This window comes from Oncorhynchus masou, chromosome 6 (assembly GCF_036934945.1).
Source record: "Oncorhynchus masou masou isolate Uvic2021 chromosome 6, UVic_Omas_1.1, whole genome shotgun sequence".
Lineage (NCBI taxonomy): Eukaryota > Metazoa > Chordata > Actinopteri > Salmoniformes > Salmonidae > Oncorhynchus > Oncorhynchus masou.
The window spans coordinates 62,805,452-62,877,540 of NC_088217.1; the positions used below are offsets into that span (position 1 = coordinate 62,805,452).

General features: G+C 41.4%; 3 protein-coding genes and 1 long non-coding RNA gene across 4 annotated transcripts; 2 read left to right on the plus strand and 2 right to left on the minus strand.

Annotated features, from left to right (window-relative positions):
- Positions 1–4,933: 4,933 nt before the first annotated feature.
- Positions 4,934–12,980, minus strand: LOC135542391 (zinc finger protein 501-like). The gene is made up of 2 exons (XM_064969319.1): positions 12,187–12,980; positions 4,934–9,800 (listed from the first exon to the last, which is right to left on the minus strand). Exons 1-2 carry the CDS (start codon positions 12,497–12,499, stop codon positions 8,680–8,682), a joined length of 1,434 nt encoding a protein of 477 aa, XP_064825391.1. The 5' UTR covers positions 12,500–12,980; the 3' UTR covers positions 4,934–8,679.
- A 15,673-nt stretch (positions 12,981–28,653) lies between these two features.
- LOC135542404 (gastrula zinc finger protein XlCGF17.1-like) lies at positions 28,654–35,401 on the plus strand. The gene is made up of 2 exons (XM_064969334.1): positions 28,654–29,201; positions 31,435–35,401. The coding sequence occupies exons 1-2, from the start codon at positions 28,889–28,891 to the stop codon at positions 32,226–32,228; spliced, it is 1,107 nt and encodes a 368-aa protein (XP_064825406.1). The 5' UTR covers positions 28,654–28,888; the 3' UTR covers positions 32,229–35,401.
- A 9,012-nt stretch (positions 35,402–44,413) lies between these two features.
- Positions 44,414–54,405, minus strand: LOC135542413 (uncharacterized). The gene is made up of 2 exons (XR_010456068.1): positions 53,932–54,405; positions 44,414–45,699 (listed from the first exon to the last, which is right to left on the minus strand). It is a non-coding gene; the product is annotated as an uncharacterized LOC135542413 (long non-coding RNA).
- A 2,297-nt stretch (positions 54,406–56,702) lies between these two features.
- Positions 56,703–65,539, plus strand: LOC135542382 (zinc finger protein OZF-like). The gene is made up of 2 exons (XM_064969308.1): positions 56,703–57,319; positions 63,557–65,539. The coding sequence occupies exons 1-2, from the start codon at positions 56,935–56,937 to the stop codon at positions 64,768–64,770; spliced, it is 1,599 nt and encodes a 532-aa protein (XP_064825380.1). The 5' UTR covers positions 56,703–56,934; the 3' UTR covers positions 64,771–65,539.
- The last annotated feature ends 6,550 nt before the right edge of the window (positions 65,540–72,089 follow it).

Below are 72,089 nucleotides of genomic sequence, written 5' to 3' on the forward strand. Positions count from 1 at the left end.
ATAAACAAACCCCGAGGAGGGTAGACTGTTGCTTTGATCAGACCAAAATAGTTTTGAGGTAAGTCAAAATCACGATGAATAATTTCCGGATGCCCCATAGGAGATATGAGGAACTCATTACATGAGGATAAAGGGATGTAAAATCTACATATCCTATTGTCTCGTCGGGCTGTGCTACATACCGCAATGTCAAAGCATTGCTACGGCCGCCATACAAGGCCTGTCGAGGTTCCAGGGGTTCTGGGGTGTCATAGCTGGAAAGGAAGGCTTGAACATGAGGATCAGACTTTTTGAGGGCGGTCCATTCGTGCTCCCACAAAACCTCCACTTTTAGGCCATAAGTAGCCTGTAAAGAATCCAATTTGTCTTGAAACTCTTGGTACATTTCCCCAAAAGTCTTTTGGGTTAGGACACACATGGTCTGGGGCACAAAGCAAGATTTGCAACCATGGAAGAAACAGCCGTTGTACTCATACACGGTCTCAACCCCGTCAATCTGGGTGTAGCCATCTACATGGTAAGAGCCAAATGCCTTCTCCCCCCGATTCAAAGCATGTTGAATAAAAATGTCTTTATCATGGGCCATATACTCCAACCATTGAATGGACCCACTAGAGTATGACTTGAATTGGCGTCGGTAGTTGTCAGGCGAGGGGATAGCTATAGAGGCTGTAGGCAGATAGTGTGTACAATAGGTTTTCATGTATGCCGATGCAATAGTTGTACAACTCCAGGGGTCAATGCCTACATCTTTGATTACCTCTTCTCTGAATCTGAGGCATCCTATAACCACATCATTGTCACAGTATGATTCCAGTATGATTCCATCTCTTTATGGAAATCAAAGATGCCATGTCTTACTGTCTCGTACCACGTCATGAATCTCTCACGCTCTTTGGGAGACATTTGATCACACCCGTACATTTCTGGGCTGGGATATGATCCGACATAATGTAGATTCTTCTCAGATGTGAAGAAGTGGGGGAACCAGCCTTTCACAGAGTTTTCAAAACCCAAGGCCTCTGGCATTTGAGCCAATCGCATGGGTAAGAAGCTTAAACTGTCAATGTATCTCTGGTTGAAGGCTGGGTCTACAAAACACAAGATTTTACTACCTTGAGCTATGACCCTGGGTGCCACGCCTTGCTGTATCAATGGATTCAGAAGCAGGTAAGAATCGTAGGCTCTAGCATTGTGGGCTATAAACATGAAGTTTCTGTACTGTGGCTTTCTAAAATGTTTAAGGAAGAGTAGTGCACAATTGGATCCTTCTGCAGACCACTTTTCCCCCTTGAATGTCATGGTAGATACAAAAATAGGCAAATGATCCCCTGATTGCTGATTTGTCTCAAAATCATAGAACACATATTTCTCTGAATGTTCATCTTCAGCCAAAGGCTGAATATAACACTCGTGTGGCACTTCTTGAACCACTTCAGCGTCTCTGCTTTTCAAAGGACCTTTACAGATTGGACAATGTATGATTCCACACACATGCGGTTTAGGGCTATCGAACGACATGTGCGGTGGAAATCCTCACAGGGTGTCAAATTTAAGGGTTGCATTGGGCAATCTACATCCTGACATACTGAACAGTTATAACGCCACGAGTGCCCCCCCTTTCGGGTGTAGCCGGTATGGCAGGATGGACACACATATGGGGCGCCTAAAAATGCTGTGATGTTGGTAACGGCGTAGTAATGTTCGTTTTGCACATAAAAGTACAGAATCTGAGGCTGCGGTTGGGGGTTGTTTTGGAACTTCAAGAGAGCTGCATTAGCTCTACTGTGGTACAAAACCACAATCTTGATATTTAGAAAGTTTTCAAATTTGACTATGTCCGAGAAAGCCACCGCATCCTGTATACCGAGAACCACCGCCGTTTGGATCTCTCTAGCCTTTTGCAATGCCGTCAGATCAGTACATCCAGGGTTAAGTAAATGTGCTAGGCCTTTTGCAAAACATAGCTTATTATCGGGATTGTGAACGTTTATGAGGTAGGCCCCTTTATTGCTTATGATTTCTGACTGCATTAGGCTATCAAGCTTCCTTATCTGCCCACCACCACCCTGGGATTGACGTATTATTTGCACTACAAGCTCGAGGGTCCGATCTGCTATGACGGCTAAATTTGACTGAACAAGGCGGTCTAGCAGCGCGGTAAATTGTTCAAGATCTGCTTCGCCATTGGGTAAAATAAGATATACTGTGTTATGCAGGCTATCTCCACAAATTTCCAACTGTAAGACATCACGTGGTTCGCCATAATCTCTTGCCGTCTCCAACAGATCGTTCAGAGTGTCCATTATCATTATGTAAAACACCGCAATAGTCAAGATTCTGATTCACCCATAGGAAATTGAAAAACTGTCGAATCTCTGTATTGTTGAATTTATTCCGGTACACAGCCCTGACGCGTCTATCAATACCATCTCCCTCCAGATTTATTAGACAATTTTCCAATTCCCCAAAAACATCTTGTGGCGTTTCAGACTCTACGGACCTGGGCGTTACTGGTTGGTCTGTCGCTGTTGGGGTGGCAGGGGCCGAAAATGTCTGACTCTCGTTCATCCTATTAATTAAGGATATGAGGGCTTCGGGAATCTGTGATAACAGGTTTTCATCGGGCGTCCCTGACTCATTCATACGATTAATAATTTCTAGGAGTTCGGCTGGAATCTGGGATAATATGCTTTCATCGGACGTCCCTGACTCGTTCATACATTTCATCATTTCTAGGAGTTCTGGCGGTGTCTGTGCTAAGAGGCTTTCAACTGTCTCACCTTGTTCCTGTAGTTCTGCCATTTGGATAATTAAGGATGTGCGTTTTTGGGTATTTCTGGAATGATAGGTATTACATGTATGATTTTAGCGTCTGTATTTGCGTTTTTTAATCGGTTTGTTGTTTAACATGCGTGGAATTGTTCTATGCCAGAATAACATATCGTCTCTGTACTGTCTCTCAATTAAAACTCCCAGTCGTTTGTATAGCAAAACATTCCTCGATTTCAAAGCCCTGGAAAATAATGTGAAAAACCTTTCTTGTTCTATTGCAGGTACTGATGTTGATGCCGTAAAATTGACAGGGTTGATAAGGTTGGCCACATCACAGAATAACTGGTCGTCAACATCTGAAATGTCATTAAAAACAGGGCTATCCTCCGCTTTGGTTGTTTCATCGGGAATGTTCGGTGCGCCGGAATCCCCCAGCTCTAGATGTATGTGTCCTTCTGGGCCGTTTTTCGCCGGGGAGGAGTCTGAAAGAAAATCATACATACAGAATACGTTATTAAATATAAAAATATGTTAGATACATAAAATGTCAAATACATTTCAGGTATAATACTATATATTAACAATACATCGTTAAAATACCTCGGCTTTTTTGGCGCTGGCTGTTCTGACGAATCGCCGAAACCGGGGGTGTGTGACTTTTTTCATCTAGCGTCCCAATTCTGCAGGACCTGTCTCCTGGCAGTCTGAAAAAACATTATTTGTCCTTGTTTTAACATATTCTATCAAAAGAGGTATAACTAATAAAAAGACGTATAACTAATAACAAAATGTATAATGGTCTCATACCGTGTCCATGGAGCGCCTGCTCGTGAAGCCGCAAATTCCCTGCCCAACAGTATTTTTCTGGAGGCGTGGATTCTGAGCAATGTACTAGAGCCCTGGTTGTGCGTTGCTTGTTGGGGTCTGGAATATGTCGTGAGGGGGTGGAGGTTCCCGGGATTCGCGGTGAGTTTGAAAAAACGTTCGTACAGAACGGGAGAATTGCATCCAAGTCACCCGATGTGTCAGATGTCCATAACGAATCCTTTATCATTCTTGGCTGTATGTCGGCTGTAAATACATAAAATAGCTTTTAAAATAGTACACACTATTTTTTTTATATATATATAAATATTGTTGGGTATGTGTTTAATTATAAGGACTTACGGCGAACAAATGATGATGGGGATTGACTGCCGGGTTTTTGAGACTGAGAATCCTCCTCAGGTTGTTCCAGATCCGTTAAACCTCGTAAAAGCTGGGTAAATGTTTGGGATCCTAACAAACGTTAGACAATATTACCCGTTATACGCTATATATACACTTTTTTTTAACATATATTGGCATTTGGCCTGAAATACACAAATAACAAGGCTTTAATACTACAATAATTTCCCGATAATATTCAAACAAATCTTAAAATATATTTTTTCACTTACTCACCTCCAGAAATATCCATTAGGAGAGATTCACTTATTCAGAATATATGTTTTAATCTGTCCGGGCAGCTAAATATTCAGGCCTGTGGGTTTGCGCTAAAGCTGTGCTAACCGTGTTAAAAATAGATGCTCCACGTTCTGTCACTAACTTGCGAATGTACGAAAATAGTTTGCATGGGGCCTTGTGATATCTACCGAGAAAATACCACCCTGTATGTTTGGTTTAGAGAACAAAGGCGTTGAATTCAAAGAGACATTCTGTCTACAACCGGGTTGGTGGGGTACCAGGCGCTGATTAGATATCAGTGTTTAACCCCGGGCGGTCGGCAGATATCTGGACATGCCATATGCCTGATAGTGCAAACCTTGGTTTCAAACGATTCTCTACAGATAGAATGGGGCTACATGCTTGGGCCCCTGTTGAACACACACCCTTTTGTTTCTGTAACGCACACACACACACACTGCTCCGTCACACGCACACTCACGCACGCCCCCTGATTTTCCGTATCTTTTTCCTTCGCGACAGAGCTGGGTGATGATGTGAAATACATTTTTACCATCGTTAAGGTGTGAGATACAGTTTTTACATTCCTTTTATTGAATTCCAAAATATTTCGTACAACCTTTAAAGACACGTTTGAATTAATTAACATATTTGAACAATATTTAAACATGCATCACGAGTGTTTTATGTAAAAAACCTTGGAGGCCTGCAGTTGTACATTATTACAAAATTTAATAACCCGTAATGTTCATAACATACCATTGTAGGAAAATACTATAAAATAATACATGTTTTTTCAGATATTACTGTTGTCTGCGACAGACCCTAGCATGAGAGAAAATTCCACTTCCCCTTTCGTTAAATGGTGAGATACCTTTTCAAAAACAATGATTTAATTCTGAGTATTTAGTACATACATTTTAACACACGTTATAATTCAGCATTTTTTTGTACTATTTCTTACAGATAAAGGGTCCGGTTAGCCCTGACCATTATCCGTTTCCAATTCACCATCGCAAAGTCTTTTGCCCGCTCCATTGAAGCTCCGGACGTTTTCACTCCAGGGAAAGATCCGCCTTCGGCCTTGTGGGTCCTGGGTATGTCTCAACGATAACCTCGGCCATCGCCGTAATTGTTCACGATTTTCGAAAAGACTGTCCAGCTTACTCATCAGTGTTCGGAAAATATGTTAATCCCGCCATTTAAAACTAAACATTGGTATAAAGAAGTTTACATCCTTGCATGCTTTGGAATATAAATATGAAATGACAGTTTTCGTCGCATTTGCACTATCAAATTGTTCACATGCTAAAATTGTCACTCTGGAGTCCGGGGTATACGCCATTGAAGCGACTCTTAGGGCCATCAGGTCATTTTGTCCGCAGACCTGTTCTTCCAACGCATATCCGGGTAGACTTGAAGCACTCAGGGCCTGTTCAATTTGACACAGCGCAAGTCTTATTTTAAGCCATTCTCTCATCCTTAGCGCTGGAGAAAAACTCTCGGGTTCTGCCCTATAAAAGGGTTGGGACAAGCTGTCTGTGAATATCTTAACCGTAGATTCCTCATGTTGGAATATGTATGACACATGCCCCTCACTTGTACACAAAAATCCTTTAAAACATTCTGGAGCCTTACGCAAAACATCCTCCAGGCTTTTGTCATTGGATTCATGACATGAGCTGCAGAGCACCCCGAGAATTGGCCTAGGAGACATATTTTCTATGTTTAATATTCTGGCCTTTATTTAAAAAACTCGCAGGCCTTGTTCTGGATATTTATAATGCATATGCCACAGACAATACCCAGGACATTCCTGCTTCATCAGATAACAACCATAAGGGCAATAAAACTGGGGTGGTGGACATACACGTTCCAAAAGTTCAAACACTCAACCCCCCCAGTTCAACCAGGCCCCTAGACATCAATCACCATGACTACTTCAAAGGATGCAATATAGATATAAAATAACACACACCATCTAACACCTGACCACAGAAACAGGATGGCCGGAGGCCCATATTTGGACATGTACACGTCATCATGACGCGGGGTCATAAATCAATAACTTTGACGCGTGCCGTCTACTTTATTCTCTCTTGGGCCCCAAATACAATCTTACCCCTAAAAGGAGGTGACTGACGCACAGACATTGTGGAGACAAGTGATTGGTTCCCCATTACTCATGCCTTCCCTTCACATGGTTTGCAATAAACACACAGTTGAAAAATGGAAACAATGTTTTCTTCTGATCTCCTTTGCCTTACTCCCTGCTGATATTCTGCCAAGCAACAGGGACATGTGATCGATACTGATATTCGGCCTAGCAACAGGGACATGTGATGGATATGCCTGACTTCTCCCCTCTCTAGACCCAAGGTGACTGAGGCCCATTTGAGGGAGGAAGTGCGGCTGCCAACACCAGATTCAGAAAGGAGACATTCTAATAGCAAGAGGTCAATAGTTCGTATCAGCATATTCTGCAGATAAGACATCTTAATTATCTATGTTACTTAGCTAATTCTGATTTCTCAAACACAATCTTTCCCCAGAAACAGGCTCCAAAACAATATTTCTGTTTCTGGTGTGCAGGATATAACCTTTACTCTGTGGAGGATCAAGAAGAACCAGTCAGTTCCTTTCATATTCTTGGCTAAGTGTCTGAACATCATGGGTTCATTCTACACACCCCGAACAGGCCTCTATCAACACACTTTTCTATGTTATAGGAGTTAGGTTCTTTACCAATCTCAAGCCCAATGCTTCGGCTTAAAGAATTATATTTTACTACACAAGCATTAGTAAGGTTTAACAGAAAATTCCCTCACCGTGCTAACAAGCTATACGGGCTAAAGTCCAACCTCAAAACAAAAATTGAAAAACCAAAGCCTGAAACACATCCCCCTTAAGACAACAAATATATCCTATATTTTTGTTGGACAAGTTCTCACCACCAACAGAAAAGAACTTCCATTTCATATTAAAATTAACTAAAATGCTTCACCTCCTGGTAACAATTAAAAACAAGACAAAACAAGTATTTCTAAATAATAATATACAAATCGTATTAGTTCTGTCTTTCTTTCGCGAATCCTAAAACTAATTTTGAAATTATAATCAACTACAATGCTTCACCTTCACTAATATAAACATTGTGTCTACTGGCTGTCAACAATTAAAAACAAATTTAAAAAAATGTTTTCTCCCACTAGCTACTAGAATTCACATCTTCCTAAAACTCACTAGCTTCTAGAACTCTCGTCCCATTGGAACGAGCCCAAACAAAACTCATCTCCAATAAGGAAAAACAGTGCAGTCATAATAAATTGTGATCCATGGCAACGCACTGGCTAAACACAATACACAAACATTTTGAGTGCCCACCCTTGAGACAATCAGCAAGTTTTCCTTAAAACGAACATGTCTGATTTCAAGAGGAAACTCCTGCAATATCCATAGTAACTTTCCACCTCACTACGCAGCTTCTCTCTCTTTTCAGGGTTCACTCCATATGCATGTTGTTGGATCGGGGCCCAGTCCCCAAAATCATGCTCTAGTACCTTTGTGTTGGCACATCTGAGAATGAACCCTGATATTCTAAAAGCAGGGCAAAAATGTCAATATAATTGTACCCAAAATGGTCAGCAGGTTGCATAAATAATTATGATTACTAAATGTTACATGAAGACAGTCAGCTACATTTTGGAGTGATGCATTTAAATGTAGGGGTCGCTAAACAAAGGAACGCAACACTTATTTGTCATAACTCATCGATATCAGGGTAGCCTAGTGGGTAGAGCGTTGGACGAGTAACCGGAAGGTTGCAAGTTCGAATCCCCGAGCTGACAAGGCACAAATCTGTTGTTCTGCCCCTGAACAGGCAGTTAACCCACTGTTCCTAGGCTGTCATTGAAAATAAGAATTTGTTCTTAACTGACTTGCCTAGTAAAATAAAGGTAAAATTAAATCATGAAGAAATCAATTGTGTGAGAGAAGGTTGCACGTCCTGTTAAAACTAACAGCTCAAAAACCACACAGAATATGGGAGTAATGTGTACATCTCTGGTGAGAGGACCATTTGTAGAAAACATCTAGCTACATTTTGATTAAAGTGGGTCACCAATGTTATAAGTGCAACACAGCTCTTTATATGTTAGTCACCTTTTGTTAAATCACATAAATAGTACTTTCAATTCAGAGCCTGGATTTTCCCTCTGATGCTAATGTCCATATCTGGCTGAAATCAATAGAACAGGGGACAAACATTTAGGCTTCTACATTGTGACATCATTAAAATACTCCTTCTACAATGTTAAAACATTCTACATTATGAAATCATTAAAATACTCCTACTACAATGTTAAAATGTTCTACATTATGACATCATTAAAATACTCCTACTACAATGTTAAAACCTTCTACATTGTGACATTTCATTGATATCATGAAACAACTCCTTCATGTATGTATTTTCTGATGTTTGATCAGGGATCTTTTATCAGAGTATCTCTTGTCACATTGATCACAGCCATGAGGTTTCTCTCCTGTGTGTGTTCTCTGGTGTACAATAAGACGGCTAGATGTTACAAAACTCTTCTCACATTGATCACAGATATAAGGTTTCTCTCCTGTGTGTGTTCTCTGGTGTACAATAAGACTGCTAGATGAAGTAAAACTCTTCCGACATTGATCACAGCTATAAGGTTTCTCTCCTGTGTGTGTTCTCTGGTGTGATACCAGGTTGCTTGACCGAGTAAAACTCTTCCCACATTGATTACAGCTATAAGATTTATCTCCTGTGTGTTTTCTCTGGTGTACGATCCGATGAAGAGATGTAGTAAAACTCTTCCCACATTGATCACAACTATAAGATTTATCTCCTGTGTGTGTTCTCTGGTGTGATAACAGGGTGCATGACTGAATAAAACTCATCCCACATTGATTACAGCTATACGATTTGTCTCCTGTGTGTGTTCTCTGGTGTGATAACAGGTTGCTTGACTGAGTAAAACTCTTTCCACATTGAGTACAGCTGTACGGTTTCTTTCCTGTGTGTGTTCTCTGATGTACAATCCGATGGCTAGATGTAGTAAAGCTCCTCCCACATTGATCACAGCTATAAGGTTTATCTCCTGTGTGTTTTCTCTGGTGTGATAACAGGTTGCTTGACTGAGTAAAACTCTTCCCACATTGAGTACAGCTGTACGGTTTCTCTCCTGTGTGTGTTCTCTGGTGTATCATCAGATGACTTGACATAGTAAAACTCTTTCCACATTGATCACAGCTGTAAAGTTTCTCTCCAGTGTGAATTCTCATGTGTACTTTTAGTGATTTTAATCTTAAGTAACTCTTCCCACAATCAAAACAGTGGTGAGATTTCTCTCCTGTGTGTACTCGCTGGTGTATTTTAAGTTCTGATGGAGATTTGAAACGTTTCCCACAGTCAAAGCAGCAATGAGATTTCTTCCCTGTGGGTCTCCTATGGTGTTTCTTGAGGAGTTCTGATGTGGAGACACTCTTCTCTGCCTCATCAGCATCATGATGTTGTTGAGGCTCCCCAGAGGACCCACGTCTCTTTCCTGCATGAACAACAAGTCAGACAGATGGTTAAGGGCCACAACAGCATAAATCCATTGAAAAGGGTGATGCCAACAGCGTAGCCCTGAAGTTGTACAACAATTGACGTCTGTAATGAATGTTCAAATTATTTGACAATTGACTTAAGACAGTCAAGTGAGCAACAATAGTCATATTTAGTCTTGTTCACATATTAGTAGTAACATCGATGATTGTAGGCTAGACATAATTTATTAAAGTTGTTGAAACCAGATTACTTTTGGTCTCCAATATAGGTCCCTTTCTGTGTTTGCTAAAATTGGAGAATGCACACACAATTTGGTTGCAGTAACGCCTCCATGCTAATGAGGAAACCACTAGTTATACAAATACCATAGACCTATAGTAGGACCCATACAACATACTTCACCTAACAACAACAGACAGACAATAACACATCAATTTGTTAGGGATGTTGGATCCAACGTGGAGCACGTCATAACTGTCTTTACCAGAGTAATGAACGAAGAAGCACTTTGAAAATGATTTTCTGGATCAGCTGATGACAGTTGAACATGTGACTAACTAAACAGCTACAGTATTAAGTATTATGTGTAATTATTGAAGAACCACATTAATGACCGTATCCATTTGGGTGTTGTCAATAAAGTTAAGGTGACTCTCGGGTAGAAACATTGGATTTAGCAAACTCTGAATTGATTTAGGATTTGTGTCCATAAACTGTTTTCCCAGCGTAATATAAAGAGCCACTAAATGTTACGTAGTTAGAGTGCATTTCAGAGATCTGAATACAACAAGCTGTCCGACAGCAAGATCCACTATTTAAGTTTAAGTTCACCATATGACAAGCTTAACGATAAGACTATAACTACTGTTCCCTGAAGGAGGGAAATGAGGTGCAACATACTATTAAATCCACATGTTATGACAATAACTACTGTTCCCTGAAGGAGGGAAACTAGGTACAACATACTATTAAATCCATGCCTCGCTGGAAGCCCCGCCTTCCACAGGTGATGAGTGTGAGACTCGGATTTATTCCTTAAATTTCATACCACTCTTCATCGACCCTGGAAGGGGCGAGGGCCAAACAGGTGTTGTACCTCGTTCATAACTGGCAGATCGGTAGAAATGGTCATATAAATTGGCACTCCAAATGGAAAAAGTTTGTCAATTTTACCGGAAATTTCACGAGCTTAACGTCAGAATTTACGAAGTCCAGCAGCAGGTCGGGAATTGGTCATTTTATTCTGGTTATATTGATCCCTGGCTTCTTCAAGTCATTTGTGTCTTAATTATCTAATCCAAACGCTTGAAGCATCAGTTCAAGTTCAGCACATACAGTTGATTTTATTAAACACATGTGGTGTGTCTATATGAAAAAATGCACATCAGAAAATTTCAACCAATCAATTGGTAGAAAGAAAATACTATTTTTTTAAAAACATCTGGGACGCCCCTAGAACATACATGCATTCAGACCCCATCCCTTTTTACACATTTTGTTACGTTACGTTATATTCTAAAACGGATAACATTTATTTTAAATTATCAATCTTCAGACAATAGCTCAATGACATCACAATACCTCATAAAAGTGAGAGAAAAAAGTTTAGAAATGCTTGCATACCAGTGGTTGTATCTCTGTAGGACATGCCAGTAGGTTACAGTAGGTTGTATCTCTCTAGGTCATGCCAGTAGGCTACAGTAGGTTGTATCCAAGTGGAAACAATTATCAACCCAATGTGGAAAGTGTCAAAATTGGTCAACAACAAAGTGAATGGCTTATTTGCTACGTGAGGTTTACTTGATCCAACAGAAGTTTCGTAATGATTAAGTTATGTGGACACGTGACATAACGACAACTTTGATAAAAACACTATAGGAGTTGTCATCGGATCGCTATGCATGTTCATGCTAGTAGCTTAGCATCTCTCTCAATTGAAAACAGGCGGTTGACGTCGACAACTCTCATAGAATTTAAACAATAGATTACAATAATAAGATGGATCCACCAATCCAAAGAAAGGATAGGCGGGAGCAAGACAACCCACAGTGCCGCTTTGTGGACAACGACTCCCCTTGTTAGGGCGGAGAGACATCTTGTCAGTATATCCATAATCTTTGGTGTAGCCAACCCAACTCTGCCATGGCACTATTGGGGGGCAAGGTGTGTACTAAATCATCACTACATAACAATCACTACATGCCGTGCCCCTCAGTCTGCGGTCAGCAGATAGACCCTTCTCAAATATATATGTTAAGTCACTTTTTGGAAACGGAACGGAGAAAACAAGGGGTCATCATCCTAGGGCCCTCCGTTGAAGAGCTATTGACGAGCCAACTCCGAATATCCAAAATTAAAAACAAATTGTAGCCGGTACTTACTGGTGTTAATCAGATCTCCTATCTCCTCCTCTTCATCTTTCAATGTGACAGTAATCTCCCCTTCCTTCTTCACTCCAAAAACTGCATCCTCTTCTTTTACTGTAACATCCTCCTCCTCTTTCACTCTGAACGCGTCTTCCTCTTCTTTCACTGAAACGTCTTTCTCTTCTACTTTCACTGTAACAGCCTCACCCTCTACTTCTTGTTTTACTGTGACATCCTCTTTCACGACAATGTTCAGCCCCAGAGCTTCTTTCTCCGTCCAGCAGACCCCCTCTTCTTTAACAGGCGGGGAGTAGTTTAGGGAGCTCATGGTCGGGGATGTTAGCTAGCTAGATATCATTAGCGACTAGGCTAGTGCTAACTTAACCAGCCAGATACTATAGCTGACTAATACAAAATAACGTAATATTAAATTAAATAGGTTAACAAGTTGAAACGCCAGAAGTGTGCATAAAAAACAGTAGCTAATATAGACCAAAAGCGTATAAATAGCTTGAATCTTTCAGCTATGTTGGCGAGCAAGGTACGGAGGTGTTTGACGAGCTGTTTCTGAAGAACCGTCAACTAGATTATACGTCACGCTGACAGCGTCGCCTGAAAGACGCACATCGCCGTCTACTGACTGGAGGGGAATCGGAGTTGAGGATCATATTTAATTTTCAGACAAAGATTATTTTAAATGGATTTAATTAAATACAACGATTATATTGAGACATACAAAGACAGGAATGTGTTGATTGATTAGTGCGAATCAATTTGATTCAGACCTGCCAGTGTGCAAAGTGGTCAGTGGGTTTGTTTCAGACCCTGTCAATGTGTCAGGTGAACATTAGGTTTGAATCAGACCCTGCCAGCATGGCCAGAAATGTATTCCAAGGTCAGTAACTTATAACCACAGAACCACATGAGTGACTAAAAACACATACGTATTAGGTTTACTGCCATGGTCTAATATGTCACCGCCTCAGACACCATTCACAATGCTGGCTGAGGTACGAGTAAAACATGACATATTATTTCCTAACCATTCACAATGCTGGCTGAGGTACGAGTAAAACATGACGTATTATTTCCTAACCATTCACAATGCTGGCTGAGGTACGAGTAAAACATGACATATTATTTACTAATCATTCACAATGCTGGCTGAGGTACGAGTAAAACATGACATTATTTCCTAACCATTCACAATGCTGGCTGAGGTACGAGTAAAACATGAAATATTATTTCCTAATTGTCAAAAAATCCCCACTCCTTAATCAACTAGTCTCCCACTGTTTAACCAGAATAACATGAGCTGTGTCCTTCAAACTGTTAGAATGTTAGTTCATAATCAACTAGTCTCTCACTGTTTAACCAGAATAACATAAGTTGTGTCCTTCAGACTGTTAGACAGGTAGTCCATAATCATATTCAGCTACTTAGATGTCATGTATTGTCATGTTATGCTCACTATAAGAAATCCTGAATCTACTGATATGCCTGGGGGGATGTGTTAGTTCATAAGCCGCCATAATTTATTCATTTGTTCATTCATAACCCATCATTTATACCTGTTAATTCATAACCCATCATTTATACCTGCTAATTCATAACCCATCATTTATACCTGTTAACCCATCATTTATACCTGTTAATTAATAACCCATCATTTATACCTGTTAACCCATCATTTATACCTGTTAATTCATAACCCATCATTTATACCTGTTAGTTCATAACCCATCATGTATACCTGTTAATTCATAACCCATCATTTATACCTGTTAATTCATAACCCATCATTTATACATGTTAATTCATAACCCATCATTTATACCTGTTAGTTCATAACCCACCATTTATACCTGTTAGTTCATTACCCATCATTTATACCTGTTAATTCATAACCCATCATTTATACCTGTTAATTCATAACCCATCATTTATACCTGTTAGTTCATAACCCATCATTTATACCTGTTAATTCATAACCCATCATTTATACCTGTTAATTCATAACCCATCATTTATACCTGTTAATTCATAACCCATCATTTATACCTGTTAATTCATAACCCATCATTTATACCTGTTAATTCATAACCCATCATTTATACCTGTTAACCCATCATTTATACCTGTTAATTCATAACCCATCATTTATACCTGTTAACCCATCATTTATACCTGTTAATTCATAACCCATCATTTATACCGGTTAATTTTAAATCCATCATTTATACCTTTTGCTTAAAAGGGGCGGTTCAGGCATGGTGGCACGCTCCCTGACCTTACTTCTTACTCGGCAGGAACTAATGGGGATCCATAATAAACACCCGGGAGAATAGCTTCTGCCTTGGCAGGAACGCACTCATGTGATACAAGGTATAGAAAAGTCCAATCTTAGGAGAGTACATGAGAGGCACTATACTGTGTGTCTTTCTGGTCAAAACCACGGATACAGGTGCCCTTCCACCCTCTGGTGGGATGGATCATGTCTACAGATTCAAAATTTAGATTCAAATACTTAGATGTGTGTATATCGGGTATATGTTGTGAAATTGTTAAATATTATTTGTTAGATATTACTGCACCGTCGGTGCTAGAAACACAAGCATTTCAGTACACCCACAATAAAATCTGCTAAACACGTCTACGTGACCAATAAAATGTCCTATTTATCAAAGATGCTTTTGGCTGTGGTCAAAATTACTCCAAAGGATTCTAATTTGTTAAAAGTCCATATTGATACAGAAAACACTAAACCATGATTTAGATTCATTAATAACAAGTTGATTGACAAAGTCATGAAAATTTTGAAGAATTGAATAAGCCACATTTTGGCTATGATAAAAGATATGCCTCTGGGGTCAAAATGATCCATGTTAGAAGTATGGCTCAATGCAAATGTGTAGTGGGTGTAAAGTTTGTTTTAAAATATCACTCATTAAACACGATTCGATCAACACATGCTTCTCTTTGAACGACTTATTATAATATTAAACTTTTCTGAAATAAATTAAAAATAATGATGTCGATGTGCGTCTTTTAAGTTCAGGCGACTCTGCCAGTGTGACGTATAATCTCAGTGACGGGGCGCTCCTTCAACAATAACAGCTCGTCAGACACCTTGGTCGCTTTCTAGCAAACACAGCTACAACATTCACCCTCTTTTGGTGTATATTAATCGCTGTGTATTGAACACACTTCTGTCGTGTGTACTTGTTGGCCCATTTAATTATATATTTACGTTGTTTGTCAGCTAGCTGGTTTGCTAAGTTAGCTTAGAACTAGGCTAGTCGCTAATGCTAGCTAGCTAACATCCCGGACCATGAATTCACTAAGCTACTCTCCTCCTGATAAAGAAGAGGGATCTGCTGGACGGAGGAAGAAACTCTCGTGAAAGAGGAGGAGAAAGAGAAGGATGTTACAATACAAAAACAAATAGAGGGTGAAGCTGTTACCGTGAAAGAAGAAGAGAAAGATGCGTTCAGAGTGGAAGAGAAAGAGGATGCCGTTTTTGGAGTGAAAGAGGAGGAGGGGGAGATTACTGTCACATTGGAGGAAGAAGAGGAAGTTGGAGATCTGTTTAACACCAGTAAGTACCTTCTCTGCACTCTTTGAACCAATATGCAGTAAAGGGGTTCTACACTTTAATGTTGTTCTGTAGGAATTGCTGAAGCTACACTGTAACGTGTAGAACATCAAGAGTGGACCATCAACAAAACTTTAACAATTGATCAAATGCATCCAATGACAATGCCTGAAATACTGTAGTCCTCAATATCTCCTATTAGATTAGCCCAATATGTAGTCTTAAAGGGGCAATCAGCAGGTGTTACATCCATTTTGGGACTTATACATTAATGATATGTGCCCATCTGTTTCTTGAAGAATTCACTTATAAATGACTCATGAGCTTAGTTCAACTGTCATACCCCATCAAAACCCCCAAATATAAGCTCTTTTTCACTCCAATAAACAAACACTGTATATCCTCAAAACATGGTTAAAACAATAATGTTGATATCATGGATCGTTGCATTTCTCCAGCCCCATCCCTCAGATTTTTTACCGAAACGGGCAGGGAGTACGCTTTGTTATTGTTTCTACTGCTGATTGCTGCCCCCGTTACTCCTCAAGGTCCAAGGACTGTATTTTATTTTTAGAGGTAGACTAGCTCTGGCAGCTAAAATAGTCAAATATTCCATCTAAATGTGAATTGATTCTCAATTGCGATACGTTTCTAAAAACATAAATCTCTGTACTTTAATATCACATCAAAATCGTTTCACACAATACTTACATATCACATCAAAATAGGTAACCAGACGGTAAACCAAATTGGTTTCTCTTCATTTCTCCTTGCTTCAGGCTTCTTTTTCTTCTTTGGACTTCATATGGCGGTTGGCAACCAACTTTCAGGTGCATTACCACCATCAACTGGACTGGAGTGTGGACCTCAGTTCATTTTTCAATCACCTACGTGGGTATATACCAAGACAGTCATGAAGAGGGCACAACAAAACCTTTTCCCCCTCAGTAGACTGAAAAGATTTGGCATGGGTCCCCAGATACTCAAAAGGACCAAAACCCCCCCACCCCTACCCTTTTATGCACTGCTGCTACTCGCTGATTGTTTGTTACCTATGCATAGTCACTACGCCCCCACCTTCATGTACAGATTACCTCAACTAGCCTGTACTCCCGCACACTGACTCGGTACTGGTGCCCCCTGTATATAGCCTCGTTATTGTTATTCTCATTGTGTTACTTTTTATTATTACTTTTAATTTTAGTCTACTTGGTAAACATCTTCTTCTTCTTGAACTGCACTGTTGGTTAAGGGCTTGTAAGTAAAGCATTTCACGGTAAAGTCTAAGTTGGTGTCTTGACAGATTTGTAAAAAAAAACGGTTTGTCATAAAACACTATATTTATATATTTTTTTAAATGTTGCTGACACCCCTCCCTAGAGGTGTCTCATTATTAGGATTCATTGCTGATTCCTACCTGTAGCTCACTATGAGGTGTCTAGTGATACAGGTTAAAGGCCCTGTTGGAGATTGGTGGCGGAGTCGAGGGAACAAGCAGAGTTGGACGCGGCCATGTTATTATCCCACACACAGTCTCTGTGGTTCATATGAAGCCCATTCCTGGGAATTAGATTTGATTACAAATTGCAACTGTCCGTTACCACAGAAGGGTTCCATCTGTCCCATTCCCAGCTAGGTTACGAGGCGCTTTGTCGCCAGTACCTATGACTGGTTGATAGGGGAAACCTCCATGCTTATTATAGAAAAAGTAATTAGGGGAAAACTATTTTGTAAACTGAAATAAAATAACAAATCTGTTTGAAAAATGGAATCTATTCCAAAACTATTTGACTCCAAAACTAAAATAGCCTAAAATAATAACCAGCATGTATTATGTTAAGTTTGAATCATTTATATCTTAACTTTGGGCAAAAATATTATATTTTTTACGTGGTTTGAAAGCTTCTGAATATGGTGGCTGCTGGGTGGCAATGTTTCAAATAGACCTAGCTTTATGTATCACTATCACTAGCTATCACCAGACATACTTTAAGAAATTAGGATATTGGAAACTCCTTTCGAGTCGTATTAATAGCTTAAAGAAAAGAACATTGGCATGAATTACCCTCTGAACAAGAAGCACAACATTACAAATATTTTCAGAGATGTGAGTTAATTAACTTGTTCTCTGTAATAGCGTATAGCTTTGCAATCGTGACGTTACGTACTCTCAAGGAAAATAGGCATGTTTCTCGACTCATACCCTGACTTTAAAAAGGGATTTAAGTGAGAATTAGCTTAGGGTCTGCGTGTCACAGCATGACAATGTGATTGGTCGACAGTCTTCTGGACAGGCATTTTATACACTTTGACATTTTCTGGAATCAGTTTTATTTGAAAACGTTTTTGTTCACTTGCCTGCCTATTGAATTTGGAATGCACTGTACTGTTCATCTCTGAAACTCACTGAGTTAATTCCTTTGATACAGCATTAGCAATACAGGAATAGAATAGAAATTCTACAGAATAAACAGGAATGCTTATGGGGAGGTGTTGCTGTATACAGTGCATTCGGAAAGTATTCAGACCCCTTGACTTTTTCCACATTTTGTTACGTTAAAGCCTTATATTCTAAAATTGATCAAATCATTTCCCCCCCTTTCATTTAGCTCATTTATTTGGCACGCCTGCATTTGGGGAGTTTCTCTCATCCTTCTCTGCAGATCCTCTCTAGCTCTGTCAAGTTGGATTGGGAACATCACTGCACAGCTATTTTCTGGTCTCTCCAGAGATGTTAGATCGGGCTGAAGTCCGGGCTCTGGCTGGGCCACTCAAGGACATTCAGAGCCACTCCTATGTTGTCTTGGTTGTGTGCTTTAGGTCTTTGTCCTGTTGGATGGTGAACCTTTGCCACAGTCTCAGGTCCTGAGCATGCTGGAGCAAGTCTTTCATCAAGGATCTCTCTGCACTGTACTCTGTTAATATTTCCCTCGATCCTGACTAGTCTCCCAGTCCCTGCTGCTGAAAAACATCCCCACAGCATGATGCTGCCACCACCATGCTTCACCGTAGGGATGGTGCCAGGTTTCCCCCAGAAGTGACTCTTGGCATTCAGGCCAAAGAGTTCAATCTTGGTTTCATCAAGCCAGCGAATCTTGTTTCTCAGGGTCTAAAAATCCTTGAGCTGCCTTTTTGGCAAACTCCAAGCAGGCTGTTATGTGCCTTTTACTGAGGAGCTGTTTCCATCTGGCCACTCTGCCATAAAGGTCTGATTGGTGGAGTGCTGAAGAGATGGTTGTCCTTCTGGAAGGTTCTCCCAAGCATTGCTCTGTTTGACTTCAAGCCTATCAACTCCCGAGATGAGGCTGGTGTAACCAAACTTGAAATGGCTAGCTAGTTAGCGCACGCTAACTAGAGGGACAGAAGCTATACTGTTACACTGGCAATACTAAAGTGCCTATAAGAACATCCAATAGTCAAATGTTAATGAAATACAAATGGTATAGAGGGAAATAGTCCTATAATAACTACAACCTAAAACTTATTACCTGGGAATATTGAAGACTCATGTTAAAAGGAAACACCAGCTTTCATATGTTCTCATGTTCTGAGCAAGGAACTAAAATGTTAGCTTCCTTACATAGCACATATTGCACTTTCACTTTTACGCCAACACTTTGTTTTTGCATTATTTAAACCAAATTGAACATGTTTCATTATTTACTTGAGGCTAAATTGATTTTATTGATGTATTATATTAAGTAAAAATAAGTGTTCATTCAGTATTGTTGTAATTGTCATTATTACAACAACAAAAATTTAATCGGCCGATTAATCGGTATCGGCTTTTTTTGGTCCACCAATAAATCGGTATCGGCGTTGAAAAATCATAATTGGTCGACCTCTATTCCAAATCATATCCAATCAATTGAATTTAGCACAGGTGGACTCAGAACAAGTTGCAGATACATCTCAAGGAAGGTTAATGGAAACAAGATGCACCTGAAAGCAATTTCGAGTCTCATAGCGAATGGTCTGAATACTTAAGTAAATAATATATTACCTGTTTTCATTTTGTCATTATGGGCTATTGATGACACCCCTCTGAAACAACATAGCCCATCCATCAGAAAAATATATCTTCCTTAGCCTACTCCTCCTGCTTCTGCTTGCCTTCGTAAATATTGTTGTTATGCTCCTAAAGTTTCTGGTAATCGGCTACACCAGCAGTCATTATGCTCCTATAGTTTCTGGTAATAGGCTACAACAGCAGTCGTTATGCTCCTATAGTTTCTGGTAATTGGCTACACCAGCAGTCATTATGCTCCTATAGTTTCTGGTAATAGGCTACACCAGCAGTCGTTATGCTCCTATAGTTTCTGTTAATAGACTACACCGGCAGTCAGCAACCTTTTCCATTTGGTGCCAATTTATCTGACCATTTCTACTGATCTGGTGCCAGTTATGATTTTCATATACACATTTTACTGGAACAGTTTAATTTAATTTATAATAGCAATAATAATTATTATAGTTTTTGTATCTTAACATCATTCTCTGTGGTTAATCTACATTATATTTAAATGAAAATGATGAATACAATTTTTTATTGCCATTGTTTTTTTAAATAACCTACATAAAGCCCCAAAATTTTATCATTGTGGCCTGCAGGTAGAACAAATCCTGATAAAAATAAATCTCTTATAAATCACATTGGCTACGCATGGCCTGTCTACAACGAACTTGAAACATTGTATCAACTTGGTCTAGCCGAAACTCCTCATAGCAAGCTTGCAACATTGTATAAAATATTCTGGGCCCTCAGAGTTTCCCGCGCCAGTGAGTTCGGAACAGATACAGCTGTCGGCTATTTGTGCAAAGGATAAGAAGTATTCAGGTATTTTATGACATTTCCACTGAATCAGAGCATTACATATTTCCCTTTCATGCCGAGTGGTTATCAAAAGGGTGAGAGCTGGAAATATTTTACGAAAATACTTTGAGGAACTATTGTCATACGCAATTGATTTTGATTAGACTTTTACTTGCTGTTTGAGGTGAAGAACAATGTATTTGAGAAGCTCCACAACTCAAATTTTGAACCAGGAACAGATATAGCCCTTGGTTCTCTCCAGACCTGACTGCCCTTGACCAGCACAAAAACATCCTGTGACGTTCTGCATTAGCATCGAATAGCCCCCGTCATATGCAACTTTTCAGGGAAGTTAGGAGCCAATATACACAGGCAGTTAGGAAAGCTTAGGCTAGCTTTTTCAAGCATAAATTTGCATCCTGTAGCACAAACTCAAAAAGGTTCAGGGGCACTGGAAAGTCCATGGAGAATAAGAGCACCTCCTCCCAGCTGCAGTCAGGCCACTGAATATGCATCAGCAATGTAAAGAGATGGGGTGAATGAGTGGGGAAAAATACATTCTACACAAATGACATTCAGAAATCAAATGTTGTTGGTCACATACAGGTGTTCAGCAGATGTTATTGTCTCCTGTCTCAGCCTCCAGTATTTATGCTGCAGTAGTTTATGTGTCGGGGGGCTGGGGTCAGTTTGTTATATCTGGAGTACTTCTCCTGTCCATTTCGGTGTCCTGTGTGAATCTAAGTGTGCGTTCTCTAATTCTCTCCTTCTCTCTCTCTTTCTCTCTCTCGGAGGACCTGAGCCCTAGGACCATGCCCCAGGACTACCTGACATGATGACTCCTTGCTGTCCCCAGTCCACCTGGCCGTGCTGCTGCTCCAGTTTCAACTGTTCTGCCTTATTATTATTCGACCATGCTGGTCATTTATGAACATTTTAACATCTTGGCCATGTTCTGTTATAATCTCCACCCGGCACAGCCAGAAGAGGACTGGCCACCCCACATAGCCTGGTTCCTCTCTAGGTTTCTTCCTAGGTTTTGGCCTTTCTAGGGAGTTTTTCCTAACCACCGTGCTTCTACACCTGCTTTGCTTGCTGTTTTGGGTTTCAGGCTGGGTTTCTGTACAGCACTTTGAGATATCAGCTGATGTACGAAGGGCTATATAAATAAATTTGATTTGATGTTATTGCAGGTGTAGCGAAATGCTTTCTAGTTCCCACAGTGCAGCAATATCTAACAAGTAATATCTAACTAAATGCTTGTGTTTCTAGCTCCAACAGTACAGTAATATCTAGCTAAATGCTTGTGTTCCTAACTCCAACAGTGCAGTAATATCTAACTAAATGTGTGTGTTTCTAGCTCCAATGGTGCAGTAATATCTAACTAAATTCTTGTGTTCCTAGCTCCAACAGTGCAGTTGTAACTAAATTCTTTGTCCTCCTCTGACGTGGAGTATGAAATGTTGGACCAATGCGCAGCGAGGTTATGTGTTCATGATGTTTACTAACTGAACAACAAAATACAAAATAACGTGAAATAAACGAAAACCGAAACAGTCCTGAAAGGTGCCGAAAACATGATACAGAAAATAATCACCCACAAAACACAGGTGGGAAAAGGCTACCTAAATATGATTCTCAATCAGAGACAACGAACAACACCTGCCTCTGATTGAGAACCATACCATACCAGGCCAAACACAAAACCACAACATAGAAAAAATAAAATGGACTACCCACCCCAACTCACGCCCTGACCAAACAAAAACAAAGACATAACAAAGGAACTAAGGTCAGAACGTGACAGTACACCCCCCCCCCCCCAATGTGCGGACTCCGGCCGTAAAACCTGAACCTATAGGGGAGGGTCTGAGTGGGCGCCTGTCCACGGTGGCGGCTCGGGCGCAGGATGTGGACCCCACTCCACCATAGTCTCTACCCACTTAAGTGGCGCCTTGCGAGCGGTGACCCTCGCCGCCGACCTTGGACTGAGGACCCTTGCCGTGGGTCCCGAATGGACTGGAGATTCCGGCAGCACCGGACAGGCGGGTGACTCCGGCAGCACTGGAGTGAAGGGCGATTCCAGCAGCACCGGAGTGAAGGGCGGCTCTGGCAGCTCCTGACCGACGGGCGGCTCTGGCAGCTCCTGACCGACGGGCGGCTCTGGCAGCTCCTGACCGACGGGCGGCTCTGGCAGCTCCTGACCGACGGGCGGCTCTGGCAGCTCCTGACCGACGGGCGGCTCTGGCAGCTCCTGACCGACGGGCGGCTCTGGCAGCTCCTGACCGACGGGCGGCTCTGGCAGCTCCTGACCGACGGGCGGCTCTGGCAGCTCCTGACCGACGGGCGGCTCTGGCAGCTCCTGACCGACGGGCGGATCTGGCAGCTCCTGACCGACGGGCGGATCTGGCAGCTCCTGACCGACGGGCGGATCCGACAGCTCCTGACAGACGGGCGGCTCTGTCAGCTCAGGACAGACGGGCGGCTCTGGCAGCTCAGGACAGACGGGCGGACTTGGAGGGAGGAGACGGAGAGACAGCCTGGTGCGTGGGGCTGCCACAGGACCCACCAGGCTGGGGAGACCTACAGGAGAACTGGTGCTTTGAAGAGGCACCAGATGGACCGGGCTGTGGGGGAGCACTGGAGCCCTGGTGGTGCGCAGCATTGGCACCACTCCTCCAGGCTGGATGACCACTTTAGCCCGGAGCCTCCAGAGTGCAGGCACAGGTTGAACCGGGCTATGGGAGGGCACTGGAGATCTAGTGCCTACCACTCGCACCTCTCCCTTAGGCTCAATACCCACATTCGCCCGGCACAGGTGGAGCGCAGGCATAGGACTCCCTGCATCCTCCCAGCGCCCCGGAGACACCACGCAGCGCCGGCACAGGATACCCTGGGCCGAAACGGCGTACTGGAGACCAAACACGCTGGGCCGGCACAACATGCCCTGGCTGGATGCCCACTCTCGCTTAGCACTTGCGGGGGGCTGGCCTATAGCCCCCTGGGCTATGAGCGCGTACTGGCGACACCGGGCTATGAGCGAGTACTGGCGACACCGTGCGTTTGACCGCATAACACGGTGCCTGACCAGTACTGCGCTTCTTCCGGTAAGCACGAGGAGTGGGCTCAGGTCTCCAACCTGACTCTGCCACACTCCCCGTGTGCCTCCCTCAAATTTTTTGGGGGGCTGCCGCTCATGCCTGTCGCGCTGCCTGCTCCCTCCTCATATTGCCGCCGCTCAGCTTTCGCTGCCTCCAACTCTGCCTTGGGGCGGCGATATTCCCCAGCTTGTGCCCAGCGTCCCTTTCCGTCCAAAATCTCCTCCCATGTCCAGGAGTTCGGAGATTGCTGCTGCCCGATACCACGCTGCTTGGTCCTTGGTTGGTGGGTGATTCTGTAACGGAATTCTTCGTCCTCCTCTGACGAGGAGTATGAAATGTCGGACCAATGCGCAGCGTGGTATGTGTCCATGGTGTTTATTAACTGAACAACAAAATACAAAATAACAATGTGAAATAAACTAAAACCGAAACAGTCTTGAAAGGTGCCGAAAACACTAGACAGAAAATAATCACCCACAAAACACAGGTGAGAAAAGGCTACCTAACTTTGATTCTCAATCAGAGACAACGAACGATGCCTGCCTCTGATTGAGAACCATACCAGGCCAAACACAAAACCACAACATAGAAAAAAGAACAGACTACCCACCCCAACTCACGCCCTGACCAAACAAAAACAAAGACATAACAAAGGAACTAAGGTCAGAACGTGACAGCAGTAATATCCAACTAAATGCTTGTGTTCATAGCTCCAACTGTGTAGTAATATCTAACTAAAAGATTGTGTTCCTAGCTCCAACAGTGCCGTAATATGTAACTAAATGCTTGTGTTCCTAGCTCCAACAGTGTAGTAATATCTAACTAAATGGTTGTGTTCACAGCTCCAACAGTGCAGTAATATCTAACTAAATGCTTGTGTTCCTAGCTCCAACAGTAGTATCTAACTAAATGCTTGTGTTCCGAGCTCCAATAGTAATATCTAACTAAATGCTTGTGTTTCTAGCACCAACAGTGCAGTAATATCTAACTAAATGCTTGTGTTTCTAGCACCAACAGTGCAGTAATATCTAACTAAATGCTTGTGTTTCTAGCACCAACAGTGCGGTAATATCTAACTAAATGCTTGTGTTTCTGGTTCCAACAGTGCAGTAATATCTAACTAAATGCTTGTGTTTCTAGCTCCAACAGTAATATCTACCTAAATACTTGTGTTTCTAGCACCAACAGTGCAGTAATACAGTGGGGGGGAAAGTATTTAGTCGGCCACCAATTGTGTGCAAGTTCTCCCACTGAAAAAGATGATAGAGGCCTGTAATTTTCATCATAGGTACACTTCAACTATGACAGACAAAATGAGAAAAAAAAATCCAGAAAATCATGTTGTAGGATTTTTAATGAATTTATTTGCAAATTATGGTGGAAAATAAGTATTTGGTCAACTACAAACAAGCAAGATTTCTGGCTCTCACAGGCCTGTAACTTCTTCTTTAAGAGGCTCCTCTGTCCTCCACTCGTTACCTGTATTAATGGCACCTGTTTGAACTTGTTATCAGTATAAAATACACCTGTCCACAACCTCAAACAGTCACACTCCAAACTCCCCTATGGCCAAGACCAAAGAGCTGTCAAAGGACACCAGAAACAAAATTGTAGACCTGCACCAGTCAGGGAAGACTGAATCTACAATAGGTAAGCAGCTTGGTTTGAAGAAATCAACTGTGGGGGCAATTATTAGGAAATGGAAGACATACAAGACCACAGATAATCTCCCTCGATCTGGGGCTCCACGCAAGATCTCAACCCGTGGGGTCAAAATGATCACAAGAACGGTGAGTAAAAATCCCAGAACCACACGGGTGTACCTAGTGAATGACCTGCAGAGAGCTGGGACCAAAGTAACAAAGCCTACCATCAGTAACACACTACGCCGCCAGGGACTCAAATCCTGCAGTGCCAGACGTGTCCCCCTGCTTAAGCCAGTACATGTCCAGTACTGTCCAGCAATTGGTGGCTGACTAAATACTTTTTTTGCCCCACTGTATCTAACTAAATGCTTGTGTTCCTAGCTCCAACAGTGCAGTAATATCTAACAATTTCACAACAAATACCTAATACACACAAATCTAAGTATAGGAATAAATATATAAAAATATATGGACGAGCGATGTCAGAGCAGCATAGACAGATACAGTAGAATAGTGGACAATTTGCACTAATGTAAATAAACATAGATGATGGAACATAAACCAGTTTTCTTAACGTGATGAACCGCTAAGGAGACATAAATATTTACCATCTAAACCATGTGACCTCTCACCTCTCTGGCTGTTGAAGTGTTCTTAACCAGTCCCTCAACAGCTCTCTGACCGAGCTCCACCCTCACTGGGTCTTCCGAGGAGAGGAAGGCTGAAGAGGGATGGAAGGATAAATGCATCAGTCAGTCAATAAAGTGTAGAGCTTCTGTCTATTCTGTCTGACAAAATCACTATTTTAGTAGTTCATTAAAGTAAATAAGGCTTTATGACTGCTGAATACCAACTATCAATCACTTAGATCATGTATTTTCAGGTAGAGATACATCATTGGGACGTCCCTAGCACATTTAAGTTGACATTTAAAATGGTTAAGGTAGGGGTTTAGGGTAGGGACGTCCCTAGCCCATTGAATTTGACATTTCAATGGTTAAGGTAGGGGTTAGGGTTTAGGGTAGGGATGTCCCTAGCCCGTTGAAGTTGACATTTAAATGGGTAAGGTAGGGGTTGGGGTTAGGGTTTTAGGGTAGGGATGTCCCAAGGTTTCCAGACAGAATAATGCACGATGGTCAATGCTGTCTCTTTTACGTAGGTGTAAAAGAAACACAGACTAGACAAGTAAGTGCGCAGGTCATTGAAGTTTAAAAAATAGCATCTAATTATGCCAATCTGTATGTGGGATTGTTAGATAAGAATTTGATTGTCCGCCTTAACAATCCATTCTCGCACCTCATCGGGCTCTGTAAAAAAGGCTTCATTGACGACGCGTTCCATCTATTCCAGGGCACAGCAGAGGAACTTCATCGATTCCACTCCTTCATCAATACAAGCAGTGAACATCTGAATTTAACCCTCACCTGTGATGCGCATGAAACAAGTTATCTGGACATGTTGATTAACATCTGCTAACCATGTGTATGTGACAAATCAAATCTGATTTGATTTGAGTCACAAGAGTGCGATGAGCCAAGTAAAGCCCCCCAGCCAAACCCTCCCCTAACCCGGACGACGCTTGGCCAATTGTGTGCCGCCCTGTGGGACTCCGGGATCACAACAGGTTGTGGTACAGTCCGGGATCAAACCCTGATCTGAAGTGACGCCTCTAGCACTGCGATGCAGTACCTTAGATCGCTGTGCCACCTGGGCATAACCTTTTTTTTAACCAATTCTGATGGTTGTTAAAAGTGGGATTTTGACATTATTACCTTTATATCAACACACTCAGCACTCCCAACACCCCCAACTAACAATCTCTTTGGCCTCGAGACATCCAGTGACCACTTGATTCCATGTGACCAAATGTAACAGGGTTATATTGGTGATTCCCCTTGCCACTTTATTGTTAAGCCAATGGGTTTTTGGTTTGAGTTTTGTCTTGCCTTCACCTACTCAACATGGCATCTTATTGGCTGGTTTGCGTAGCTTGCTTACGATGGGGGATGTTCCAGTTAGAATCGTCCCAGTGAACAAGCACCAAACCAGCGGTAAGTTGTTGGTTGCAAAGCACTGTACATCAAAAGTGATTTTTATACTCTCAAGTGATGATTTAAATGTACAATTTATATCAAATTGTTTGTCAATGTTATTCGAACATCACACATAAGATGCAGCGGTTTTTGGAGAATATTTGTTGTGCAATTTGTTGTAAAGAATTCCCGCCAGTACTAGCTAGCAACTTACTGTGTCTGGTGGGGGGGGGGGGGGGGTTCATATATTTTGTACAGTGCGTGAATGCAGAGTTGGATGGTGAGCCGTGCATTGCATGACGTGCAATTTTGTGCTGTTCCTATCAGGTACATTGTTAAAGATATTATGTTGTATATTGTAATTGTATTATTTTGGTAACTAGCCCAGTGAACAAGCACCAAATCAGCGTGCGTGAGTTCTAAGTTGGATGGTGAGCCGTGCATTGCATGACGTGCAATTTTGTGTAGTTCCTATCAGAATACATCTACATGACTGGTGCTACACGTTGGAGTTCCGTGTCGATGACTGATTATACACAACGCAAGAAGAGTACTGTTACACAAACATTCCTGAGGCTGAGTCTCAAATAGTCGCCTGTCCCTTTTTAATAGCCGGGCAATGGCACACATAGCAAATACACTTTGGGTCTAAATTAAAGGAGCTTCAATTATAATTTAATTACATATTTTAAATGTCCATAATATCTGCATTAATAGTGGAATGATAGTCACAATATTCCTAAACAAAAAAATAATCTCGATCTTCTATTGTGTTATTGACTGAATGTTTGTTTATTCCATGTGTAACTCTGTGTTGTTTTTGTCGCACTGCTTTGCGTTATATTGGGCAGGTCACAGTTGTAAATGAGAACTTGTTCTCAACTGCCCTCCAGGTTAAATAAAGGAGAAATAAATAAAAATACAAAAATGTAGGAGCAGTATGGACCTAGTCTGTTCATGATATACATCTACATTATGTATTGTTACACCATGTAGGAGCAGTATAGACCGACAGTAGCTGGCTACTTATTTAGATTTAGTTTGACTTAATGAAACTGCCTTAAATGTGCCGTAGTAAACATTTTTAATCGTACTAATCAATCAACACATTCATGTCTTTATATGTCTCAATATAATAGTATTATTTTATTAAATCCATTTTTAAATAATCTATGTCTGAAAATGAAATATGATCCTCAACTCCGTTTCCCCTCCAGTCAGCAGACGGCGATGTGCGTCTTTCAGGCGACGCTGCCAGCGTGACGTATAATCTAGTGGACGGTTCTTCAGAAACAGCTCGTCAACCACCTCCGTAGCCTGCTAGACGACATAGCCGAAAGATTCAAGCTATTTATACGCTTTCGGTGTATATTTCCTACTGTATTTTAGACACACTTCTATCGTATCTACTTGTTAACCTATTTAATTTAATATTACGTTATTTTGTATTAGTCAGCTATAGTAGCTGGCTGGTTAAGTTAACCCTAGCCTAGTCGCTAATGATAGCTAGCTAGCTAACATCCCCGAACATGAGCTCCCTAAACTACTCCCCTCCTGTTAAAGAAGAGGAGGTCTGTTGGACGGAGGAAGAAGCTCTGGCGCTGAACATTGTCGTGAAAGAGGAGAAGAAAGAGGAGGATGTCACAGTAAAACAAGAAGTAGAGGGTGAGACTGTTACAGTGAAAGAAGAAGCGAAAGGCGTTTCAGTGAAAGAAGAGGAAGACCCGTTCAGAGTGAAAGAGGAGGAGGATGTTACAATAAAAGAAGAGGAGGAGGATGTAGTTTTTGGAGTGAAGGAAGGGGAGATTACTGTCACATTGAAAGGAGATCTGATTAACACCAGTAAGTACCGCCTTAAATGTGTTTTTAACTTTGATATTCGGAGTTGGCTCGTCAATACCTCTTCAATGGAGGGGCAATAGGATGATGACTGATATGTCTAGAATCAGACAACGTAGATAATAAGTTACCCCTTGTTTTCTCCATTCCGTTTCCAAAAAAATGACTTAACATATATATTTGAGAAGGGTCTATATGCTGACCGCAGACTGGGGCACGGCGTGTAGTGATGATTTACTACACACCGTGCCCCCCAATAGTGCCATGCGAGAGTTTGGTTGGCTTCACCAAAGATTATGATGTACTGACAAGATGTCTCTCCATTCTAACAAAGGGAGTCGTTGTCCACAAAGCTGCACTGCGGGTTGTCTAGCTCCCACCTATCCTTTCTTTGGATTGGTGGACACATCTTATTATTGTAAACTATTGTTTATATTCTATGAGGGTTGTTGTCGTCAACCGCCTGTATTCAATGGAGAGAGATGCTAAGCTACTAGCATGAATATGCATAGCGATCTGATGACAACTCCTAGAGTGTTTTCTAACAAAGTTGTCGGTACGTCACGTGTCCACATAATAACTTAAGCGTTACGAAACTTCTGTTAGATCTAGTAAATCTCATGTAGCAAATAAGCCATTCATTTGGTTGTAGACCAAATTTGACACTTTCCACATTGGGTTGATAGTTGTTTCCACTTGGATACAACCTACTGTAGCCTACTGGCATGACCTAGAGAGATACAATCTACTGTCGCGAACAGGCATAACCTAGAGAGATACAACCTACTGTAGCCTACTGGCATGACCAAGAGAGATAAAACCACTTGGATACAACCTACTGTAGCCTACTGGCATGACCTTCAGAGATACAACCTACTGTAGCCTACTGGTAGATCACACTATCTAGAAAGTTTATCTGTATTTTTCGTAGCTGTCTACATACCACCACAGACCGATGCACGAAGACCACACTCAATGAGCTGTATTCCGCCATAAACAAACATGAAAACGCTCATCCAGAGGCGGTGCTCCTAGTGGCCGAGGACTTTAATGCAGGGAAACTTAAATCTGTTTTATCTCACTTCTATCAGCATGTTAAATGTGCAACCAGAGGGAGAAAAAAACTCGAGACCACCTTTACTCCACACACAGAGACTCGTACAAAGCTCTCCCTCGCCATCCATTTGGCAAATCTGACCATAATTCTATTTTCATAATCCCTGTTTACAAGCAATAATGAAAGCAGGAAGCACCAGTGACTCGGTCAATAAAACTCTGATGCTTAGTTACAGGACTGTTTTGCTAGCACAGACTGGAATATGTTCCGGGATTCTTCCGGTGGCATTGAGGAGTATACCACATCAGTCATTGGCTTAATCAATAAGTGCATCGATGACATCCCCACAGTGACTGTACTTACATACCCCAACCAGAAGCCATGGATTACAGGCAACATCCGCACTGAGCTAAAAGGCTAGAGCTGTTGCTTTCAAGGAGCGGGACTCTAACCCGGAAGCTTATAAGAAATCCCTGTATGCCCTCCGACGAACCATCAAACAAGCAAAGTATCAATAGGGGACTTAGTTCGAACCGTACTACACCGGCTCTGACGCTCTACCAGACGAGCTAAAGTACTTCTATGCTTGCTTCGAGGCAAATAACACTGAAACATGCATGTGAGTACCAGCTGTTCCAGACGACTGTGTGATCGCGCTCTCAGCAGCCGATGTGAGTAAGACCTTTAAACAGGTCAACATTCACAAGGCCAGACAGATTACCAAGACGTGTACAATAGGTCTATGTTATTTTTAGGTGAAGTTATGGGCCAATTGGCATACACTTAGTGTACAAACCCTCATTCTCAGGCTGATGGTAAAGCTTGCCAAAGGGCATTTTACTGGTTGAAGTGTTGAAGAATAAAGCAGTTGATTTGTGACCAGTAACACAAATATATTAAGATTCAAAAAAGCCTTACAATTATAATCCAAAAGAAGTGTGAAGTGCACTCATAAGCAACCTGGAAATAGAGGCTATTTTTGCTGTCAGCCTATGAGAACTCCCCTGAGTTTTCCCCCACGGTGGTGAATTAGTGAATAGACACAGGACTTAAAGTGAGTTTCCTTGAGTAGCACTCCCGATATTGCACTTCATGGCTACGCTGTTGGCATAACCTTTTACAGGGGATTTCCTCTGTTGTGGGCCTTTAAACATCTGTCTGACTTTGTTGTTCACACAGGAGAGAGAGGTGACTATTGTGGATCCTCTGGGGAGCCTCAACAACCTCATGATACTGACGAGGCAGAGAAGAGTCTCTGCAGATCAGCACACCCCAAGAAAAACCAGCAGAGACCCAAAGGAAAGAGAACTCACCGCTGCTCTGACTGTGGGAAGAGTTTTGTTTTCTCAGGACAATTAAAATCACACCAGAGAACACACACAGGAGAGAAATCATATAGCTGTGATCAATGTGGGAAGAGTTTTACTACATTTAACAATCTGATGATACACCAGAGAACACACACAGGAGAGAAACCTTATAGCTGTGATCAATGTGGGAATAGTTTTGTTTCATCTGGGCTTCTGACTGTACATCAGAGAATACATACAGGAGAGAAACCATATAGCTGTACTCAATGTGGGAAGAGTTTTACTCAGCTAAGCAACCTGATTTCACACCAAAGAATACACACAGGAGAGAAACCTTATAGATGTACTCAATGTGGGAAGAGTTTTACTCAGTCAACCAGCCTGATATCACACCAGAGAACACACACAGGAGAGAAACCTTATAGCTGTGATGAATGTGGAAAGAGTTTTGCTACATCTAGCAATCTGACACTACACCAGAGAACACATACAGGAGAGAAACCTTTTAGCTGTGATGAATGTGGGAAGAGTTTTACTACATCTAGCAAACTGACTCTACACTACAGAACACACACAGGAGAGAAACCTTTTAGCTGTTCTCAATGTGACAAGAGATACTATGATAAATGTTCTCTGATTACACATCAGAAAATACATGCATGAAGGCGTTGTTTCATGATATCAATGAAATTATGTCACAATGTTGAATGTTTAACAATGTAGAAGGAGTATTTTAATGATGTCACATTGTAGAACCCTAAACGTTTGCTCCCTGTTATATTGATTTCAACATGATATGGATATTAGCCTCAGGGGGAAAATCCAGGCTCTGAATTGAAAGAGTAATATTTATATGATTTAACAAAAAGTGCTGTCTTACACTTACCGTGTTGGTGGCCAACTTTAATCACACACTTTAATAAAAATGTAGTAAGATGTTTTCCACAAATTCTCCTCCAACCAGTGATGCACACATTATTCTCAGATTCCGTGTGGTTTTTGAGCTGTTAGTTTCAACAGGACGTGCAACCTCATCTCCCTCTCGGCACAATTGATTTCAACATGATATCGATGAGTGATGACAAATAAGTTCTGCGCTTATTTGTTTAGCGACCCCTACATTTAAATGCATCACTCCAAAATGTAGCTGACTGTCTTCTGCAGATTGTCCTCTAACCAGTGAGGTGAAATATATCTCCCATTTCCATGTGTTTTCTTTAGTTGTGTTAGGTACAACCCGATTCCCCCCCCCCCCTAATTGATTTCACTGATTTATTGCTACATGCCAAAACAACAGCGTTTCTGGTTCTTGTGCAGTACGTAAGATGCCTGTTTAAAAATACAAGTAATATGTATTATTGTGGCAGATGTTTGTGTTTATATAGCTCAATTTATCACAAACTGTTTCTGCATAATGGTTATTGATTTGGACACATTAAAACTTTGTTTTGACATTGGGCTATCCCACCTAGCAAAATGTAATTGAAAAGACGTTGAGAAGAACACTGCCCGATGTCCAATATACGTTCGGTTGAAGTGAAAGTTGAGATGTCATTTTTTCAATTCACTTGCAGCCTATACACATGGACGCAGTATAACAAATTGGTCTGTAATCAATTTTATTCGCATTCTTACATCACTCCAATATTTCTTTGCGACTTTCAAACATCCCACTGTCGAAGAAGCATGTCTCAAATCCCCTCATATTTCAAACATTCAGCCTGACAAAATATACATGTTTTATTATTCCATGCCTCACCATTAAATTAATTATTGCCAATGCATATTAACAAAGGGACATTTGGTTTTCATATTTACATTTAGTAATAATAATTATTTATGCAACCAACTGACAATTTTTGGGTACAATTATATTGACATTGTTATCCTGCTTTTAGAATATCATTGTTCATTCTCAGATGCTATTACATTTGGTTTGGCACATGACATTAGGGACTGGGCCCCGATCCAACAACATGCCTATCTAGTGAGCCCTGAAAGAGAGAGAAGCTCTGCAGTGAGGTGGAAAGTTACTACGGATATTGCAGGAGTTTCCTCTTGAAATCAGACATGTCCGTGGTAAGGACAACTTGGTTGTTGATTGTCTTCAGGGGGGTGTCGTCAAAAAGTTTTGTGTTTAGCCAGTGCGTTGCCATGGATCACAATTGATTTTGACTGCATGTTTTTCCGTATTGGAGATGAGTTTTGTTTGGGCTCGTTCCAAGGGGACGAGAGTTCTAGAAGCTCGTGAGTTAAAAAAAATAATATTGTAGAAAAAAATATTTAGAAATGTGTTTTTTCTTGTTTTTAATTGTTGACAGCCAGTAGACACCATGTTTATATTGTAGAAGGTGAAGCATTGTTGTTCATTTTAATAGGAATTGGAAGTTGTTTTCTGTTGGTGGTGAGTAAACTTGTCCAACAAAGGTATAGGATATATTTGTTGTCTTAAGGGAGAAGTTGTTACAGGCTTTGGTTTTTCCATTTATGTTTTGAGGTTGGACTTTAGCATATATAGCTCGTTAGCACTGTGAGGGAATTTTCTGTTAAACCTTACTAATGCATGTGTAGCAAAATATAATTATTTAAGCCGAGGCATTGGGCTTGAGATAGAAGTTTGGTAAAGAACCTATAACATAGAAAAGTGTGTTGATAGAGGCCTGTTCTAACTGTTCTGGGTGTGTAGAATGAACCCATGATGTTCAGACACTCAGCCAAGAATATGACAGAAACTGACTGGTTCCTCTTGATCCTCCACAGAGTAAAGGTTATATCCTGCACACCAGTAACAGAGCTATTGTTTTGGAGCCTGTTTCTGGGGAAAGATTGTGGTGGAGAAATCAGAATTAGCTCAGTAACATAGATAATTAAGATGTCTTATCTGCAGAATATGCTGATATGAACTATTGACCTCTTGCTATTAGAATGTCTCCTTTCTGACTCTGGTGTTGGCAGCCACACTTCCTTCCTCAAATGGGCCTCAGTCACCTTGGGTCCAAAGAGGGGAGAAGTCAGGCTTATCCATCACATGTCCCTGTTGCTATGCAGAATATCAGCATCGATCACATGTCCCTGTTGCTAGGCAGAATATCAGCATCGATCACATGTCCCTGTTACTAGGCAGACTATCAGCATCTTTCACATGTCCCTGTTGCTATGCAGAATATCAGCATCGATCTCATGTCCCTGTTGCTAGGCAGAATATCAGTATCTATCACATGTCCCTGCTGCTAGGCAGAATTTCAGCAGGGAGGAAGGCAAAAGAGATCAGAAGGAAACGTTGTTTCCATATGTGAACTGTGTGTTTATTGCGAAACATGTGAAGGGATAGCATGAGTAATGGGGAACCAATCACTTGTCTCCACAGTGTCTGTGCATCAGTCACCTCCTAGGGGGAGATTGTATTTGGGGCCCAAGGCCTGGCACAGGATGTGTGGGGTTGGTGTTTGGAACCATTGTACGTCATCTCTGAAGTTGCACCTATCCTGAGATAGTATACAACCCAGAAGCAAGCCTCCCTGTTAATGATTATGGGTAGAATTTCCACCACAGCAACTAGGGCGAACTGATTGGTATCACCTCGTTAGTCAGAATGTGTTGGCTTGTCCATCTTAGGGTTGGATGTTGCATCCAATTGTTAGTATTGTAATCAATGACATTTCCTTAGGGTGCTCATTAGTCTTTCAGTTGTTATTCTTCTGTTTTTTATCCTCTTATATTGTGCAGTAAATATGTCTGTTTATTTTCATTGTTTTTATAAAAAAAATCCTGTGAAGTCATTGTGTTGCCTCCATGTCTGAAATGTGGTGTATAAATAAAGCTTGATTTGATTTGAACATATTGTAAAACATATGAACCCAATGACCGACCAATCAACACACTCTTGCTAAACCAATTAACAAATATGTGCAAAAGCAACACATATCTTGGTCCATCTTAGTATGAAAAACAGTATAAATTCACTAAATCTTCCACTATGTCAATATAGTGCATGGTATGTAAGTTTAGTATCACTTTTCAACCAACCCAGTGCATTTGTTGAAAATGAAAAATGTTGAAATCAACATTACGTCAAAGGATTCAACTACTGAAACAAATATTTGGATCAAACAGATCAATCCCATTGGACATTAGGTTTTATTCAGACCCTGCCAGCATGGCCAGAGATGTAACTTATAAGCACAGAACCAAGCACAGACTAAAAACACATAAGTATTAGATCTACTGCCCTGGTCTCGTAGGTCACTGCATCAGACACCATTCACAATGCTGGCTGAGGTACGAGTAAAACATGACATTATTTCCTAACCATTCACAATGCTGGCTGAGGTACGAGAAAAACATGTTATTTCCTAATTGTAAAAAAAAACACTCCATTATCAACTAGTCTCTCACTGTTTAACCAGAATAACATGAGTTGTGTCCTTCAAACTGTTAGACTGTTAGTCCATAATCATATTCAGCTACTTAGAGGTCATGTATTGTCATGTTATGTTCTCTATAATGAAACATCACCAAGTGAAATAAAGTTGATAAGATACTCTTAATAGACATGAATTAAAAAATGGTTGCTCAGAAATCATTAATTATCATGTTGCTCTCATGAAATGAACTAAATATTTGAATAATTGCAAGGATATGATTTGCATATTGCACATGGACCGTAAGAAATCCTGAATGTATTGAAATGCCTGGAGGGGACGTGTTAATTTATAACCCATCATTTATACCTGTTAATTCATAACCCATCATTTATACCTGTTAATTCATAACCCACCATATATACCTGTTAAATCATAACCCATCATTTATACCTGTTCAGTCATAACCCATCATTTATACATTTTATGAGAGGGGCATGCTTATTTAAGATGGTGAGGAAGGCACTTTTAAAGAATAGCCAGGCATCATCTACAGACGGGATGAGGTCAATGTCATTCCAGGATACCCCGGCCAGGTCGATAAGAAAGGCCTGCTCGCAGAAGTGTTTCAGGGAGCGTTTGACAGTGATGAGGGGTGGTCGTTTAGTCGCAGACCCATTACGGGTGCAGGCAGTGATCGCTGAGATCTTGATTGAAAACAGCAGAGGTGTTCTAGAAGCTAGTGAGTTTTAGGAAGACGAGAGTTCTAGAATCTAGTGAGTTTTAGGAAGATGTGACTTCTAGAAGCTAGTGAGTTGTAGGATTCTATAGAATGAAAAAGGAGAGAAAAATAATACTATTGTATATTATTATTTAGAAATACATGTTTTTTATTGTTTTTAATTGTTGACAGCCAGTAGACACCATGTTTATATTGTAGAGGGGGGTGAAGCATTGTAGTTGGGATCTCAGGGAGACACTTTGGGAACTGTCACGATCGTCGTAGTGAGGAGACCAAAGCGCAGCATGGTGTGAATACATACTTTTAATGAATGACGAAAAACACGAATTAACCTAAACAAACAAACAAAATAACAAAACAAATGTGACCGCTATCGAAACTGAGTGCTAACATGCAACATCACATAGACAATAACCCACAAACCACAATACAACAGGCTACCTAAATATGGTTCCCAATCAGAGACAACGACAAACACCTGCCTCTGATTGAGAACCATATCAGGCCAAAACACATAGAAACAGACTAACTAGACATGCAACATAGAATGCCCACTCATATCACACCCTGACCAAACAAAACATAGAAACAAACAACGCAAATATTGGTCAGAGTGTGACAGTACCACTCCCCCCCCTAAGGTGCGGACTCCGGCCGCAAAACCTAAACCTATAGGGGAGGGTCTGGGTGGGCATCTGGCCGCGGTGGCGGCTCTGGCGCGGGATGTGGACCCCACTCCACCACAGTCATTGCCCTCTTCAAGGGCCTCTTTACAGTGACTACCCTCGCCTCCAACCTTGGGCCTAAGACCCTACTTAAAGGCCCCACTGGACTGAGGAGGGCCTCTGGACTGAGGGGCAGCTCTGGACTGAGGGGCAGCTCCGGACTGGCTGACGGCTCTGGCGGCTCCTGGCTGGCTGACGGCTCTGGCGGGTCCTGGCTGGCTCAGGACAGACGGGGAGACTCTGGCGGCTCAGGACAGACGGGGAGACTCTGGCGGCTCAGGACAGACGGGGAGACTCTGGCGGCTCAGGACAGACGGGGAGACTCTGGCGGCTCAGGACAGACGGGGAGAGGACAGACGGGGAGACTCTGGCGGCTCAGGACAGACAGACTCTGGGGGACAGACTCTGGCGGCTCAGGACAGACGGGGAGACTCTGGCGGCTCAGGACAGACGGGGAGACTCTGAGGACAGACGGGGAGACTCTGGCGGCTCAGGACAGACGGGGAGACTCTGGCGGCTCAGGACAGACGGGGAGACTCTGGCGGCTCAGGACAGACGGGGAGACTCTGGCGGCTCAGGACAGACGGGAGCCCCTGTAGGAATGAGACGGAGTGGTAGCCTGGTGCGGGGGACTGCCACCGGAGGGCTGGTGTGTGGAGGTGGCTAGACCAGACCGTGCAGGCGCACTGGAGCTCTTGAGCACCGAGCCTGCCCAACCTTACCTGGTTGAATGCTCCCGGTAGCCAGGCCAGTGCAGTGAGGTGGAATAGCCCGCACTGGGCTGTGCTGGCGAACCGGAGACACCATGCGTAAGGCTGGTGCCATGTACGCTGGCCCGAGGAGACGCACTGGAGACCAGATGCATAAAGCCGGCTTCATGGCACCTGGCTCGATGCCCACTCGAGCCCGGCCGATACGAGGAGCTGGAATGTACCTCACCGGGCTATGCACACGCACTGGGGAGACTGTGCGCTCCACCGCATAACACGGTGCCTGCCCGGTCCCCCTCTCTCTCCGGTAAGCAAGGGAAGTTGGCGCAGGTCTCCTACCTGGCTTCACCACACTCCCCGTGTGACCCCCCAAGAAATTTTGGGGCTGTCTCTCGGGCTTCCAACCACACTGCCGTGCTGCCTCCTCATTCCGGCACCTCTCTGCTTTCACTGCCTCCAGCTCTGCTTTAGGGCGGCGATATTCCCCTGGCTGTGCCCAGGGTCCTTCGCCATCCAGAGTTCTGTGTCCTTTGCCGCTGCTGCTGGCCGTTACCATGCTGCTTGGTCAATTGTTGGTGGGTTATTCTGTTACGATCGTCGTAGTGAGGAGACCAAAGCACAGCGTGGTGTGAATACATACTTTTAATGAATGACGAAAAACACGATGTACACTAGACAAACAAACAAAATAACAAAACGAACGTGACCGCTATCGAAACGGAGTGCTAACATGCAACATCACATAGACAATAACCCACGAACCACAATACAAAACAGGCTACCTAAATATGGTTCCCAATCAGAGACAACGACAAACACCTGCCTCTGATTGAGAACCATATCAGTTCAAAACATATAGAAACAGACTAACTTGACATGCAACATAGAATGCCCACTAATCACACCCTGACCAAAGAAAACATAGAAACAAACAACGCAAATAATGGTCAGAGTGTGACAGGAACGGAGCAGATCGACCCACCTTTGATCTGAGAGGTAGCGAGCCGAGTGGTTACCACATCCTGAATGTAGTTTAAAAAAAAGAAAGATGTGAGCGAAACACGTAAAGTGGAGTTTTTTTTTTAGAAAAACCTCGTAGCCTCTGAGTGTGTATTCCTGTGTGGGGGGGGGCACCTTGGAGGTGTAAACAGGGTCCAGAGTCAGGAGGCTCTGAGTGTGTATTCCTGTGTGGGGGGGGGGCACCTTGGAGGTGTAAACAGGGTCCAGGAGGATCTGAGTCAGGATTCCTGGCTCTTGAGTGTGTATTCCTGTGTGTATTCCTGGGGGGGGGGGGGCACCTTGGAGGTGTAAACAGGGTCCAGAGTCAGGAGGCTCTGAGTGTGTATTCCTGTGTGGGGGGGGGGGCACCTTGGAGGTGTAAACAGGGTCCAGTCAGGAGGCTCTGAGGCTGAGTCAGCTATCTGTGTGAACTGGATGAAAACTAGAATCTGTGTTTACTAGTTAAGACCATTTATGATATAGTATAAGATAGGTAGGTGCACCTGTAATTATTTTAAACCTGCACCCCATTTTAGAAGTATTGAAAGATGAAAGATAAATATATGAGTTGCATTATCCTAGGAACTAACCATGACATAGAAATGTGAAAATATTCCTGCAGGTTAAAATATTGTTGAAAAACAACTAATTGATTAGTTATGTTTGAGAATAACATTGTGTGACTGTGATATGAGATTTGTGTGACTGTGATATGAGAGTTGTGTGACTGTGATATGAGAGTTATGTGACTGTGATAATGCGTCTTAATCTGACATTTGGATAGTAACATATAGAAATATGCTTAATCAGATGATTGAAATTTGGATAATAAGCGGGATGATATTTTAGAAAGCAGCGTAAGGTCTATAGTTCCTGGGAGGCTTGATTTTGCCGTGGTCTCTGGGAGGTTAGAGAACCGTTGACGATCCGGTCATTGTCCCGTAATACTCCGCTGGGAGTATGTTTGGAGAGCTGCTTCGGAGCTATAGAGAGTCCTTGAAAATGCAAATGAAGTGTTTGTCGTGAGTACCTTAGAATTTCTTACGTTTTATATGGATTCTGTGAATATATGAAAATATAATGAATTGTATGTGTGTATAATAATTACTAGAGATTTGATGAAGTAATGCTGGGAATAGAATTAGATACAATTTAAACAACCCATATGTAGACAAACGTAGGTTTTAAGTTGGTATCTTCAATGAATAATTTGATAAAGATGAGGTTTAGGCATTATTTAACAGTCTACAAAGTCTGGGCAGTTTTCTCAGAAACTGATGGGAGTAAGTTACCCTAAGGATGAAACTATAAAAAGCTTATTGGATTTTCTCCGTCCGGGTACTACAATTGAAATAAAACTGCCCTTAAGGCCTGAAAAGGTTATAGTTTTGTTGGGGGGGGGGGGGGGGGGTTCTTCCCAGTATGAGAGGAGTTGCTAGGTTTATTTAACCTTTTTCCATAAAGTTAAAGTGAACCAAGGTGGCTGACTAGCTGTTGACTAGCTGTGGCTGCCTAGCTGTTGATGTTGAAGAAGCGTCCCGTCCACTAGATTATAAATCACAGTGGCAGAATCACCTGAAGGATGCACGTTGCCATCTGCTGACTGGAGTTGGTATCGCAAAAAAGAAAGAGAGAATTAGAGAGAGCATACTTAAATTCACACAGGACACCGGATAGGACAGGAAAAGTACTCCAGATATAACAAACTGACCCTAGCCCCCCGACACATAAACTACTGCAGCATAAATACTGGAGGCTGAGACAGGAGGGGTAAGGAGACATTGTGGCCCCATCCGATGACACCCCTGCCCAGGGCCAAACAGGAAGGGTATAACCCCACCCACTTTGCCAAAGCACAGCCCCCACACGACTCGAGGGATATCTTCAACCACCAACTTACCATCCTGAGACAAGGCCGACTATAGCCCACAAAGATCTCCGCCACGGCATAACCCAAGGGGGGGCGCCAACCCAGACAGGAAGATCACATCAGTGACACAACCCACTCAAGTGACGCACCCCTCCTAGGGACGGTATGAAAGAGCCCCAGTAAGCCAGTGACTCAGCCCCTGTAATAGGGTTAGAGGCAGAGAATCCCAGTGGAAAGAGGGGAACCGGCCAGACAGAGACAGCAAGGGCGGTTCGTTGCTCCAGAGCCTTTCCGTTCACCTTCTCACTCCTGGGCCAGACTACACTCAATCATGTGACCCACTGAAGAGATGAGTCTTCAGTAAAGACTTAAAGGTTGAGACCTAGTTTGCGTCTCTGACATGGGTAGGCAGATCGTTCCATAAAAATGGAGCTCTATAGGAGAAAGCCCTGCCTCCAGCCGTTTGCTTAGAAAATCTCGGGACAATTAGGAGGCCTGCGTCTTGTGACCGTAGCATACGTGTAGGTATGTACGGCAGGACCAAATCAGAGAGATAGGTAGGAGCAAGCCCATGTAATGCTTTGTAGGTTAGCAGTAAAACCTTGAAATCAGCCCTTGCTTTGACAGGAAGCCAGTGTAGGGAGGCTAGCACTGGAGTAATATGATCAAATTTTTGGTTCTAGTCAGGATTCTAACAGCCGTATTTAGCACTAACTGAAGTTTATTTAGTGCTGTATCCGGGTATCTGGAAAGTAGAGCATTGCAGTAGTCTAACCTAGAAGTGCCAAAAGCATGGATTAATTTTTCTGCATCATTTTTGGACAGAAAGTTTCAGATTTTTGCAATGTTACGTAGATGGAAAAAAGCTGTCCTTGAAATGGTCTTGATATGTTCTTCAAAAGAGAGATCAGGGTCCAGAGTAACGCCGAGGTCCTTCACAGTTTTTGAGACGACTGTACAACCATTAAGATTAATTGTCAGATTCAACAGAAGATCTCTTTGTTTCTTGGGACTTAGAACAAGCATCTCTGTTTTGTCCGAGTTTAAAAGTAGAACGTTTGCAGCCATCCACTTCCTTATGTCTGAAACACATGCTTCTAGCGAGGGCAATTTTGGGGCTTCACCATGTTTCATTGAAATGTACAGCTGTGTGTCATCCGCATAGCAGTGAAAGTTAACATTATGTTTTTGAATGACATCCCCAAGAGGTAAAATATATAGTGAAAACAATAGTGTTCCTATAAACGGACCCTTGAGGAACACCGAAATATACAGTTGATTTGTCAGAGGACAAACCATTCACAGAGACAAACTGATATTTTTCCAACAGATAAGATCTAAACCATAGCCAGAACTTGTCCGTGTAGACCAATTTGGGTTTCCAATCTCTCCAAAAAATGTGGTGATCAATGGTATCAAAAGCAGCACTAAGGTCTAGGAGCACGAGAACAGATGCAGAGCCTCGGTCTGATGCCATTAAAAGGTAATTTACCACCTTCACAAGTGCAGTCTCAGTGCTATGATGGGGTATAAAACCAGACGGAAGCATTTCGTATACATTGTTTGTCTTCAGGAAGGCAGTGTGTTGCTGCGCAACAGCCTTATCTAAAATTTTTGAGAGGAATGGAAGATTCGATATAGGCAGCATATTTCAGACATGGATGCAACAGAATGGCTTCACAGGAAGAAAAAAAATAAACAAATATTTAGCACACAACAAACAGAAGACTAACAACTGAAAGACTAATGAACTTTCTAAGGAAATGCCATTGATTAAAATATTAATTGGATGCAATTTCCAACCCAAAATATACACTTGTTTTTTTAGAAGGGGCACTGGAAGTTGACAAGTATCAACAACTGGGACCTGAAAGACACCCCCATGAGACCCACTAAATCTGCCTAAGAAGTGGAAAACAAAAGAAAAACCCACACCAAACTTAAAGACAGGAAGCAAACCAAAAAGGTGGAGACTCTCCACATCTATCAAGACAACTGGAGCACTGGGCCAGACACTCTTAATAAATCCTCTTGTAACTACCCATCCCGGATCCGGGAACGTAATCATCAACTGACACTAATTAGCATAACACAACGGACATAAATATTAGGAGAAAATATTTATATTCATGAAATCACAAGTGAAATATATTAAAACACAGCTTAGCCTTTTGTTAATCACCCTGTCATCTCAGATTTTGAAAATATGCTTTACAGCCAATGCAAGACAAGCATTTGTGTACGTTTATCGATAGCCTAGCATAGCATTATGCCTAGCTAGCAGCAGGCAACCTGGTCACGAAAATCAGAAAAACAATCAGATGTTTTCACTCACAAGACTCCCAGTTAGATCGCAAATGTTCATTTTTTCCAAAAAGATTATTTTTGTAGCTGAAATATCTCCGTTAGTTCTTCACGTTTGGCTAAGAAATCGACCGGAAATTGAGGTCACGACAACGGCGAAAAATATTCCAAATTAGCTCCATAATATCGACAGAAACATGGTAAACGTTGTTTATAATCAATCCTCAAGGTGTTTTTCAAATATCTATTCGATAATATATCAACCGGGACAGATGGCTTCTTAGTAGGAAAGAGAGAAACAATGGCCGCATTTGTCTCTTACGCACAAAACACTCTGCGAGACTCCAGCTGACCACTGACGCAATGTTGACGTTTAGGCTCATTTTTCAAAATAAAAGCCTGAAACTATGTATTGTGACACGAGACAATCTGGTTGATATCTCATTCACTGCTCAATAGGGACGCATAGGAACGCAGAGCTTTCTAAATAAGAGTCCCTTCCTGATTGGATTTTTCTCATGCTTTTGCCTGCAATATCAGTTCTGTTATACTCACAGACAATATTTTTACAGTTTTGGAAACTTTAGAGTGTTTTCCATCCCAAGCTGTCAATTATATGCATATTCTAGCATCTTGTCCTGACAAAATAGCCTGTTTACTTTGGGAACGTTATTTTTCCAAAAATGAAAATAGTGCCCCTAGATTCAACAGGTTTTAAATAGAACCTGGACCAGCTCAGGTGAAACACCTTCCCACTAACGAGATGGACCACATACTGACTAACGAGGTGACACCAATCAGTGCATCCTACGTGCTAACGAGCTAAAGTCCAACCTCAAAATATAAATGGAAAAACCAAAAGAATGTAACATCTTCCCCTTAGGACAACAAATATATTTTATATTTATGACTCAATTTATTAGGATTGTTAATACAATTGATTATAAACCGATTTATTATACTGTGTCCATGTGTATAAGCTACAAGTGCGTTGAAATGAAATAGTTTTCTTTTCAACTAAAACCAAGCTTATATTGTACGTCGGGCATAGTCTTATTTTCAACAACATTTTTCTAGGTGTGATATCCCCAATGTCACAGTTTAAACGTGTCCAAATCAATAGTCCAAATGCAGAAACAGTTTGGGGTAAAATTTATTATATACGCAAACATCTGCCACAATAATCATATAACTTAACAAGCATCTCATAAACTGCACAAGCGCCAGAAACGCTGTTGTTTTGACAAGTAGCAATAAATCACTGATATCAATTATGGGGGAAATCAGGTTGTTCGTCCTGTTGGTACTAAAACAAACACATGGAAATGGGAGATATCTTTTACCTCACTGGTTAGAGGACAAGCTGCAGAAGACAGTCAGCTACAATTTGGAGTGATACATTTAAATTTAGGGGTCGTTAAACAAAGGAACGCAACACTTATTTGTCATCACTCAGCGATATCATGTTGAAATCAATTGTGCCGAGAGGAGGTTGCACGTCCTGTTAAAACTAACAACTCAAAAACCACATGGAATCTGGGAATAATGTGTACATCCCTGGTTAGAGGACAACTTGTAGAAAACAGATCGCTACATTTTGAAGTGTTGCATTTTGATTCAAGTGGGTCACCAACGTGGTAAGTGTAACAACTCTTTTTTGTTAGTCACTTTTTGTTAAATCATATAAATAGTACTCTCAATTCAAAGCCTGGATTTTCACCCTGAGGCTAATATCATATCATGCTGAAATCAATAGAACAGGGGACAAACGTTTAGGCTTCTACATTGTGACATCATTAACATACTCCTACTACAATGTTAAAACATTCTACATTGTGACATTATTTCATTAATATCATGAAACAACTGCTTCATGTATTTTATGTTTAATCAGAGATCTTTATCAGAGTATCTCTTCCCCTGTGTGTGTCAGCTTGTGTATATTCAGGCTGTTTGGCCGAGTAAAAATCTTCCCACATTGACCACAGGTTTCTCTCCTGTGTGTGTTCTCTGGTGTATAGTTAGATAGCTAGAAGTAGAAAAAATCTTCCCACATTGATCAAAGCACGGATTTTCTTCTCTGTGTGTTCTATGGTGTATAGTTAGATAGCAAGAAGAAGAAATACTCTTCCAACATTGATTACAGCTATATGGTTTTTCTCCTGTGTGTGTTCTCCAGTGTTTTGTTAGAGAGCCAGATGTAGAAAAACTCTTCCCACACTGATTACAGCTATATGGTTTCACTCCTGTGTGTGTTCTCTGGTGTATCGTTAGATAGCTAGATTTAACAAAACTCTTCCCACATTGAGCACAGCCATATGGTTTCTCTCTTGTGTGATGTCTTTGATGTCTTCTCTGCCATGTCAGCATCATGTTGTTGTTGAGGCTCCCCAGTGTATCCACGATAGTCACATCTCTCTCTCCTGTGTAAACAACAAAGTCAGACAGATGTTTAAAGGCCCACAACAGCAGAAATCTACTGTTTATTTGAGGTACAATGTGATGCAAAGAGGGTACCCATGAAGTTGTACAACAATTGACATCTGTCAAATTATTTTACAATTGTCTTAAGACAGTCAAGACCTAAACAGTGTGCCAGACGACCTTTGGTCTCCAAAAAAGGCCCCTTTCTGTGTTTGCTAAAATTGCAGCACTAGGGGGCGATGTACACACAATTTGATTGCAGAAACATCTCCCTGCTAATGAGGAAACCACTAGTTATGGATATAGTACATCTGCCTGGAACAAAAATGATAGGAAAAGGTTTTAGTTTTCCACAATGTATTCTGAATATTACAGAACACTATCAGAGCAAGATCAGGACTGCTACTCAAGGAAACTCACATTAAGCTCTGTGTCTATTCACTAATTCACAACTGTGGGGGATAACTCAGTGGAGTTCTCAGGCTGACAGCAAAATAGCCTCCATTTCCAGGTTGCTTATGAGTGCATTTCACATTACTTTTGGATTATAACTAAGGCTCATTTGAATCTCCTGCTTAATATGTTTGTGTTATTGCTGCAAATCAACTACTTTATACTTAAAAAAACACTTCAACCAGTAAAATGCTCTTTGGCTAGCTTGAAACTGAGGGTTTGTACATTAAGTGTTTAACAAATTGTCCCATAACTTCACCTAACAATAACATAGGCCTACTGTAGGACCCATAACTTCACCGAACCACAATAACTACAGACATACTGGAACACGTGTGTGTTGTACAATAGCCTATCCATCAAGGAACAGTTCTCTACACATTATGAGCTAAGTAACTCTGTGTCCAAACAGACTAAAGGGACCCTACTGTAAATCAAGCAGACAATAACACATTATAAACATCAATTTGTTAGGGATGTTGGATCCAACATGGAGCACGGCATAACTGTCTTTAGCAGAGTAATGAATGAAGAAGCGCTTTGGTTGTTGTTGCGTGTCGTGATGTTTGTCATTTTACTGTCATTCAGAAAATGATTTCCTGGATCAGCTGATGATTGTTGAACATGTGACTATAACAAAACAGCTACAGTATTAAGTATTATGTGTAATTATTGAAAAACCACGTTAATGACAGTATCCATTTGGGTGTTGTCAATCAAGTTAAGGGGACTTTCGGTTAGAACCATTGGATTGAGCAAACTCTGAAATTATTTAGGATTTCTGTGCCCATGAAAACTGTTTTCCCAGCGTAACATAAGGAGACACTAAATGTTACGTAGTTAGAGAGCATTTCAGAGATCTGAATACGAGAAACTGTCCCACAGCAAGATCCCGTATTTAAGTTGAAGTTCATCATATGACAAGCTTAACGGTATGACTATAACTACTGTTCCCTGAAGGAGGGAAACAAGGAGGGAACTAGGTACAACAAACTATTAAATCTGTGCATCGCTGGAAGCCCCGCCTTCCACAGGTGATGAGCGTGAGGATGAATTTCTTCCTTCAATTTAATACCGCTCTTCACCATTCAAGGAAGGGGGGGGGGGAAACAGGTGTTGTACCTCGTTTCCCTCCTTCAGGGAACAGTAATTATAGTCATAAAGTTACACTCCCATTCAGTCGGTCAACTTCAGTGCAACATACTATGGGGAAATACAATCATTCCCCATGCTGACCCAATCGGATACTAAATGAAACGGCCCATGGCAGACCACCCAGACCTGACCCTACAAGATACGTTAGTTTTGTCAATTTATTCATTGTCTTTTGTTTGAAACCCTCCTGTCAATGTTGAGTAAAGATGCACACCTGATTACACATATAGAAGTAGGACTAGTCTACCTGGACTGAGCAGAAATGTAAGCCTATAAATATGCCCATTTGAAGATGTCTAATAGTATTTCTGATTGTCTTAACGCACTACCACTAATGAGATGTGGAGCTTCTCAAAGTATTTTTTTTTTCACCTCAAACAACAAAGTCTTATTAAAATCAATTGCAAATGACAATAGTTCCTCAAAGTATTTTCGTTAAAAAAAATTCAGCTCTCGCCCTTTTGATAACCACTTGGCACAAAAGGGAAAAATGTAATGCGCTGATCCATTGGAAATGTCATAAACTTACTGATTACTTCTTATCCCTTTCACAAATATCCAACAGCTGTGTCTGTCCCGAACTCACTAGGGCGGGAAACTGAGGGCCCAGAATATTTTATACAATGTTGCAAGCTTGCTATCTCCAGTTTCTGTCGACCCAGAAGATAGTTGATACGTTTCAAGTTCGTTGTAGACAGGTCATGCTAAGCTAATGTGATTTATTTTTAAATCAGGATATTTTCTACCTGCAGACTGCAATATTTTTATTTGTTTCCTTTATGTAGGCTATTTTTTAGTTGGCAATGGCAATAAAAGTTACTTTTAGATAGAATGTAGATGAAGCACAGACAAAGAATTTGAGATACTATTATAAATTAAATTAAACTGTTCCACGTGAAAATCATAACTGGCACGCATATTTGTATAAATTTGAAGATACATTGTCACTCCAAATGGAAAAGGTTGCCGACCGCTGGTATAGTTAATTACTAAAAACCTCAGGAACATAACGGCAAAATTTACGAAGTCCAGCAGCAGCGGGAGGAGGAGGGAAGACTTTTTCTGGATGCCCAGCTCCCTCAAGTAATTTGTGTGTCTTAATTATTTAATCAAACCGCGTGCTTAAAGCATCAGACAAGTTCAGTACATGTAGTTGATTTAATTAATACATGTGGGGTGTGATTATATATGAAAAAAATACACGTTATAAAATTCCAACCACTAGCTTGGTAGAAAGAAAAGACGACTCTTGGTTGACCAAGATTTTGTTTTAGTCGGGAACAGCCCAAGAACATACAGTGCATTCAGAAAGTTCAGACCGCTTCCCTTTTTCCACATTTTGTTAAATTACTTATTCTAAAATGGATTTAAAAAAATAATGCTCATGAAAAAGTGAAATGTTTAAGACTCAATATATTCAATTGAATGGACATGATTTGTAAAGGCACACAGCTATCTACAGTTAACAGTGCATGTCAGAGCAAAAAACAAGCTTTGAGGTCGAAGGAATTGTCCGTAGAGCTCAGATACAGTATTGTGTCGAGTCACAGATCTGGGGAAGGGTACCACAAAATGTCTGCAGCATTGAAGGTCCCCAAGAACACAGTGGCCTCCAACGTTCTTTAATGGAAGAAGTTTAGAACAACTAAGAGCTCCAGAGTTCCTCTGTGGAGAAGGGAGAACCTTCCAGAAGGACAACCATCTCTGCAGCACTCCACCAATCAGTCCTTTAGGGTAGAGAGGCCAGACGGAAGCCGCTCCTCAGTATAATGCACATGACAGCCTGCTTGGAGTTTATCAAAAAGGCACCCAAAGGACTCAGACCATGAAAAACAAGATTCTCTGGTCTGATGAAACCAAGATTGAACTCCTTGGCATGAATGCCAAGTCACAAATCTGTAGGAAACCTGGCACCATCCAGAAGGTGAAGCATGGTTGTGGTAGCATGATGCTGTGTGGATGTTTTTCAGCAGCAGGGACTGGGAGACTATTCAGGATCGAGGGAAAGATGAACAGAGCAAAGTGCAGAGAGATCCTTAATGAAAACCTGCCCCAGAGAGCACAGGACCTCAGACTAGGGCGAAGGTTCACCTTCCAACAGGACAAATACCCGAAGCACACAGCCCAGACAGCATAGGAGTGGCTTTGGGACAAGTCTCTGAATAACCTTGAGTTGCCCAGCCAGAGCCCGGACTTGAACCCAATCAAACATATCTGAAAATAGCCATGCAGTGACGCTCCCCATCCAACCTGATCCAATCCAATCCATTTTAGAATAAGACTTTAACGTAACAAAATGTGGAAGAAGTCAAGGGGTCTGAATACTTTCTGAATGCACTGTATACAGCAACACCTCCCCCATAAGCATTCCTGTCTTTTCTGTCGATGTTATATCCCTGTATTGCTACTGCTGAATCAAAGGAATTATTTCAGTGAGTTTCAGAGATTAACAGTACAATGTATTCCAAATTCAATAGGCAGGCAAGTAAACAAAAACATTTTCAAATAAAAACTAGTCCAGAAAATGTCAAAGTGTATGTAACGACTGTCAAATAGATTATCGACCAATCGCCTTCACATTGTCATGCTGTGACACGCAGTTCCTAAGCTAATTCTCACGAAAATCAATTTTTAAAGTCAGGGTATGCGTTGAGAAACATGCCTATTTTCTTTGAAAGTATGTAATGTCACGATTGCAAAGCTATACGATATTACAGAGAACAAGTTCATTATCTCACATCTCTGAAAATATTTGTATTAATGTACTTCTTGTTCACAGAGGGTAATTCATGCCAATGTTATTTTCTTTAAGCTGTTAATATGAATCAAAAGGAGTTTCCAATATCCTCATTTCTTAAAAAGTATTTCTGGTGATAGCAAGTGATACACAAGCTAGGTATATTGAAACATTGCCCTCCCATGGCAACATTTACCAGCCACCAGGTTGCAGAAGCTTTCAACCACATAAAAAATATTTGAAACCCAATTCTATTTTTGCCCAAAGTTAAGATTGAATAATTTCTAACTTAACATAATTCATGCTGGTTATTATTTTAGGCTATTTTCGTTTTGGAGTCAAAGGTAGCTTTCATTTTTTCAAACAGGTTTGTTATTTTATTTCAGTTTACTAAATAGTTTCCCCCTAATTACTTGTTCCATAATAAGCATGGAGGATTCCCCTATCAACCAGTCATAGGTACTGGTGACAAAGCGCCTCGTAACCTAGCTGGGAATGGGACAGACAGAACCCTTCTGTGGTAACAGACAGGGGCGATTTGTAATCAAATCTAATTCCCAGGAATGGGGTTCATATGAACTACAGAGACTGTGTGTGGGATAATAACATGGCCGTGTCCAACTCTGCTTGTTCCCTCGACTTCGCTACCAACCACCAATCTCCAACAGGGCCTTTAACCTGTATCACTAGACACCTCATAGTGAGCTACAGGTAGGAATCAGCAATGAATCCCAATAATGAGATACCTCTGGGGAGGGTTGTCAGCAACATTTAAAAAAAAGATGTACAGTGTTTTTTTGACAAACCGTTTTTTTTACAAGTGCGTCAAGACACCAACTTAGACGTTACCGTGAAATGCTTTATTTACAAGCCCTTAACCAAAAGTGCAGTTCAAGAAGAAGAAAAAGTTTACCAAGTAGACTAAAATTAAAAAAGTCATAATAAAAAGTAACACAATGAGAATAACAATAATGAGGCAATATACAGGGGGCACCGGAAGCGAGTCAGTGTGCGGGGGTACAGGCTAGTTGAGGTAATCTGTACATGATGGTGGGGGCGTAGTGACTATGCATAGGTAACAAACAACCGGCGAGTAGCAGCAGTGCACAAAAAGGAGGGGGTGGGGGGGTAAATGTAAATTGTCCGGTGGAGATTTTGTGAGCTTTCCTCTGACATCGCCTATTATATAGATCCTGGATGGCAGGAAGCTTGGCCACAATGATGTACTGGGCCATTCGCACTACCCTCTGTTGCGCCTTACGGTCAGATGCCGAGAAGTTGCCATACTAGGCAGTGATGCAACCGGTCAGTATCCTCTCGATGGTGCAGCTGTATTATCTTTTGAGGATCTGGTGACCCATTCCATATCTTTTCAGTCTCCTGAGGGGGAAAAGGTTTTGTTGTGCCCTCTTCATGACTGTCTTGGTATGTACCCACGTGGGTAACAAAAGATGAACTGAGGTCCACACTCCAGTCCAGTTGATGGTGGTAATGCACCTGAAAGTTGGTTGCTAACCGCCATATAAAGTCCAAAGAAGAAAAAGAAGCCTGAAGGAAGGAGAAATGACGAGAAACTAATTTGGTTTACCGTTTGGGGAGTCGCGACTGGTTACCTATTTTGATGTGATATGAAAGTATTATGTAAAATGATTTTGATGTGATATGAAAGTACAGTTGTGGCCAAACGTTTTGAGAATGACACAAATATACATTTTCACTAAGTCTGCTGCCTCAGTTTGTATGATGGCAATTTGCAAATGCTCCAGAATGTTATGAAGAGTGATCAGATGAATTGCAATTAATTGCAAAGTCCCCTCTTTGCCATGCAAATGAACTGAATCCCCCAAAATATTTCCACTGCATTTCAGCCCTTCCACAAAAGGACCAGCTGACATCATGTCAGTGATTCTCTCGTTAACACAGGTGTGAGTGTTGACGAGGACAAGGCTGGAGATCACTCTGTCATGCTGATTGAGTTTGAATAACAGACTGGAAGCTTCAAAAGGTGGTTGGTGCTTGGAATCATTGTTCTTCCTCTGTCAACATGGTTACCTGCGAGGAAACACATGCCGTCATCATTGCTTTGCACAAAAAGGGCTTCACAGGCAAGGATATTGCTGCCACTAAGACTGCACCTAAATTAACCATTTATCAGATCATCAAGAACTTCAAGGAGAGCGTTTCAATTGTTGTGAAGAAGGCTTCAGGGCCGTCATCATTGCTTTGCCCAAAAAGGGCTGCACAGGCAAGGATATTGCTGCCACTAAGATTGCACCTAAATCAACCATTTATCGGATCATCAAGAACTTCAAGGAGAGCGGTTCAATTGTTGTGAAGAAGGCTTCAGGGCACCCAAGAAAGTCCAGCAAGCGTCAGGACAATCTCCTAGAGCTGATTCAGCTGCGGAATTGTGGTACCACCAGTACAGAGCTTGCTCAGGAATGGCAGCAGGCAGGTGTGAGTGCATCTGCACGCACAGTGAGGTGAAGACTTTGGAGGATGGCCTGGTGTCAAGAAGGGCAGCAAAGATGCCACTTCTCTCCAGGAAAAACATCAGGGACAGACTGATATTCTGCAAAGTGTACAGGGATTGGACTGTTGAAGACTGGGGTAAAGTCATTGTCTCTGATGAATCCCCTTTCTGATTGTTTTGGGCATCCGTAAAAAAGCTTGACAATGTGAGTGCTACCATCAGTCCTGTGTCATTCCAACAGTAAAGCATCCTGAGACCATTCATGTGTGGAGTTGCTTCTCAGCCAAGGGAGTGGGCTCACTCACAATTTTGCCTAAGAACACAGCCATGAATAAAGAATAGTACCAACACAACCTCTGAGAGCAACTTCTCCCAACCATCCAGGAACAGTTTGGTGACCATCAATGCCTTTTCCAGCATGATGGAGCACCTTGCCATAAGGCAAAAGTGATAATATGTGGCTTGGGGAATGAAACATATATATTTTGGGTCCATGGCCAGGAAACTACCCAGACCTTAATCCCATTGAGAACTTGTTGTCAATCCTCGAGAGGTGGGTGGACAAACAAAAACCCACAAATTCTGACAAACTACAAGCATTGATTATTCAAGAATGGGCTGCCATCAGTCAGGATGTGGCCCAGGAGTTAATTTATAGCATGACAAGGCAGATTGCAGAGTTCTTGAAAAAGAAGGGTCAACAATGCAAATACTGACTCTTTGCATCAACTTCATGTAATTGTCAACAAAAGCCTTTGACACTTATGAAATGCTTGTAATTATACTTCAGTATACCATAGTAACATCTGAAAAAATATCTAAAGTCACTGAAGCAGCAAACTTTGTGGAAATTAATATTTGTGTCATTCTCAAAACTTTTGGCCACGACTGTATTATGTGAAATTATTTTGATGTGATATTTAAGTATTATGTGAATTTATGTTGATGTGATATGAAAGTAACGCAATTTATGTTTCTAGAAATGTATCGCAATTGAGAAATGCAACCATCCATGATATCAACATTATAGTTTTAACCATGTTTTGAGGATATACAGTGGTTGTTTATATTTACTGACAAACATTTGAGTAAAAAAAAGCTTATATTTTGAGGCATTCATCAGTGAATTCTTCAAGAAACAGATGGGCACATATCATTAATGTATAAGTTCCAAAATGGATGTAACAACTGCTGATTGCCCCTTTAAGACTACATATTGGGCTAATCTAATAGGAGATATTGAGGACTACAGTATTTCAGGCATTGTCATTGGATGCATTTGATCAATTGTTAATGTTTTGTTGATGGTCCACTCTTGATGTTCTACACGTTACAATGTGGCTTCAGAACAACATTAAAGTGTACAACCCCTTTACTGCATATTGGTTCAACTACTGCAGAGACGGTACTTACTGGTGTTAAACAGATCTCCAACATCCTCTTCTTCTTCCTCCTCTTTCAATGTGACAGTAATCTCCCCCTCCTCCTCCTCTTTCACTCCAAAAACGGCATCCTCCTCTTTCTCTTCCTCTTCTTATTTTACTGTACATCCTCAACCTCTACTTGATTTTGTATTGTAACAGCCTCCTCTTCCTCCTCCTCTTTGACGCGAGCTTCTTCCTCCGTCCAGCAGACCTCCTCTTCTTTATCAGGAGGAGAGCAGATTAGTGAACTCGTGGTCGGAGATGTTCTAAGCTAATTTAGCAAACCAGCTTGCTGACAAACAACGTAACTATATAATTAAATGGGCCAACAAGTACATACAACAGAAGTGTGCTTAATACACAGCGACTAATATAAACGAAAACAGTGTAAAGAACGTGAATGTTGTAGCTATATTTGCTAGAAAGCTACTGAGGTGTGTGACGAGCTGTTGTTGTTGAAGGAGTGTCCCGTCCACGAGATTATACGTCACACTGGCAGCGTCGCCTGAACCTAAAAGACGCATATCGCCATCTGCTGACTGGAGTGGGGAACGCAGTTGAGGAACCAAAAGTTAATTTTTCATTTATTTCATAAAGGTGTAATATTAAATTAAGTAGTTCAAAGAGAAGCATCTGTTGATTGATTCGTTTTTAATGAGTGAGAATTTAAAACCAACTTTACACCCACTACATATTTGCATTGAACCATACTTCTGACATGGATCATTTTGAACCCAGAGGCATAACTTTTTTCATTGCCAAAATGTGGTTTATTCAATTCTTCAATTTTTCATGACTTTGTCAACTTGTTCTTAATAATACATCTAAATCATGGTTTAGTGTTTCTGTATCAATATGGACTTTTAACAAATTAAAATCCTTTGGAGTCATTTTCACCCCAGCCAAAAGCAACTTTGATAATTAGGATGTTTATTTCAAATCAAAATCACATTTTATTGGTCACATACACTTGTTTAGCAAATGTTATTGGGGGGGAAGCAAAATGCTTGTTTCTAACTCCGACAGTGCAGTAATATCTAACAAGTAATATCTGACCATTTCACAACATATACCCAATACACACAAATCTAAGTATTTGGATCTAGGATTCTCTGTAGACATGATCCATCCCACCAGAGGGTGGAGGGGCACCTGAATCAGTGGTTTTGACCAGATAGACACCTGCAGACACACAGTATAGTGCCTCCCATGTACTCTCCTAAGATTGGACTTTTCTATACCACCTATCACATGACTGTGTACAAAACTGTCAATGGTAGAAAACTCTGCCAGCAATATACAGTGCATTTGTAAAGTATTCAGACCCTTTGTATATGTATATAAGGAACAGACTTGGTCTATACTGCTTCTACATGGTGTAACAATACATCATGTAGATGTATATAATGAACAGACTAGGTCTATACTGCTCCTATATGGTGTAACAATACATCATGTAGATGTACACTACCGTTCAAAAGTTTGAGGTCACTTAGAAATGTCCTTATTTTTCAAAGAAAAACATTTTTTTTGTAAACAGTGTGTGGGCCTTCTTGTTCTTTAACAAGGCTTTTGTAAATAGTGTTTTTGCATGCAGAAATTCAACCAACCATGAAGGCCTGATTCACGCAGTCTCTGAACAGTTGATGTTGAGATGTGTCTGTTACTCTGTGAAGCATTTATTTGGGCTGCCATCTGAGGTGCAGTTAACTCTAATGAATGTATCTTCTGCTGCAGAGGTAACTCTGGGTCTTCCTTTCCTGTGGCAGTCCTCATGAGAGGCACCCATACCTTGTCACAACACATCTGATTGGCTCAAACGCATTAAGAAGGAAAGGAATTCCACAAATTAATATTTCACTAGGCACACCTGTTAATTGAAGTGGATTCCAGGTGACTACCTCATGAAGCTGGTTGAGAGAATGCCAAGAGTGTGCAAAGCTGTCATCAAGGCAAAGGGTGACTGCTTTGAAGAATCTCAAATATAAAATATATTTAGATTTGTTTAACCTTTTTTGGTTACTACATGATACAATATGTGTTATTTCATAGTTTTTGATGTCTTCACTATTATTCTACAATGTAGAAAAAAGTCAAATAAAAACCATTGAATGAGTAGGTGTGTCCAAACTTTTGACTGGTACTGTATGTAAATGTAATATTTCAATTGTTGTTTTTGTTACATTTGAAAAACCTGTTTTTGCTTTATCATTATGGGTTATTGTGTTGAAGGGAAGCCTAGTGGTTAGAGTGTTTGACTAGTAACCGAAAGGTTGCAAGTTCAAATCCTCGAGCTGACAAAGTACAAATCTGTCGTTCTGCCCCTGAACAGGCAGTTAACCCACTGTTCCTAGGCCGTCATTGAAAATAATAATTTGTCCTTAACTAAAGTGCCAAGAGATTTAAAAATGTAACTTCATTACACCTTTACACTGGCTTACAAACTCAGTAACACAGAGTATATATTCCATATGACGTTTAGAAATACTGCATTGTGGGTAGTTTAGAAGAATTCCCGAAATGTAATAACGCAAAAAAAAACTGTTTGTACTTATAGGAAACCATATCGTGACAACAACTAGGTTATTAAGTATTTAAACACACTGTTGAGTAAAAACACATGCTCCCTACACTAACTTTTTGTCTGAAAATAAATTATACATTTTACACAACTGCGTTACCCACTCCAGTCAGCAGATGGCGATCTGGGAATTTAAGGCAATGCTGTTGGTGTGACGTATAATCTAGTGGACGGAACGCTTCTTTCAACAGCAGTAACAGTTACTCAGCCAACTCGGTAGCTTTCTAGACAAAAGAACCAAACCAATAAAGCGCTTTAGACGCTTCATAGTATATTCGCCACTGTGTTTTAAACACACTTCTGTCGTGTAACGTAGTTCGTTATCCGTTTTCATTTAATATTTACGGTGTTGTTGTTATTAGTCAGCTAGCGGGCTGGTTAGGTTAGCATAGCTAGCTAACATCCCCAACCATGAGTTCACTAAGCTACTCTCCTCCTGCTGAAGAAGAGAAGGTGTGCTGGACGGAGAAAGAGGGTATGTGGCTGAACGTTGTTGTGAAAGAGGAAGAGGAGGATATCACAATACAAAAACAAGTAGAGGGTGAGGTTGTTACAGTGAAAGATGAAGAGATAGACGTTTCAGTGAAAGAAGAGGAAGACGTGTTCAGAGTGAAAGAGGAGGATGTTACAGTGAAAGAAGAGGAAGAGGCATGTTTCGGAGTGAAAGAGGAGGATGGGGAGATTACTGTCACATTGGAAGAAGAAGAGGATGAAACTGGATATCTGGGCCCGGTTTCCCAAAGGCATGTTATGGCATCCAATGGTTCTAACTTTGACCGGGCCCTGGTTAACACTAGTAAGTACTGTCTTAAATACAGAGGCACAAACTCTGCAGTTGTTGAACTGATGTTTGGTGTTAAAGGGGAAATATGCAATAGCTACATCCATATTTAGACTTTAATGTGTTTATTTATAGCCATTGATTCTTGAAAAATATAACACATGCCTCATGAGCTTATTAGTTAAACTGTCCTACCACATCAGAACCCAAAATAAGCTTTTTTTTACTACAATAAGCGTTTTTTACTCCAATGTTTAGAAATAATGTAAATCAACCACTGTATAGCATCAAAATATGGTTAAAACTATGTTGAAATCATGGATGGTCAGTCCTTGCATCCGTAGGACTGTCTATGAATTTGAGAGTCGTTAAATTTCTCCAGTCCCATCATCATCTTATTACCAAAAGAGTGGTGGAATTACAGCTTTGTTATTGTTTGAACTGCAGATTGGTTGATTGTGGCCTTTTTTAAAGGGACAACCTGGGTTTTAAACAGCAACAAAATGGCTGCCCAGAGACTTGGTTTGGTAAACAGCTGAGGGATGGGGGTAGGAGAAGTGTAACTACTCTCAAATTCGTAGAGAAAGCTATTGTAGAAAGGTATTGTTTGGGACGTGAGTGTCCCACCTCTTAACAACCAGTGAAACTGCAGGGCGCCAAATTAAAAACAACAGAAATCCCATAATTAAAATGCCTCAAACATATAAATATTTTACACCATTTTAAAGATCAAATTCTCGTTAATCCAACCACAGTGTCCGATTTCAAAAACGCTTTTCGGCGAAAGCAGAACATACCATTATGTCAGAGCCAAGTCACAGAAAGCATTCAGCCATTTTCCAACCAAAGAGTGGAGTCATAAAAAGCAGAAATATAGATAAAATTAATCTCTAACCTTTGATCTTCATCAGATGACACTCACACACTCATACAACATGTATGTTTTGTTCGGGAAGTTCATATTCATATCCACAAATCTGAGTTTACATTGGCGCGTTACGTTCAGTAGTCCGGTGATTTTTGCAGAGAGCCACATCAAGTTACAGAAATGATCATAATAAATGTTGATGAAAATACAAGTATTATGCATGGAATTATAGATGCACTTCTCCTTAATGCAACCGCTATGTCAGATTATTTTTAAACTTTCCCGAAAAGCACAATCTCAGTACGGCGCTCAGACGACAAAAATCAAGCCAAACAGATTTCCGCCATGTTGGAGTCAACAGATTTCAGAATTGCATGATAAATATTCACTTACCTTTGATGATCTTCATCAGAATGCACTCCCAGGAATCCCGAGTCCACAATAAATGCTTGTTCTGTTCGATAATGATCATTTATGTCAAAATAGCTCCTTTTGTTGGGGCGTTCTGTCCAGTAATCCACATTCATGACGCGCATTCACTCGGAGCAGACGAAAAGTCAAAAAAAGTTCCGTTACAGTCCGTAGCAACATGTCAAACAATGTTTAGAATCAATCTTTAGGGTGTTTTTAACATAAATCTTCATTAATGTTCCAACCAGACAATTAAATTGTCTGTACAAATGAAGTGGAACATAGCTACCTTTCACTTGAGCGAGCCAGACCGAGAATGTGGCACTCTGCCAGACAGCTCATTCAAAGAGCCCTTATGAGCCCCTCCTTTAGAGTAGAATTCTCAAAACAGTTTCTAAATACTGTTGATATCTAGTGGAAGCTTTGGGAAACATAACTAATATCCCACTGTATCTTCAATAGGGGCTGAGTTGAAAAACTACAAACCTCAGATTTCCCACTTCCTGTTTGGATTTCTTCTCAGGTTTTTTCCTGCCATATGAGTTCTGTTATACTCACAGACATCATTGAAACAGTTTTAGAAACCTGTGTTTTCTATCCAAATTTTCTAATTATATGCATATTCTAGCTTTTATGGCTGAGTAGTAGGCAGCTTAATTTGGGCATGTTTTTCATCCAAAATTCCCAATACTGTCCCCTACCCCAAAGAAGTTAAGGTTTTGGCTTGACAGTCGCTGGACCAGGTTTGAGTCCAGCGCAGGGCTACCCCCTGAATTCACTACACTATGAATACAAGGACTGGCCGTCCATGAGGTCAAAATTATAGTTTTAACAAGATTTAGAGGCTATACAGTGCTTGTTTACAAACAGTGGCGTTATACAAGATTATGTTTTAGTTTCTGATGGGGTAATACAGTTGAAACATTTGAGGCATTTATAAGTTGTACTTTTCAATAATCAATGGTTATATAGTAAATGGGTCTTTCTATAACTGCCAGTGTAGATTCCTGTGGGGGTCAAATTGTTAGAGCTGTTGATTAGTCATTAGCTGTGTTAGAATACTCATACTAACTGCTATTGGTGATGTTAATTGAGTATTTAGTATGCTTATTGGTCATAGTATGATGTTTAGCATGCCAGAAGTTCCCGGATGTTGTTCTCAATTCACCATAATATGACGTAAACACGCAGTACGTTAGGGCCCATAATGCAATTCTTCAGGAAATGGGTGTGGCTTCACATCGTTTTCAGATTTGAAGAAAATGGCGGAACATATTCAGCCGAAGTCCAACGAGAACCGATACAAATTCATTGTTTTAACTAATTATAACAAATGTTAAGAAAATGTTGAGCAATGAAATAAAGTAATGACTTTTCAAATAAGTTACCTTACACGTTATTTTGGCTGACAATTTGTTAGCATTGTATTACAGCAGTATGCACCGGTATGTTAACTCGCTACCTAACGTTAGTTGGCTACTTATACATCAAACTTGCCAGTATATTAACTATATTCTATCTAACTAACTACCCAACGTTTATTGGCTTGATTATTCCTGTCATTCTTAGCTAAATGGAAGTATAGTCGTTGTGCTTTCTCAATGGACATTCGGATGCTTTCATAAATCCTCTCTGGCTCTCTACTCTGATTTCAGAGCTCTCTCGTCTGAGTACCAGAGAGCAGAATAGTGGATTTACTAGCGCTCAACACCCGTTCAATATGTTCAGGTGTCAGTAAACGAAGGCAAAAAAAAAAACGTTATTTAAATGTTTTCCAGCAGCACAGTTAGTCACTCTGGATGACATGAAAACTCCCTAACCAGCTCTGCTAGGGCGAGTAAAATGGTCAGAGTCTCATTTGTGTCTGGAAGTAGCCAGGTCAGAACGGTCAAATCAACCCAACTCCTCGGCCGGAGCGGCCAGTGGCCCCGAGAGAGAAACGGGATGAATTTATAAACAGACAATCTGACAACGGTCTGAATTTATGAAGCACTCTGGTATTCAAGATTGAATTTAAATAAACACAAGCTGAAATTGTAAAATGTCTAACTAGTAATGTGTTAAGCTAACTAGCGAGCAAGAGGTTGCAATGCAACATAATGAACTTCCGGTAGACAGGAGAAGAGCGCTCAACTGAAAGGCCGGTTACATTATGTAGGGTAAGGTTCGGTTACAGTATACTACAATTAACTAATACAGTGCCTTGCGAAAGTATTCGGCCCCCTTGAACTTTGCGACCGTTTGCCACATTTCAGGCTTCAAACATAAAGATATAAAACTGTATTTTTTTGTGAAGAATCAACAACAAGTGGGACACAATCATGAAGTGGAACGACATTTATTGGATATTTCAAACCTTTTTAACAAATCAAAAACTGAAAGGTTGGGCGTGCAAAATTATTCAGCCTCTTTATTTTCAGTGCAGCAAACTCTCTCCAGAAGTTCAGTGAGGATCTCTGAATGATCCAATGTTGACCTAAATGACTAATGATGATAAATACAATCCACCTGTGTGTAATCAAGTCTCCGTATAAATGCACCTGCACTGTGATAGTCACAGAGGTCCGTTAAAAGCGCAGAGAGCATCATGAAGAACAAGGAACACACCAGACAGGTCCGAGATACTGTTGTGAAGAAGTTTAAAGCCGGATTTGGATACAAAAAGATTTCCCAAGCTTTAAACATCCCAAGGAGCACTGTGCAAGCGATAATATTGAAATGGAAGGAGTATCAGACCACTGCAAATCTACCAAGACCTGGCCGTCCCTCTAAACTTTCAGCTCATACAAGGAGAAGACTGATCAGAGATGCAGCCAAGAGGCCCATGATCAGTCTGGATGAACTGCAGAGATCTACAGCTGAGGTGGGAGACTCTGTTCATAGGACAACAATCAGTCGTATATTGCACAAATCTGGCCTTTATGGAAGAGTGGCAAGAAGAAAGCCATTTCGTAAAGATATCCATAAAAAGTGTCGTTTAAAGTTTGCCACAAGCCACCTGGGAGACACACCAAACATGTGGAAGGTGCTCTGGTCAGATGAAACCAAAATTGAATTTTTTGGCAACAATGCAAAATGTTATGTTTGGCGTAAAAGCAACACAGCTCATCACCCTTAACACACCATACCCACCGTCAAACATGGTGGTGGCAGCATCATGGTTTGGTCCTGCTTTTCTTCAGCAGAGACAGGGAAGATGGTTAAAATTGATGGGAAGATGGATGGAGCCAAATACAGGACCATTCTGGAAGAAAACCTGATGGAGTCTGCAAAAGACCTGAGACTGGGACGGAGATTTGTCTTCCAACAAGACAATGATCCAAAACATAAAGCAAAATCTACAATGGAATGGTTCAAAAATAAATTGGTGGCTGACTAAATACTTTTTTTGCCCCACTGTAAGCAACCTGGAAATGGATGCTATATTTGCTGTCAGCCTACGAGAACTCGCCTGAGTTTTTCCCCATGGTGGTGAACTAGTGAATAGACACAGAGCTTAATGTGAGTTTCCTTGAGTAGCACTCCTGATCTTATGCTGATTGTGCTCTTTAATATTCAGAATACATTGTGAAAAACAAATCTTCGCTCACCATTTTTGCTCCAACCAGATATACTACATCCATAACCAGCAGTTTCCTCATTAGCAGGGAGGAGTTTTTACAACCAAATATACTACATCCATAACTTGCTGTTTCCTCATTAGCAGGGAGGAGTTTCTGCTACCAAATTGCGTGTGCATCGCCCTCATGCCGCAATTTTAGCAAACACGTCTTCTGGCACACTGCTTAGGGGTTCAGGAATACTACAAAGTAATAACTTGTTTCTAATTAATACTAATATGAAAACAAGACAAAATTTGACTTGTTGCTAACTTGACTGTCTTAATTGTCAAATCATTTATGCTATGGGCATAACCTTTTACCTCAAATAAACAGTGGATTTCTGCTGTTGTGGGCCTTCAAAACTTCTTCAGGCTTGGGGGCACTATTTTCACATCCGGATGAAATGTGTGCCCAAAGTAAACTGCCTGCTACTCAGGCCCAGAAGCTAGGATATGCATAGTATTAGTAGATGTGGATAGGAAACACTCTGAAGGTTCTAAAACTGTTTGAATGATGTCTGTGAGTATAACAGAAATTATTTGGCAGGCAAAACCCAGAGGGCAAACCATCCAGGATTGTTTTGGGGGGTTCACTCTCTTCTCAATGGAAATCTAGAATTCTAAGGCAGTTGGTTGCAGTTCCTATCACTTCCACTAGATATCAAAAGTCTAGAAATTGGTTGATGTTTTTCCTTTGAGAAATGAAGAAGTAGCCCTGTTCCGAACGAGGGTGAAGTGTACTGTTGTGGTTGAGGCGCGCGACCTAAAAGCTCCACTTTGTTTTCCTCGGGTATTGAACACAGTTTATTCCGTCTTAAATTGTATTGATTATTTACATTTAAAAATACCTAAAGTTGGATTAGGAAAGTTATTTGAAATGTTTGGATCATGTTTACAGGTAACTTATTAGATCATGTGTAGTCATGTTGGAACCGGTGTATTTCTGAATCAAACGCGCCAAATAAATGGACATTTTGGATATATAATGACAGAATTCATCGATGGACATGTTGGAGTGCCAACCGAAGAAGATCTTCAAAGGTAAGGCATGAATTATATGTTATTTCTGACTTTTGTGTTGTGCCTGGCAGGATGAATTATGATTTTCATGTGTGTGTTTGATGGGGTGCTATCCTCAGATAATAGCATGGTTTGCTTTCGCCGTAAAGCCTTTTTGAAATCTGATACTGTGTCCGGATTAACAAGACGTTCATATTTAAACCCATGTATAACACTTGTATGATTTATTTATTATTATGAGTATTTCTGTTTTTGAATTTGGCGCTCTGCTATTTCACTGGGTGTTGTCAAATAACGGAATTGGGGCGGGAAGGGATCACTAACCATCTGTCTGACTTTGTCGTTCACATAGGAGAGAGACGGGACTATCGTGGATCCTCTGGGGAACCTCAACAACATCATAATGCTGAGGAGGCAGAGAAGAGTCTCTCCGGATCAGAACTCCTCAAGAAACACCAGCAGAGACCCACAGGGAAGAAATCCAACTGCTGCTCTGAATGTGGGAAGAGATTCAACTCTAAAGTAGACCTTAAAATACATCAAAGAATTCACACAGGAGAGAAATCTTTTGGCTGTGATCAATGTGGGAAGACATTTATTCGGCTACAAACCCTGAAATCACACCAGAGAATACACACTGGAGAGAAACCTTATGGCTGTGATCAATGTGGGAAGAGTTATACTCAGCTAATCAGCCTGATAGTACACCAGCGGACACACACAGGAGAGAAACCTTATTGCTGTAATCAATGTGAGAAGAGTTTTACGACATCTAGCTATTTAACTATACACAAGAGAACACACACAGGAGAGAAACCATTTAGCTGTGATCAATGTGGGAAGAGTTTTACTCAGCTAAACAATCTGATAGTACATCAGCGGACACACACAGGAGAGAAACCTTATAGCTGTGATCAATGCGGGAAGAGTTTTACTCAGCTAAACAACCTGACAGTACACCAGCGGACACACACAGGAGCGAAATCTTATGGTTGTGATCAATGTGGAAAGAGTTTTACTGCGTCAAGCTCCTTGATCGTCCACCAGATAACACACACAGGAGAGAAATCTTATAGTTGTAATCTATGTGGGAAGAGTTTTACTAGGTCGAGCTGTCTAACTTTACACCAGAGAACACACACAGGAGAGAAACCTTTTAGCTGTAATCAATGTGGGAAGAGTTTTACTAGGTCTAGCTGTCTAACTATACACCAGAGAACACACACAGGAGAGAAACCTTTTAGCTGTGATCAATGTGGGAAGAGTTTTACTACATCTAGCCAGCTGACATTACACCTGAGAACACACACAGGAGAGAAACCTTATAGCTGCGATCAATGTGGGAAGAGTTTTACTACATCTAGCCAGCTGACTTTACACCTGAGAACACACACAGGAGAGAAACCTTATAACTGTGATCAATGTGGGAAGAGTTTTACTCGGTCAAACAGCCTGATGTCACACCAGAGAATACACACTGGAGAGTTACCTTATAGCTGTGATCAATGTGACCAGAGATACCTTGATAAAAGATCTCTGATTAAACATCAGAAAATACATGCATGAATGAGTTGTTTCATGATATCAATGAAATGTCACAATGTAGAATGATTTAACATTGTAGTAGGAGTATTTCAATAAACTCACAACATTTCAACAGCATATACAACCTGATTTCCCCCAAACTCGATTTCAGTGATGTATTGCTACTTGTCAAAACAGCAGCATTTCTGGTGCTTGTGCAGTTTATAAGGAGCTTGTTTAAAAGTAATATGTTTATTGTGGCAGATGTTTGTGTATACATAGCACTTTTTATATTTAGGTTTTCAATATATCACAACTGTCTCTGCATAATATTGGTTATTGATTTCGACACGTTAAAGCTGGGGCCATCCCACCTATCAAAATGTAATTGAAAAGAAGACTGCCCGACTTCCAAACACATTTGGTTTTAGTCTTTTTGGGTCATTTTTTCTATTACTTGAAAAAACTTTTTTTCAACGTACTTGCAGCCTATTCACATGGACACAGTATAATAAATTAGTCTATACATAATTTTATTAACAATGTGACATCACTCCAGTATTTCTTGACAACATTCAAGTGCTAATGGTCTTTATTCCACTACTGAAGAAGCATGTCTCAAATCACCTCATATTTCCTCATAACATCCAGCCTGACAAAATATACATGTTTTATTATTCCATGCCTCACCACAAAGTGAATTATTGCCAACACATATTAACAAAGGGGTGTACATTTAGTTTTGATATTTCATATTTACAATTCATGTAACATTTAGTAATCGTAATTATTTATGCAACCAACTGACAATTTTGAGGTGCAATTACATTGACATTGTTGCCCTGCTTTTAAAATATCAGGGTTTATTCTCAGATGTGCCAAACCAAATGTACTAGAGCATGACATTGGGGACTGGGCCCCGATCCAACAGCGTACCTATCGAGTGAACCCTGAAAAGAGAGACAAGCTCTGCATTGAGATGGAAAGTTAATACAGATATTGCAAAAGTTTATACTTGAAATCAGACTGTCTGTGGTAAGGACAACTTGGTTGCTGATTGTCTCTGGGGTTGTCAGTCAAAATGTCCGTCAAAAATATTTGTTTTGCATTGAGCCAGTGCGTTACCATGGATCACAATTTATTTTTGACACTTTTTTCCATATTGGACATGGGTTTTATCTCTTATTCTTTCCTGTATTTTAGGGGGACGAGAGTTCAAGAAGCAAGTGAGTTTGAGGAAGACGAGAGTTCTAGAAACTAGTGAGTTTTAGGATTCTATAGAAAGAAAAAGGAGAAAAGATACAATTGTATATTATTATTTAGAAATGTGTTTTTTGTTTTTAACTGTGGACAGCCAGTAGACAGTGTTTATATTGTAGAAGGTGAAGCGTTGCAGTTGATTATAATGTGAAATGGAAGTTGTTCTCTGTTGGTTGAAAGAAAGTTGTTCAACAAAAATATAGGATATATTTGTTGTCTTAAGGCGGAAGGTGTTACAGGCTTTGGTTTCTCCATTAATGTTTTGAGGTTGGACTTTAGCACGTAGGAAAGGGGGATACCTCGTCAGTTGTACAACTGAATGCATTCAACTGAAATGTGTCTTCGGTGCACTGTTTGGTGTCACCTCATTAGTCAGTATGTGTTACACCTGTGCTGGCTTGTCCATCTCGTTAGTGGGAAGGTGTTTCGCCTGAGCTGGTCCAGGTTCTATTTAAGAGTGTCTGGCCCAGTGTTCCAGTTGTCTTGATAGATGTGGAGAGTCAACACCTTTTAGTTGCTCCACCTTTTTGGTTTGGGGGGGCGTCAGGAGAGGACGTCCCCGCCGGTGGAGATGGACCAGGGGAGCATCTCCTGTTTTTTCTTTGGTTTTTGGGTTTTTTATTTGTTGTTAATAATTAAGTGAATAGTTCTGTTTCTTTTTTTAGTCTAAATGTTAGGGGGTTAATGAATAATGTTAAAAGGAGGGCGGTTTTTTGTTATTTAGAGGGTGTGGGGTTTGATTTCTGTTTTTTACAGGAGGTTCACCTGAGGGATGGTGGGGATGTGTGTAGATTTAAGAGGGAGTGGGATAAGGGGGAATCTTTTGGGGGCATAGGAGGGGTGCACTCAACAGGAGTAGGGATTTTGTGTGGGCATAGAGAGGTTAAAATAGAGAACACTTTTGTAATAATGCAGGGTAGAGTTTTGGGGATAGATGTTAAGTTTAGAGAAGCTAGATATAGGTTAATTGGGGTGTATGGGCCACAGGCGGCGGTGTTTTTAGAACACTTGTCCCGGCGGCTGCCGGAGGACATTAGAGACGTGATGGAGGCCCAGATCTCACTAGAAGAGGTTGAGAGCACTCTTAGGAGGATGGGAAAAGGGAAGGTGCCTGGGATGGATGGGCTGCCGGCTGAGTTTTACCTCAAGTTTTGGGGTATACTTGGTCCAGTGGTCCTCGAAGTCTTGAAGGCCATCCTTGAGACGGGGGTCCCGGGGGGATCAATGGCTGTTGGTGTGCTGTCACTTCTTTATAAGAAGGGGGAAGCAACTGACCTTGGCAACTGGCGGCCGTTGACCATGCTGTGTGTAGACTACAAGATTCTTGCAAAGGTTTTAGCAGACTGGTTGCGCACAGCCCTTCCCTACGTCGTCCATGAGGATCAGACGTGCGGGGTAGAGGGCCGCTCAATAAGATGGAACCTACAGTTGATCAGGGACTCCATCGCCTGGGTTGAAGATAGAGGGCTGCCTTTAATGGTAGCAGCGCTAGATCAGGCGAAAGCCTTTGATTGCGTGAATAGATCTTTTCTATTCAGGGTGTTAGGTAGATTAGGATTTGGGGAGAAGTTTATAGGATGGATCCGTACATTATATGTCGGAGCGGGGTGTCGAGTTAGTGTAAATAGTCACTTAGGTGACGTTTTTGACCTCTCGTCTGGGGTCAGGCAGGGATGCCCACTCTCGGCCCTCCTGTTCGTACTGTACATGGAGCCTCTGGGGGCTGCCATTAGGGCAGACACAGGGGTGGAGGGCTTGTTGATCCCTGGGAGCGGTGGGCTGCGTGTTAAGATGACGCAGTACGCCGACGACATTTCCTTGCTGTTATGTAAGGACTCGTGCCTGACAAGGTCCCTTGCCATCATTGGGGATTTCACCCAAGCGTCCGGGGCAGTTCTGAATCATGCAAAATCTTCCGTTAAGTATTTCGGAAGATGGCGCGGTAGGACGGATGTGCCCGGGGGGTTATCTCTCTGTGAAGGGGCCCTGAGGATTCTCGGGGTCCATTTTGAGACCTCTGGCTCAGCGACGCTAAACTGGAACATGCGTATCGCAGTGGTACAGAGGAAGCTAGCAATGTGGAAGGCTAGGTCTTTGTCTTTTATAGGTAAGGTCCTGGTCCTAAAGGTGGATGTATTGCCATCTCTTTTGTATTTGGCATACATCTACCCATTGCAGGCTTGTCTGAGAAAGTCTCTAGTGAGACTTGTGTTTCAGTTCATGTGGGGTGGCAGGTGCGAGTGGGTTGCCAGGGCACGCATGATCTGTCCCATCGGGGAGGGAGGTAGGGGGGTACCACATTTCCCCCTCAAGCTGGACTCAATTTTTGTTTCTTTCTTGTTAGCGGAGCGTGCTCAGCCAGTGATACACCCATCCGGTTACCTCCTGCGGGTGTTCTTCTCGTACCAGGCGAGAAGCGTAATGGTGTGGTCTAACGCGGGTCCTCGGGCGGAACAGCTGCCGTGGCACTTTGGCCATGCGGCAAAGTGGCTGCGTGCGCACCCCGAGGTTGAAGTTGCCCGAGTAGGTTTAGATCACAGGCACCTGTACGAGGAGGTCAGGCAGGCAGGGAGTACTGCGCCTGTAGCGGGCATCTCGTCAGTGGTCTGGGAGGGAGTGCAGGCGCGGGGCCTGGACAACAGGCTCAAGGACCTGAATTGGTTGGGCCTCCATAAGTGCTTGCCGGTATTTTCCATCTTGTACCGGTATAGTGTGGTGCGATCCCCACCTGTCCAAGATCTGCTTGTGGCAGGGAGGAGACTGTGCGCCATGCCTTCTGGGACTGTGCCTTTGCCGGACTAGTCTGGGCTAGGGCACGGGTGATGCTAGGTGTGGTTAGGAGTGATTTTGTTTTGACATGGGCTAGGCTAGAGAGAGGCATAGGGAGAGCAAAGGGAACGGATAGGGACAGGTTTCTGCTCTGGCTTCTCATGAGTCTCTTTAAAAAGGGACTGTGGGAAGCCAGGAAGAATTTAGTCAAGACAGGGAGAGATTGGGGGGTGGAAGGTATAGTGAGAAGGGTGGAAGGTGATTTGAGGGGGAGGATGAAGAGGGAGGAGAGGAAGTGGGGAAAGCATGCGGCACGGGAGAGGTGGAAAGGGGGTTTAGGGCTGGGAGTGTTAGAGTGAGTTTGGTAAGGGGATAGATTAGGGAAGGGGAGATAGGGAAAGGGTTAGGTATTACGGGGAGGGACGATGCTCCCCTGAGGTTTGTTTTTGTTTGGTGATTTGGTTTTGTAAATATAAGTAATTAAGAATGAATGAGAGATATGATTTTGTAAAGTGTGAATGGTATTGATTGTAAATAAATTATTTTAACCACCTTTTTGGTTTGCTTCCTGTCTTTAAGGTTGGTGTGGGTTTTTCTTTTGTTTGTCTCTTCTTGGGCAGATTTAGTGGGTCTCATGGTGGGTGTCTTTTAGGTCCCAGTTGTTGTTACTAGTCAACTTTCATTGGACACCCCCGTAGTGTCTTTCAGAGCCATCCTAAAACCCCACCTGTTTAGTTGTGGTTGTTGTCAGTGATTATTTAATTCCTTTTTCTATTTGTCATTTCTGGTTTTCCTGCTGGGGTATGTAACAACAAAAAATGTAGTAAAACAAGTTTATGTTTTGGGTTGGATGTTGCATCCAATTCATATTTTAATCAATGGCATTTCCTTAGAATGCTCATTAGTCTTTCAGTTGTTATTCTTCTGTTTTTATCCTCTGTTTGTGTGGAAAATATTTCTGTTTATTGTTATTTCCTGTGAAGCCATTGTGTTGCATCCATGTCTGAAATGCTCTATAAATAAAACTTGATTTGAACATGTTGCAAAACAAATGAGCCCAATGACTGTCCAATCAACAGACTCTTGGTCCCTCTTTAGTATGAAAATCAGTATCAATCCCATGTCTAAGGATTCAACTACAGAAAACGGAAACAAACAAATAGATCAAAAAGATCAATCCCACTTTTCCAGCCTGCTGAAGACGTGGTGGGGTGGTAAACACCACCCCCGGCTCTACCAGGGGCTTGAGGTGGTCCCCCACCGCTCTGCTTATGTCATGTTCTGTGGCCTTGCCGTTCCATTTCTAGATTGCCCCGGCAACACAGACACATTTAGTCATATTATAGAAAACACTCAAAGTAATGGATATGGAGCATCAATGGCCTCCGTTACACCTGGCACCTAAATGTGACTCCTGTCATCCGATCACTCAGAGCTGCATTAGGTTCAGATCCACCAGGATGGGCCTTTGACATAGGCCACTGAAATTACATAAGTAGTGTGAAGGGATGTGGTGAATGAGTAGGGAAAAGTACATTTGGCACATGGCCTTCATAATAATAAAGAAATGTGTGTGTCTGAGGGGAAATTAACGTTCATACAGCCAAATGGGGTGAGAAATTACACCCATATCAGTAGACAATTTGCACTAATGTAAATAAACATGGATGATGGAACATATTCCCTTTTGCTTATGTGATGAACCACTAAGGGGACATAAATATTTACCATCTAAAACATGTGACCTCTCACTTCTCTGGCTGTAGAAGTGTTCTTCCTAACCAGTCCCTCAACAGCTCTCTGACTGAGCTCCAACCTCACTGGGTCTTCAGAGGAGAGGAAGGCTGAGGAGGGATGGAAGGATGAATGGATCAGTCAGTCAAAGTGTAGAGCTGCTGTCTGATAAAATTACTATTTTAGTAGTTCATTAAAGTAAATAAGGCTTTACACAGACAAGACAAGTAGGTACGCAATGGATTATGGTCATTGTAGTTATGTTTTATGTGCGAAACTATGTAGAATATTGGTCTGTTGGAAACAACTTCCTACTACATCACACAGTTCAATCTGGATCTGATTTATTTCTAGAGAAGCTACAACTCCCCACGACATCACACAGTTCAGTCTGGACCTGAAATTGTCTCTGTGCAATGTTGTGAGGGAAAAATCTATGTTAACCTCTAAGTTTATATGACTTTTAATGTGTTGAAGGATCTTTTTAAGGTTGAGAAGTTTATATGTATGTTCGTGTGGGTGTGCAACCACACACCCTCTCGACAGATAGGCCAAAGGCGGTTGCTTGGCCCAATTCAGGGAACCGTTGATCTACTTCAGAGGAACTGTGTCTAGAGTGATTTCCTGTTGTTTTGACACCTCACTGGAAGACTAGAATAATGAGCTGTTGCTACAGACCGAGATGACCAATTCACAGTTAGTCTGTGTCTCGTTCTCCACACACGGACACATACCAAGATCACGTGTTTTCTATATGCACAAGATAGTTTGACTATATAAGGCTTCTCAACTCCTTGTGTCATCGAGCTCTCGGCCTTCCACCTCAGTGTAGGGCTGACCAGCTACATTATTGCAATTCCTATCAAATAATGGTTGATTGTTTGAAGAAAGGTCTCTCCCGATTGGTTAGAATTTCCACCACAATGTGCAATAGGCTTTTTCAACACCATCAATGATAAACTAGATACATTCTGTTGTTGATTTACTTCTGTGGTTTGAGTCGTTGTCCTGTTGCATCACCCAACTTCTGTTGAGCTTCAATTGGAGGACAGATAGCCTAACATTCTCCTGCAAAATGTCTTGATAAACTTGGGAATTCATTTTTCCGTCAATGATATCAAGCTGTACAGGCCCTGAGGCAGCAAAGCAGCCCCGAACCATGATGCTCCCTCCAACGTACTTTACAGTTGGGATGAGGTTATGATGTTGGTGTGCTGGGCCTTTTCTCCACACATAGTGTTGTGTTTTCCTTCTTAACAACTCAACTTTAGTTTAATATATCCACAGAATTGTTTGCCAGTAGCGCTGTGGAACATCCAGGTGCACTTTTGCAAACTTCAGAATTGCAGCCATTATTTTTTGGGACAGCAGTGGCTTCTTCTGTGATGTCCTCCCATCAACACCATTATTGCCTCGGTGAAAGAAAAACATATTCAGCTACTTAGATGTCATTCCAAAGGGTTGTGTTTCTTGCCACTGTAGATGTCATGTATTGTATTATTATATACATAATATACATTATATACATAATGCATGTTATGTTCTCTATAATGAAACATCACCAAGTGAAAAAGTTAAGATACTCTTAATAGACATTA

Coding starts and splice junctions, on each gene's coding strand:
- LOC135542382 (XM_064969308.1), top strand. CDS start 56,935: ATGAGTTCACTAAGCTACTCTCCTCCTGCTGAAGAAGAGAAGGTGTGC. Junction 57,320..63,556: donor CCGGGCCCTGGTTAACACTA/GTAAGTACTGTC, acceptor TCGTTCACATAG/GAGAGAGACGGGACTATCGT.
- LOC135542391 (XM_064969319.1), bottom strand. CDS start 12,499: ATGAGCTCCCTAAACTACTCCCCGCCTGTTAAAGAAGAGGGGGTCTGC. Junction 9,801..12,186: donor AGGAGATCTGATTAACACCA/GTAAGTACCGGC, acceptor TTGTTCATGCAG/GAAAGAGACGTGGGTCCTCT.
- LOC135542404 (XM_064969334.1), top strand. CDS start 28,889: ATGAGCTCCCTAAACTACTCCCCTCCTGTTAAAGAAGAGGAGGTCTGT. Junction 29,202..31,434: donor AGGAGATCTGATTAACACCA/GTAAGTACCGCC, acceptor TTGTTCACACAG/GAGAGAGAGGTGACTATTGT.